The sequence below is a fragment of the Solanum verrucosum genome, unplaced genomic scaffold, assembly GCF_900185275.1.
Source record: "Solanum verrucosum unplaced genomic scaffold, falcon-dt-bn FXZP01000257.1, whole genome shotgun sequence".
NCBI classification, from domain to species: domain Eukaryota; kingdom Viridiplantae; phylum Streptophyta; class Magnoliopsida; order Solanales; family Solanaceae; genus Solanum; species Solanum verrucosum.
The window spans coordinates 576,908-648,996 of record NW_026020539.1 but is presented as its reverse complement, the minus strand read 5'-3'; the positions used below and the strand labels follow the sequence as shown (position 1 = coordinate 648,996).

Sequence of the window (72,089 nt, the reverse complement as noted above, 5' to 3'; positions counted from 1 at the left end):
TGAAGGTGAGGAATATTTCTGCAACTCTGTTTGAGAAGTCTGCGATGAACTTGAATGATTTAGTTGGTGATGTTGTGGTGAATGATGAATCAAATGGGGCCGAAGTTGCAAGTCAATTAGTTGATGACGACTTTACTACACCACCTCCTGTCTCAAGCAAAGCGAGCAGAAAACCTAAATCTGTACCTCCTATGAATAATATGAACTTGATTGATGAGATACGACGCATATTTGATGGACAAAAGGAGTTAAGGGAAGACTTTCAAGTAGTATGTGAATTTTCCTTCTTTTTAGGTGTTAATATACTATATTCGTGAAAAGCATTTTGATTATGTTCTTTGTTGATTAGCTAAAACAGAAAGTTCATAGTTTAAAGAAGCTCATGATGGAATCTGATTCAAAAAATTTCAACGCAATTGAAGTTCTAAGCCAGAAATTTGATAGAAATAATGATTCTAAGGTATTCAATTAGTATCTAATTTTTTTAGATCAGAATATGTTTATGCCTATGTGTATTGTATGTCTTATGTATTTTTAACTAATATCAGTATGAAGAATTTAGAGGCAGAGACGTGAATGTTGATTGTGACGAAGAATATTATGAAAATAATATCAATTGTGACCAACATGTTACTCTTCACTTAGACAATATTCAAACCATCAACGAAGATTCCAACAATGATGTCAAAATTGGTATGTTAAATCTTATTCCAAGTATAAGCAATGTTATTAATAGTAGCTTATTCTAGGTACATAAGCAGTATTCATTGAATGTAATGGGATCTTTATACCAATAAGATATATTATTCTAGGTATAATATACAAGTAAAAATATATATCTATAAAAGAAATTCAGTTTTATATTGTATCCTTGATATATGTTCTTAGAATAGGCAACAACTAACCATTTGTGAAATTATATTAATTTTTTTTGTTATACATTTTTAGTTAGGCAAGTTGAAACTAGGGAGTTAGATCCAGAACTTTTATCGTTAGATTATATTGATGTCCCGGAGTCTCAGATTCATCCATTTACATGTCGAGTGGCATGTAAACAGATTGATAAGTCTTGTTATCCATAGGTAGAACATATTGTGACAGGACATCTCACACGAAATAGGCGTCCCGACTCATTTCACCAATCTCCATATCTGAATAGTTATGGATCAGGTGACAATATGAGTGGAGGAGCCTCTTCCAAGAGTATTGTAATAGGGGTTCACCCTTTTGGAAGTTTTAATATGGATGTTGATTGTTTAAAAGAGATGGGTGAATTTAGAGAATGGATGAATGAAGGTCACAGACCACGCAACAAGTTAGTATTCTATTATTTTTATAGTTTTTTGTGTTGTTAATTATAACATATTTCTAATATACAAACTTATAATTATAGGAAGTATCCTTATATTAAAAAAGACAATACTCTCAATCCTCCGTTTGAATTTGGAAAGACGATTATCAGCAAGAAAGATTGGTTCTACAAGTTTGCGTTCAGTGGTCAATCTTTGGAAAGTTCGGTATGTAAATATGAAATATTGTGTATAATTAGTTTCGAAAAATGAGGGCTTAATGTGATTGATTATTTGGTTATAAACTATATAGTAATATTTGGAATTATATGCAGCATTTGGATGTTATCCTTTATTATCTGAGAAAGAAAGGAATGCACGATGATGTTCCAGTTAAGTTCACCACAACTGATTATCTATTTGATCTCAAGATAAAAGCTCTTTATAAGAAATTCATTGAAAATAATGGAGATAGCGACGTGGTGAAGCCTGAACATGATATTGCCAAGTACATACTTGGTGAATTTGTGTTTTCTAATAGGCCGTGGCATACTGTTGATCATATATTGTTTCCTCTTTGTGTTGATGAACAATGGGTGATGGCAAGATTATCTTTTAAAGATAGATCGATATATGTGTATGATTCGATGGGTGATGCTGCTTTCTGAGCCAATATTCGCAGTTCTGTTGATGCTTATAGATTTATTATCCCACTCTTCCTCTTGATTTTGAATTTTTTTGAGAAAAGGACTGATATTCAATTAAATGATGGGCCGTATAAGAATAAGGCATTGGTTGATCCTTTCAATGTAGTGATGATTGAAGATTTGCCGTTACAACAAGCTGCGTAAGTGCCCTTTATTTCTAAAATCACTAAAGTATACATGAGTAAACTCTTTTAAATTTTTAGCCTTTGATGTTATTTGATTTTTCTTTATTACAGGGATCGTGGCATTTATGTTGCACTGTTTGCGGCAAGATTTATATGTGGTAGAAATGTGTTTGACAATGAATTTGATGTCAATACACAACGTATCAAGTTTGGCTCGTTGCTGTGGAATTATGGCAAGATGAAACTAGAGAAACATATTACCAATGAATCTAAATCGTCGGGAATAATTAAAAAAATGGATTGCATGAAGCGTTATTATAATTAGCTTATATCTTATGAAATTAAGAGGAATAGTATTAAGGCTTGTCCATTGTGAATGTTTGAGTCACTGATCTTTCATAGTTAGTTGGTATTATGGGTTAACTTGAACTAGTATATTTCTTTGTTTATTTTAGTTAAGTGATGAACCGATATACTATTTTTATTTTGTCATATTCTTATGATGAAGTGTTCCTTTTATTCTAATTTGGTATTAAGAGTTTTTCATGCCTTAAAGTCATCTGATTGTCTTTATTTAACAATTTTTGATTTCTTATTTGATAAGTTTGTAATATTATTCCTAGGCTGTAGGATCTGGTGCAATGCTTATTTGGTACTTATGATGTCTTCTGCTGGAGTATCTTAATTGTAGGAGTGTCGTAATTACTAGATAGGTATAACGATCATCGACCCAAACTAATTAATTAGGTAAAGGAGTTCAAACCTCCAACAAACTTATCCCTATGTTCATATATCATTATAGGTCCTCTGTTTGTTGTTATCTTACACATATGGGAATAAGCTACCTTGATTTTTGTTCCTTTAAAGTTTTGAACCGTACTTTTCAAGGTTTGCAACAATATCGTTCGGCTTTGATAATTACGTATCTATGTAGCCACCCCTACTTCTCTTATTTGAAATTATCACAAGAGTGTTGTCCATATGTACATGAACATGGCCTGCCAATCATTTTCTCAATATACCAAATCCAATAGCAGATCCGGAGCACAGAGTTCTCAGTCTGGCTCAATTAATCAGTCGGTGGCTGCCAAACTTGACACAGGTACCGGATGGCCACCATGTAGGGTGCACTTCAAGCCTCAATGGTGCCAATGGGACGAACATCTACCATGCTATTAGCGCCATGGTATTCATAACATGTCATAATGTCTCCAACCATAAATACTTGCATTTAGCGCCAAGGTATATATCTCCACTAGCTCAGTTCCATTCTAGTAAGCACATTAGTGACTTGAGGATTGGTGCCTATCCTAGGGTATTTAATCCCCTTGTTTCAGGTTCACAGCTAGTATAACGCGGAGTATTGACACTGAAAAACAGGATACTTGCTGATGCATCAATAACTGCAATATTCAAGATCCAGGGAAACTTCTAACATAGGAGATTCAAGAATATCTATTCTGACATCGACAAAAAGATACCATTGCAACAACCACAAAAGGCACATCATCAGGAATTACCTCTGCTAAAACCCTGCTTCTGAATTGAAACCGATCAAACTGTGATGGTGCTACAACAAAAGCTGAGAAAGACAACTAGGTTTCTGTTGCTCCATTTACATTGTCCTTTGTCTGGAAGTTCAATAACTTCCAACAGTACCACAATAACAGGCACCCAGAAGACATAACCTTCTCAAGGTAGTGCTATACCAATTTCTCATGCTCATTAAGCCAGATCGTCTTCTTCAATGCGAAATCATAAGAAGAAAATACATTATTTCATTTCAATTTGCAAGTTTTTTGACAACTACATTCGAAATGACATCTGATATATATATATGATATAAGTTTAACATACAACAATTGAAATAAAAACAGGAAAAAACCTTCAAACATGAGAATCGACACATTAATTATAAAAAACTAGAGTCAAATAAACATAAATACTAGCCAACTATGTTCTATAAGAAGAAGGCAGAGCTAAAATTTAAGAATTAAATATGAAAAACTATGCTGTCTGTGGAATGTTTCGGCATGTCTGCCTATTATGACCTTGTTGTCCACACACTCCGCATGTAATTCTTGACTTCTTTGTTCTTGATTCACCACCATTTTTGTATCTTATCTTTTGTGGCCTGCCAGGTTTGATTTTTCCCTTGGGCGGTAGGACAATATTTACTGCGACATTTGGAGGAATTTTCCATATACTCTCGTCAGAAATAGGATACACTGGAACTTCATATGTGTTTAGTAGGTTATCTTTCTTGTAGTATACAGAACAATATTCATATTCACTCATGTAGTATTTTCTCACGATAGCCAAAGCATGCTTACACAGCATTACATCCATTTGAAATTGCCTACATGTGCATATTCTTTCACGCATATTGACTACATGCCGTTTACCTCCATCATAAACTGTATGCAAATATTCCGTTGACGGGACAACCTACATTACAATAATTATTTTTAGAGGTAGAAGATCAAAGTTTATACAACGATAAAAAATGAGATATCACAAACAAATCACATACCATCATTCCCTGTGATTCCTTCATTTTCTCCCTCATTAGGTTTTCATATTTTGTGCTTAGTGTTGTGCCGGTTGCAATTGCTTCATTCCTGTTTGTATTGTTCCAACGACCAATCATCTTCATCAAGTAATCCAACAAATCATATATAAGAAGATCTCTGGCCTCTTTATCAGCTGCATTAACAGATTCTGCAATATTTGAAGTCATCACCATGAATCTATTGACATTGGAGTGTGCAACCGACCATCTGTGATATCCAATTTCGAATAAGTATTCTTTCACCCTATTGTCAATGCTATAGGTCTCAGCCATGTAATGATCGAATTCCTCTGTTGTGTATGCATTAGCCATTGCAAAAAATATTTTTCTCAGGACCTTATGGTGCTTCCTGAAATTTTTCTTAATATTGCCCCAAAGATGGTATAAGCATACACAATGAGGCACCCCTGGATACACTTCAGAAGTGGCGTTCAGAATGCTTTCATGCCTATCAGATACGATACACATACCTTCTCTTATGCCATAGGTCTCTCGTATCCTTTCGAAAAACCATTTCCACGATACATCATTCTCTGAATCGACTACTGCAAAAGCTAATGGAAGTATTTTACCTGAATCATTGATAAAATACATATATAATGAATTAGGCTTTAAAATCATGTTTAACTATTTCTAATAATAGACTATGTATAATGTGAATATGTAGGTAAGATTCAGGAAAAAATTATCCTAAACTCATTTAATAACCAATAGATATTCAATTTAAACTAACCTGCCGCATCCTGTGTCCAAGCTGTCAAAATGGTTCCCCTGTAGGCTGCTTTTAAGAAACTACCATCAACAACAACAATAGGCATGCAATACTCCCATCCTTTAATTGAGGCGTAAAGAGCTACATATGCGTATAAAAAATGTCCATCGTCTGTCTTTTCCAATCTTGTAACAGATCCAGGATTTGTATGCTTCACCATGTACAAGTAGCTAGGCAACTTTCCATATGAATCTCTAGGTTTACCTCTTAATATCTCTAGTGCCTTTTCTTTTGCCCTCCATGCCTTCATGTAGTTCAAATCAACACCATATTGATTTCTAATGTCACGTTGTATATCGGCTGGAGTATATATTGTCTTAGGATTGTCAACATTTCTTGTTAACAAGCCTCCAACAAACTTTGAAGTAGCATGACGTTGTGAAAAAAATCTTGATTCATTTCCATATGTGTGAACATTGTAAAATTTTCTCACCTTGAATATATTTGAATTATTAAGGCTGGAAGACTTAAAATACCATGAACACTGATCATCAACACAAACAAGATAATACCTGCAAAGTTGATTGACATCATATCGTGATTGTAACATATTATAGAATAATATTCCAAGGATCATTATGATCAAGAATTCTGAAGTTTAGTACTTGTAAAAATATATTATATATGCTACATACATGATAGGACGTTTTTGAGATTTTACCATGAATTCTTCCTATTTATTACATGATTATAGGTTTCTATCTACGAAACAAATAAAATGTCTTCTAACATCGCCAACCTATTACTCTCAACTGATCTCCCCGGCATTAACTCCATGGATGTGGATTATAATTGAAAAGATGAAGATCTCAGTAAGGAGACCACAAATAAAACCAAAGTCATGCTGGTGGAACAATCTGGGATATGGCTATTATATGGTTCTATTACTGAAAGAAGGAAATATGCAAAGAGTACTGCAAAAGGGACCATGTTTCATTAACGGATACTTCCTATCTATGTGGATGTAGATGCTTTGGTCACACCAACATAACATGTACACAATAAATTACCAACGAGGTATACACATAAACAGAGGCTGCGAAGCCAATTGGTGATCAAACGCAACATAGAGACTCCAAAGAGGACATTATTAATGGAGACGGGAATTATATAGTGACGCCTTGGTAACTGGTCAATATTGAATACTAGAGATACGTAAAAATACTGAATTGCAAGGACTTTTAATGTATAAGTTACTTGATTATGTACTTCACCGCATTTATACCATCCGTTATTTGAATTCAAATATACTATATACCAAGTATTTTATACTTGAATATTATACCACGTATTATATATTGAAATAAACTCTTTAACAAGCAAAACGTAGTAGAATATACTTTATACCAAGTATTATATACTATAATATATTTTATGCCAAGTATTATATACTAGAACATACTATATACCAAGTATTATATACTAGAATATAATGTATAGCAGTCAGCTACCAGAACAACAAGTACTAACATGAATTTTATACTAACTTATAAAATAATTTTTACTATTTGTTGAAGTTCATTTATTACCTTGTCGTACTTGAACGCTTAACTTTGAACTGAAAATTTTCCTTGATGGCAATGCGATTTAAAACATCTTGGAGTATCTCCTTGTTCATATACAACTGACCTTTTTTGATGTCTTTATGAACTCTGTTGTTGATTATACCATCTTCGTCAATTTCCATTTCATCACGCGAGTAATTGTTGTTTATTGAAATAAGTGTTTGAGTGAGTTCAACACGTTCTACCAGTTGCATATCATGGGTAGAATTAGAACTTGAACTGATAGGATTAGAAAATGACAAAATTCCGTCACAGTTTTTTTCCTTCAATGTTATACACAATGGAAAATCTGTGAAGGAACTTTTTCTTTTCAAATCCAAATACCATCTCAAACTCCTATCATTGTATATCTTCATTGGAGTATAATTTTGCTTCACAGAATATTTAATTTCAATTGTATCTGTTGAAGCATAAACCCCAAGTATCTTCGTCATTTCATCAAGGATGGTATCCAAATTCGAACTCACTTTTAGTGTCATACCATCAACTATGAAATTGTTGTAATTGTGTTCACTATCCCATTTACCATCGTGTTGAACCAAAATTGCAATTTCTTCTTCCATGTCAATAGTCGTTTAATTTGCTTGGTTTTGTAGTAGAAGGAAGATACAACTAATGTAGTATAGTTCTTATGAAAGACGGTTACTTATACCTTAAAAAAAAGGTACTGAACAGTTCATGCTGCCTTAAATCTCTATTTTATTTAACACGATCTTTTGAGAATGCAAAACGGCTAAGGAAGTAAATATTTAATTGTCATAAATGTTATTCACTGAATACTGCCATATATATGTAATTATTTACATAAAAGTGTCTACTTATGTTTTTTTCCCTTTTCCAAATGTACCTATTTGAAGCAAACTATAGCCTGTCCATTTTTCATCATTTACCAAATGTACATGGCCTCCACTAGGGTGACGATTCCACTTAAGTTTTGCTTCGAGCGTTTACATCTCCATTTATTGTGGTTGAACTTCAAGCAACGTCATTCCATTATGATGTACATATAATAATATTCAAAGAGGTGAGTGTATGTATGTTCTTAAGATTTAAGTAGTTAAACAATAAAGTAATAAAGACTCTTAATCAAAGTAAGCACATAATAAGAAAAAGAGTTAAAAATGTGTAAACACATCAAACTAAGTAGATCAAAAGATTCGAAATAAATTTGTATCTCATCTCATTTTTTCTCTCGATTAAATTAAGTGGGCCTTAAATTTTATCAAAATTTATGCCTATACGGCCTAATTATTCTAGCTTCAACTAATGGAACAAAAAGAGAAATTGCAAACCATATAGACAATTAATAATAACTAGCTAACTATCACATAGTTATGAATTCATGTAAAACAATACTTAATAAACTAAAACTAGTAAGCATTATAGTGACAAGATTTTAGGTGAACTTCAAATTTCAATATTGTTAATCTATGATCCCTTATAGCGTTAATAGTTAATATTCTTAAACATTTCCAATAGAACTCCTTAAATTCGATGAACCCAATAATATTAATGAATAGGAAAATAAACTAAGATAATAAAAATAAATCTAAGGCATGCTATCACATATATAAGATTAAATTTATTAAAACTAGGGATGACAATTGGGTGGATTTGGTCAAATTTGGCCGGGTCAAAATGGGTCAAGAAAACAAACGGGTCAAGACCCAACCCAAATTTACTTGGGTCAAGTAATGGGTTATAGAACAGGTCAAGACTCAACCAAACTCAATTTTTACTAAGTTTAAGTGTTTCATCTGTTCTTTCTAAAGTTTTCTGTACCTAATAAAATTATTATTTTTCTGTATTATGGCTATATATAAAATATCAAATTAGGAAAAAAAAATTAAAGTAAATTGACAAAATTTCTCATGAGTAAATTTGTGTTACATATCAACCCAAATTTTAATAGATTGAGATAATAAATAGACGAGTTGATAACCCACCCAAACTTAAATGGATTGAGCGGGCTAGGTTTGATTTTTTCACCCCTAATTGAAACATCCACCAAATTAGAAGACAAGATGAATTTAATAGCAACAAAAGAAATGTACATTTAGGTCAAGAAACTTACATCAACACCTCTAAAAATCATCAACTAAAAAGGACTTAGAATCAGAATTTTAACTTTTCGACCTTGCCAGAATGGTGGTTTCATTATGGTGTTCCCATGGTTGCATTTTTTTAGGCTGATTTATGGTGAAGAAGATGAGGTTTTGGGTGTCACTCACAGATCTATAACGGTGTTTTCATGATAGTATTTCTGAAATTTTGGACAGTGAATATTTATTGTTGGTGGTTGTCGATTGATGAGTGGAGGCGAAGGTAGTTATTGTTTCACCAGAAAAAAAGGAGGGGGAATAAGAGAGTGGTGGTTTTTTGGTGGCTAGTCTCCGGTGGTTCATAGCTGAGGGAAAGGAGGAGAAGGGAGGTATTGTGGTTTCACTAGAGGTGGGCGGCTCTTCACGGTGGTTTCATAGTAGAGTAACGGCTAGGGAGAGGATAGTGATGGTGTGGGGCGGTCGTCTTCAATTGAGGAGAAAGATGAATAGTGATTTAGGTTTTGGGTGAATAAATAGGAAACGGTAGAGGATTTAATCTCGACCGTTGATCAAGATGAGATGGATATCTATGATTAAAAGTTGGGGTTTGGGATAAATATTGGGTCCTTATTGATAAACATAGTTAGAATTAAATAAAATTGGATAAAAATGGATAGGACTTCAATAATTTGAAGGAAAAAATATATTAGTATTTATAATAAAATATTACATATATTAAATAAAAGAAATAAATAAATGATAATCATAACTTTTCTTATAAAAGAAATACACCTCATTATAAATACCAAAGTATATAGTTAATTGGATAAAACTAATTATAAATTTACGCATATAATAAAAGAAATAAGTTTTAAATATATATTTAATCGAATAGAAATCCGAAAATGGTTTATAGGTCTGTCAAAATTGGTATCAACAACAGCAACACTCTAACTGATTTGTATATGCCATATAAGACGTGTGTGTCTACACCTAAAATTGTTGGGCATATATATTAATGGATAATAATATTTATCCTTTAGTTTAGGATTTCACTACTATTTCCTATTTTCTAGCTATATGTTTTCCGTATTCTTGTATTTTTTTTCCATTAGGACTTCCAATAGGTTCTGTATTTTAGTTGCATTGTATCTTATCAGATCACGATGTATCATTGGATTAGTATTTCAGTGTTGTATTTGTGTTATAAAAGGAACACATTGTTCATGACTAAAATCATTGTTCTCTTCTACATATCAAACCTTTTTATGGTACCAAAAGGTTTTATCTCCTCACAGAGTTCTAAGTTTTCTTACACTCCCACCAGAAATGGTACTCTCCATTACCAATTCGGATGCAACCATCACCACCACCTCTATCGATTTGACCCGATTGTTATTATTAATCCAATAGTGAAATAATTTGTGCTAGAAAAATTTTTGAAAGTGACTTGATTTTTTTTTTGCTAGGCTAGTCTCGGGTAGTATCTGAACTAGCTGAGGTTTAGGGCCATCAAGAAATGGGTGGGGTGTAATGTTGAAGTTTGGAAACTCATCAAGGAAGTAAAGGAATCTCGTCGAGGAATTTTTATCTGCAAACTTAATTAGTGACAAAAATATCATAGTATTATTATATTTTTAAAATTTATAATATATCTTGATGGATGTTTTCCTACCTTAAAAAAGAGAAAAGAAAAATTGCCATGGATGAAATACGTGCTATGATCAAGAACACAAAATAGATGAATAAGAAGAAAATCTTTTATTTTTTTAATTAAAAATGGATAAAACTTTAGAATGGAATAATCGTAAGTTGGAACAAATTACTTATTCGGAATATTGGAGCAATATGCAATTTCAAAGCTTGTATCTTCATCCACAACCTATCACGGATCCTCGACATTAGGTTGTAATGACCCACCATGTTAGTGTCATTGTTTTCTGATCTTTTCAACATTTAGAGTTTTCCTGTAGCAACCACAAGTCATTACTTGTCGGGACTGACTATTCGGTCACCAGATCGTTTATTTGGATTTTGTACAAGTTTTCGTATTTTGGAGACTTTGAATCTTAACCGGTTGACTTCAGTAGGAAGTTCAAGAAGACGACTTCAAAATATAATTTTGACAGTTTCATCAGCTCTGAAAGGGCCATTTTAGGATAGGGGCATGGTTGATTCGGCGTCGAGACGTCTGGTGTGAGTTTGTATCGTTAGGTGTTTTAACTTTGAAGCTTCAGCCAAGAGCTGACTTTAGTCAAAATTCTTAGTAAACGTGCTTGGATGAACATTCCACCAGCACGATTAGCTCTGTAATGTCGATTTTCATCTTGAACGACCTTTCGTGTGGTTCTCTAGGCTTGTGATCTTATTTTTAGTCTTCTTTTAGTTTTTAGCTTAAAACGTAACTTGGTTGTGGGACCCACTTTTCTTCGAAACAACCTCGAATGGATGTTTTGATTGCTACATTGAGTCTGGAAGGCCAAAATTGATGGGGTAGCATATTTCGTTTGCGTGCACAGGGTTTCCAACGAATCCTAGACACTATGTCCGAGAATTTTTGAGCAAACCAGCTAGATTGTTGATATCTGGTTGCCACGACCCAACCCACTGGGCCGTGCAGGCACCTACATACTACCACTTAAGTAGGAGAACCTTCTTACACCGATAACTAAACATGCGGAATTCATAATAAAATGGAAAAAATAAAATAATATGATTTTATAAATAAGATCCCGAGACACACTTTTAGCTAAACTTGTAAAGTAATTTAACGACTCCCATGAATCTAGTCTAAACAAGTACAAGAGCTACTAAGAGTAAAACTGGATAGTAAAATAAAAGACACGGCTCCCACCATGCGAAAGGAAAAATAGAAGCTGCTGGAGATATTCTTCGTCTTCACCTAATGTAACCTCAGCAATCATGCATCCAGACTATGTCCAAAAAGACATAGCAACAGTAGTATCAGTACAAAACACACGTACTGGTAGACATCATCGGTCAACCTGACACCCATTACATAACATATGAAACCAACTAGTAAGATCATGAAATAAACACTCGCTTCTCCACATTTACTCTTTCTTGGAAACACCTCCAATATACACTAGCACCCTGATTACTAACCCTCTTATAACTCAACCAACTTAACGAATTCTTGATCATGGCTTAACCATTCTAAAACACATAGAAAAAAATACCCAAATACAATCACCGCCAATGCATCTTCCCGTTCACGTCATACCCTTGATTCCTCGTCACATTACCCACCATAGTCACATAATACAATAATTCAAGCTTCCTTAACACTAACCCAATCTCATTCCCCCAAGGTGAAATCCATCCAAGTATTTTCCTTCACATACACTATCTCTACTCTCGCCATTACAACCCACGAACAACCCATTATAAATCATCATAACACGGGTCCACTAAGTACAACATATACAAACCAATACAATACTATACTCACAAACGTAAATGAAACATATACAATATTGTCAACAAGTACACCAACAACGAACAACTCACATTTATATCACATCATTGGTCCTCTCATGGAACCCAAACCAAAAAAGTTAGCATGTCGGAATATGGCAACCAATTCCATATTTATACTGGAACGTGGCAATCGATCCAAGTTAGTTAAGCCGAAACGTGGCAATCCGATCCAAGTTAGTTATGACAAAACGTGGAAATCCGATCCAAGTTAGTTATGGCAGAACGTGGCAATCCGATTCTATTAACACACCACAATCACAAACACAATTACATCATCAAGATCATACATTTAAGTCATGATTTCATGGCAATGATATTTCATCGATCTCATTTACAACAAGTATGATCAACATTGCAACATTCATACCTATACAAGTATCATAATGAAGCAAGAACAAGCGTACATCACACAATCATAGAATCAAAACCATCACCTACGAATTACTTCTCAATTCCTATCACATATATAATAATTGACTATACTCAACCCTGGTTCATCATTAGGGTTTCTTATTAGGGTTTAATCACAATTCATCATAATTCCTCAATTTCATCACTTCAATTTATCGGATGTAGCATGCATTCATAAATCTAGTTCTAGTCCTAATTTCATATCCTTATTGTTGACCCAATTCTATCCATGATAGCAATTCTAGGGTTTCTAACCACTCATCAATTCCTCCTCACAAGGCATAAACCTACGTACTTTGAATTCTAGGGATTATTCATGGAACTACTCGATGCACGAAGGTCAACACACAACCCTACTATTGATTTACATATATTACGTAGTAAGCATAGATTTATAACTACTTAATTGTAAAAACCTAGCCTACCTGGGCGCCATGCAGTTATACGGAGTTTTGACTTCGATTCGGGTTTTTCGACTTCACGATGGTGGATTTGTCCAAGAATCCGTATGATTTCTCCATCCTCATGCTAGAAATCTCCTTCTCCTACTTTCCCAAGCTTAGAGCAAATTTTCTGAGGTTTTTAGGGTGTTTTACGACTTATTTAGGTATTTTAGAAGATGGAGAAAGTAGAATTTCTCGTAATTTATGTTCTACCTCACCTATCCCACTATGGTGCCCACTTAGCTCGTCTTGACGCCGCCACCCTAGCGGTAGCTGGCCCGCTGTGGTGGGACAGTGGTCCAGAATTCCCCAAATTTTTGTTCCTTCTAAATAATGTTGGTTCGAGTCGTTACAATAGATACCAATTTACCCCTCGTTCATCCCCGAACGACCAGTGTATGAATATCATATGCCTTATTTCGATTTACATTTACGTTAAAGAATTGGTCAACTATGGAAATCACGACGAAAGGTGACTTTCCAACTGACTGTTATACGTAAATTACTATACTCAAGGACCAGAAGAAAATTCAAGGCAACATACGAAGAAACGAAGAAATTAAAATTACAAAGTACGGCCTGCCAGGGGGGATTCTTCCCGCTGAGGCGGGGCCGCTGTGGCGAGAGATCTCCCGTTGGAGCGGGAGATCGAAAACAGTAAAAGGGGGAATGAGGAGCAATATTCCTCATTTCCCCTTTTTCTCCATTACTCAACTCCCCCAAAATCCTCTCAACTCACTTCATCCAAACGTCAATTTCAAGGTAAATCTCATTCCTACACTCTTTACTTCCATAGATTATTTAAATATCATTGCATGCTGCTAACTGATCGAATCAAAGACGGTTTTCCAGGTAGTTATTTTGAATTTCATCTAGGCTGCTAGATTGATATAATAAACGTAGCATGGTTATTTCACTTAGGTTCCCAACATTCCCATAAATTCCTGGGCATAGGGATTTCATAAAAATATGGGTAAAAAGATACCGAAATGGGTGGGGGAAGTTGAAGGGTCCCTTGGTGTAAAACTCCGATTTAGGCCTCTTTTAGGAGTTATTTGCCGAAATAATTGCTTATTTATGTTCTAGGATAGTTAAATAACTCTGATTGTCGCGCCTGATGTTTGTCCCAGATGAAGGCTGCTTTGGCGACCTTCATCCAATAATGGCGGTCTTCATAATCCCGCCAAGGCGCAATTATTGCCGCTGTGGCGGGATGTGCCAGGCAGTGACCTTACCCTTTCACCAAACTTTTCTTTCTTATTTCCCACTTTTTAGCCTTACTCTGACTATATTTTCGCATTCTAATTTATATCCAAGTTATTGCAGAATTTCTAAATAGTAGGATAAAACGACGAACACTTGCCCTTCATTCGGTTTCCCCACGCTACTAGTCGAGAGAAGCATCATGACTATCGGAACACGTGTTTCTATTGCGAGATGGGCTTTGTGATGCACCGACTAGAGGATAAGGAGCCCGCTTTCTATGCTCGTCTGGTAAAGTTCGGGTGGATTCCGTTGACCGAGAATCCCTCTGCCGCTCGAGCTAATTGGGTACGAGAGTTCTATGTTATCCTGCCCACCGTCTGCTGGGACGATCCTAGTCCCATCATTCGCATTTGGGGGGTTGACATCTCCCTGAATGCCATTGCTATTAATGAGGCCCTAGAGGCACCAGAGGTCCCAAATCATGAATTCTAGACCAGGCTACATGAGTTGGACCTGGAGTGGCTGAGGAACACGCTGGTTGTGCCCACACGCTGGGATTAGGTTTACTGGGCTACTGCAGAGTGTATCACTATCACAGATTGGTCACCTGATGCTAAGAGGTGGCTGCACTTGGTTACTAGGAGGATCCGCTCATCGGGTGACCACACTAACGTGACCTTTCCCCTGGCATTGGTTGTGGCATGCGCCATACAGGGCATACAGCTGAACGTGTGGGCATAGATCATTTCGGAGTGCATGATGTTTTATAAAGGTAACAAGAAGGCGTTCTTCCTCCCTGGTCTCATCACGACTTTGTGCAAGCGGGTGGGAGTGCCACTATTTGATGTTGACGAGGTGTTTCCCATGGATCCCCCCATTCACCCTCTTTTGGTTAGGACATGTTCTACTTCTAGTAGAAAGAAGAAGAGGATGGGCAGTACTAGCAGTAGTAAAGCGGCCACCAATTCAGATGATGATGACCCAATTACAGGTGCACGGGTCAAAGAGGATTTGGAGGCTGTCCAGAAGAGGATGGGGAGTGCCTATGCCGACTTCCCTTGGGTTCCACCCAGCACTGCTTTGGAGGTCGAAATGCTCCATCGCCAGCTGCGCCAGGAGAGGGGGAAGGTTATGGATAGGGATCGTTGGATGATCCAGATGTGGAAGACTATCAAGGCCATCTGTACATGTTACCTCGGCAAGGAGATTCTTCAACTAGATCCCAAAGACTTTACTCAGTTCCCGATGTTGAATGAGGCCTGGGCCGGCGTGATACCCCCAGAGGACCTCGACTCTGACATTGACACCACCCAGTTCGAGAGTTCCTGATTGGCTTCCCTTTCGCCTTTCTTGGGCTTATAATTTTGGACAACTCAGTTTTTTTTTCGACTTCCTAAGTTTCTGTAGCACATGGATGCTTGATTTTTATTTTTGATGCTGCCTTTTATTTAATCTTAAGGAGTTTATAATCTATTACTTCTGTTGCTGAACACTGTTGGGATTGTAGGGGTTGTTCGGACCCCAATTGGGTCGACAATTTCGAATTTCAGGAAAAAAATAGGGAAGGCTGGTTGAGGTTATGTGGCTTCTGCCTCAACCTATCCCACTCTGGTGGAAATAATCCCGCTCTGGCATTGTCTCTATGGCGAGATTATCCCGCCCCAGCGGTTCAAACGGGACCAGAACCCAGGCTAATAATTTCTGGGTTCTTTTCGTTTTTCTAAGATTTCCCTAAGGTTTCCAGCTTAACCAAACAATCTAAGATAAATCTACAGGTCAGGAAAGTCATTAACTAATCCGAATCAATCTTAGCGACATGGCATCTCACTAGTTCTCATCAATTCAACGCTACATCCACACATCCCCAGGATACACCCCAATATTTACGACTCTCATAATTTTAAAATAAAATTGACCAACACAATGTACATAATAAGGTTCTGACACATTTTTATAGTACACAAAATCGCGTCATCACATTTAACAAGTGCAACTTTACATTCACGGTTAATTCAATCAACAAGAAGTACACAAACACAGTTTCCAAGACGCAACACACGGACAATTCCAATTTATTAGTTAGTTCGTTCCATAGATGATCATTACTGGTCATCCATGCCCTTTTCAGCCATTAAGGCTAGATACCAGTTGGAACCTTCCCAGTTCCAATTAACTTGTTGGTGTCCCTTCAGTCGTATCCACGATGTCTACTTCACTTCGTTGAGACACCAATTGGGATCGAGAGATACCAATTGGACTCAACTCATACCACAAGAGACACTTCGCACAAAAGGAGAGAATGAGTGTAACAACTTCCTATAATGCTTCCTAGATGTGGACGTCAACACACCAATCAGCAGAAGTCTAGTCCACATTTTACTCATGTACAGGGAGATCGGTAAACTAAGCTCTGATACCAATTGTCACGACCCAACCCACCGGGCCATTCAGGCACCTACATACTACCACTTAAGTAGGAAAACCCTCTTACACCGATAATTAAACATGCAGAATTCTTAATAAAATGGAAGAAAATAAAATAATATGATTTTATAAATAAGATCCCGAGACACACTTGTAGCTAAACTTGTAAAGTAATTTAACGATTCCCATGGATCAGTCTAAGCCGGTACAAGAGCTACTAAGAGTAAAACTGGACAATAAAATAAAAGACACAACTCCTACCATGCGGAAGGAAAAATAGAAGTTGCTGGGGATATTCTTCGTCTTCACCTAATGTAACGTCATCAATATTGCATCCAAACTATGTCCAAAAAGACATACAAGAGTAGTATCAGTACAAAATATACTTACTGGTAGGCATCATCGGTCAACCCGGCGCCTACCACATAACATAAGAAACCAACTAGTAAGATCATGAAATAAACACTCGTTTCTCCACCTTTACTCTTTCTTGGAAACACCTCTTATATACACTAGCACCTTGATTACTAATCCCCTTATAACTCAACCCACTTAACGAATTCTTGATCATGGCTTAACAATTCTAAAACACATAGAAAAAAATACCCAAATACAATTACCGCCAATGTAGCTACCCGTTCACATCATACCTTTGCTTCCTCGTCACATTACCCACCATAGTCACATAATACAATAATTCAAGCTTCCTTAACACTAACCTAATCTCTTTCCCCTAAGGTGATATCCTGCCAAGCATTTTCCTTCACATACACTATCTCTACTCTTGCCATTACAACCCACGAACAACCCACTAAAAATAGTCATAACACGGGTCGACTAAGTACAACATATACAAACCAATACAATACTATACTCACAAACGTATATCAAGCATATACAATATTGTTAACAAGTACATGGACAATGAACAACTTATATTTATATCACATCATTGGTGCTCTCATGGAACCCAAACCCAAACAGTTAGCATGCCGGAACATGGAAATCGATCTCATATTTATGTCGGAACGTGAAAACCGATCTTATATTTATGCCAGAACGTAGCAATCCGAACCAAGTTAGTTATGCCAGAACGTGGCAATCCGATCCAAGTTAGTTATGGCAAAACGTGGCAATCCGATTCCCTTCACACACCACAATCACAAACACAAGTACATAATCAAGATCATACATTTAAGTCATAATTTCATATCAATGATATTTCATCTATCTCATTTACAACAAGTATGATCAACATTGCAACATTCATACATATACAAGTTTCATAATGAAGCAAGAACAAGCATACATCACACAATAATAGAATCACAATCATCACCTACGAATTACTCCTCAATCCCTATCACATATATAATAATTCACCATATTCAACCCTAGTTCATCATTAGGATTTCTTATTAGGGTTTAATCACAATTCATCATAATTCCTCAATTTCATCACTTCAATTTATCGGATGTAGCATACATTCATAAATCTAGTTCCACTCCTAATTTCATATCATTATTCCTGACCCAACTCTATCCATGATAGAAATTCTAGGGTTACTAACAACTCATCAATTCCTCCACACAAGGCATAAACCCACGTACTTTGAATTTTAGGGGTTATTCATGGAACTACTCGGTGCACAAAGGTCAACACACAACCCTACCATTGATTTACATATATTACATAGTAAGCACATATTTACAACTACTTAATCGTAAAAAACTTATCCTACCTGGGCGCCATGCAGTTGTACGGAGTTTTAACTTCGATTCAGGTTTTTCAGCTTCGCGATGGTGGATTTGTCCAAGAATCCACAAGATTTCCCCATCCTCACTCTAGAAATCTCTGTATCCTCCCTTCCCAAGCTTAGAGCAGCTTTTCTGTGGTTTTTAGGGTGTTTTATGACTTATTTAGGTGTTTTAGGAAGATGAAGAAAGTAGGATTTCTCATAATTTGCGTTCTACCTCGCCTATCCTTTTTAAAAGTATGTATGTACGTAGTTCAAGTTTTCGCCCGATTCACCAAGGAATATTTTGGTTGCTTTTGGCGGATTGCTTACTACTAGGTTGGATTGGATGTCAACCTGTGGAGGCACCCTTTGTTACTATTGGACAAATTTCTCCTTTAGTTTTCTTCTTGTTCTTTGCCATAACGCCCATTCTGGGACGAGTTGGAAGAGGAATTCCTAATTCTTACACGGATGAGACTGATCACACCTGATTAGTGAGAAATTCTTACACCAATCATTTACGAGTGGGTATTACACCAAGAATTTACAAGCGGATCGAGGAATGAAGGGAGAGGAATTTGAATAGAAAGAAAGAGACGTATTTCGAATTAGAGTAAGGGCACACTAAGACATTCCTTTTCGTGCTTTCAATCTGCTTACTTTGAATAAAGAGAAAAAAAAATGAATAGATAGGCGGAAAGGCTTTACACAAGACCACAGAGCGAGAAAGAGAGCCTTCGCTTACCTGCTTAACCGTACGGACCTATGGCGCCCACTTACCCCGCCTTGGCGCCACTGTCGTAGCGGTAACTGGCCCTCTGTGGTGGGACAGTGGTCCAGAATTCCCCAAATTTTTGTTCCTCCTAAATAACGATGGTTCTGGTCGTTACACTGGTGCAGGCTTTTAGCGACTAGATATTAGACTTTTAGTAACCAAAGTTTACTTTTAGTGACCAATTTTGGGTATTTATACCCAAAAATTTTAGTTTTCAGATCTTATTTTTAAATTGCGATTTCACCCTTATTCGAGCTCCGATTTGAGTGATTTGAAGTGTTGTGTGATCTTTGGGAGCATGTTGGGAATTTGATTAAAAGATGTTGAGGATCCTCTATTTAAGGTAAATTTGAGCTCGCAGTTACTGCCTTAGCTTTATTTTCTTATTAATTTTGCATGTTATTGTTGGGGTTGTTTTCGGGTCTCGGATTGTGTTCAATTTTGGAAGATAAGATCGAGACTTAGTTTAGGACCTTTTTGACGGAGTCAATTTAGAGATTCCTATTGGGGGTTCCACATTCCCGTTTTGACTCAATTTTGGGTCTATTTCCAATTGTTGTGATTTTATTGTCTAAACATTTGTAATAACGTTGTGATTGATAGTTTAATAGTTTGGCGGTGTTTGGAGAACTCGTGTTCGGCTTTAAGGTAGGCTTCAGTCTACTTTCTTTATTGAGCTTCTTAGATAATGCCTGCAATATATTTCATGTAATTTCATGTGGTATTTGTCGGATATTTTCTTTTCTCTTGTTATCCTATCATTTCTTGATTACGTGATCTATATTAGAGAGATTGTTAGGCTACACGGTGTCCCAGTATCTATTATCTCTGATAGGGGAGCACAATTTACCGCTAACTTCTGGAAGTCCTTCTAGAAAGGACTAGGGACACATGTTAATCTTAGTACAACCTTTCACCCTCAGACCGATGGCCAGGCTGAGAGCATAATTTTGACACTCGAGGATATGTTATGGGAGTGTGCGCTAGACTTTAAGGGGAGTTGGGATGACCACTTGCCTCTTATTGAGTTCGCATACAATAATAGTTATCATTCTAACATCGGGATGGCACCTTATAAGGCTTTGTATGGGTAAAAATGTAAATCCCCCATTGGATGGTTCGAGGTAGGTGAGTCAGGGTTGATTGGACCTGACTTAGTACAACAAACAGTGGAGCAGGTTAAGCTCATTCGGGAGAGGTTGCTAACAGCTCAAAGCCAACAGAAGTCTTACTCAGATGTGCGGCGAAGGGACTTAGAGTTTTTTGTTGATGACTGGGTATTCTTAAAAGTCTCGCCTATGAACAGTGTTATGAGATTTGGCAAAAAAGGAAAGCTTAGTCCAAGATTCAATGGGCCATACCGGATCCTTCGAAGGGTAGGACGAGTGGCTTATGAGTTAGAATCACCTTCGGGGCTAGAGTTTATTCATTCATTTTTTCGTGTATCGATGCTACGAAAGTGCATGGGAGACCCTTCTCGGGTTGTCCCAGTTGAGGGTGTTCAGATCACAGAGGAGTTTTCCTACGAGGAAACTCCAGTTGCCATATTAGATCGACAGGTCCGTAAATTGAGGACCAAAGAGGTGGCTTCGGTTAAAGTATTATGGAGAAACAAGAATAGAGAAGAGGTGACCTGGGTAGCTGAGGATGGCATGAGGTCCAAATATCCTCACTTGTTTCATACCCCAAGGTGATGCCATATCAGTTTATATTAGTTCAGTGAGGTAAAATACCTATCTTATTTTTGTATTAATTCTTATTATTATGGTGGTTATCGTTGTAGTTTTTCTCACAGTGTTATTGCAGAGCTATAGTGCTTAGCTATTTATGTCGTCCTATGAGACGCCTAGGTTAGAATTTCTGCGTTTCAAGTTCCTGGATAGTCACATTTACAAAGGATACTCTGTTTAAATTTTGGCTAAGGACTAAACCGCGTGACTCAGATTTTTCATTCGAGGATGAATGTTTCTAAGAGGGGAAGGATGTAACACCCCGACCTTTAGAAACATCTAAATTAACTCGTACCTTCGTAGAAAGACAAAGAGGGTGAGTAATAAATTGTGAATGATGTGGTATGTCATATTTTAAGTGTTCAAGGGTTGTATCTCAAGTTTTGAAGTTAGGTAAGTCGCAAAATAAAAGTTGGGGAAGGACACAATGCCATTTATTGGCGAGATTCGGGTTTTGTATAAAGTAGTTTGATCATTCGTCTTATTGGAAAGACAGAGTGTCATTTACTGGCGATTGTCGGGCTTAGTATAAAGTAGTTTGGTACTTCGACTTATTGGAAGGGTAAAGTGTCATTTTCAGTGATTGCTTGGGGGCCGGATGTTTGAATTAATTTATGTACCTGTTTTTTCTGCATTCAATGAAAAATAGTTGGTTTATAAGAGGAAAGGTTGATTTGTATCTCTGTTTTGATCAACATGTTACTTTGATGTCATCTTGAAGGTTGACCTTTATTCTGAATGCAATTTTGCTAAGATTTTTTAGGTTTCCTCAAAAATTCTACCCAGTGTAGAATTTTAGACTTTCTGATGTTTCTTTACAGATAAAAAGTCGCTTCTCATGAATTTTTGAGATCCTCTCAAAAAATTTGCCCAATCTCTCCCCTGATATTCTCTAATTTGTTATTTCTTAATTGTATTCTATTAAGTTAAACCAAAGAAAAAAATACATAAATCAGCTTTATATAAAATTAAAATATAGTTATTTTCAATTAATATTGAAGCCAGAAAACTCTTCTTTCGATAATAAATCAATCAGTATAGCTAAAGGGTCCTATTAAATGCCAAAATATTATTGTTTTAAAAATTTTAAAATTATATCAAAGTAAATTTGTTTATGTATAAAATAAAATTTTAAATCTATATATATAATGTCGGGTCGGGTTGGTTTGGTCTCCAATTGATTTTTTCTAGTTAAAACCAAAGCAACCTAAGTATAGTCAGATTTTTTTTCAATACCAACTTTTTATCGAATTTTTTTCTGTTTTGACTCAATTTGGATTTTGATTTCGAATTTGTACACCCCTAATTGCTATACATTGATTTTATACCTAAAACCTGGATAACAATGTTATCATGGTCGAAAATGTCCAGTGTTATAAGAAGCAGAAAAAGAACATGTTTAGAAACAAATCTAAAACCAAAGAAGAATAGATATCACACCGGAGTTGGGATTAAATTTGTTGATAAAATGCTTAAACAAATATATTGTGAAGCACAAGTTCGTGTGAATGGACGGCCGGTTTGCTAATCTTAAACCTAAAGAGTCGAATGAAAAAAAAACATCTAAAAAGACCAACCACCAACAAAACTGACTGCAAGTTTAAAGTGATTTACTACATAGTATTCCAAGGATTCTTCTGGTTTGAAATTACATTGTTGAGTTGAGGAGGTGTCAAGATTGAAGATTGTAAATTTGTTGGAGTTTTTATGTAGCCCTGCCAGCAGAGTCTTTCATAATTGACCGACCGGTGAAAGGATAGCTAAAGAAATCCTCAGAAAACTAGTACAAAAACATGTAAGTTGTGTTACTGTTGAGAATATGTCTCATGATATTGTAGAAATAAAACAGTTAGCTACTTTTAGGGTTTTTAAATTATTTTATTAGAGTCCTATGTGACTTGAATTTAGGAGTTAGTTCTTTTATTTGTAATTTGAATTTTATTGATAAGTTAGTATCATATTTTTCTATTTTTAGTTAGAAATTATATCTATAAATGTATATCTCTGAATTATTAATAAAATAATTCCCTTTGACAATACTGCGGTATTTTTTTTCTCAAAGTCTTTTTATGTTATTTTCTTAATTTTTTTAAAAAACCAACAATTGGTATCTATAGCTTTCTTCTTGAGGGACTTGTGAGTAGAAAAATGGATTCCGAAAATAGATTTTCACGAATGGCTCCTCCTATTTTTGATGGTGAGAATTATCAACTATGAGCTGTGAGAATGAAAACATACTTGGAGGGTCTTGATCTTTGGGAAGCCGTGGAAGAGGATTATGAAATTAATCTGCTGCCAAATAATCCCACCGTGCCCCAAATCAAGAGTCACAAGGAAAAGAAAACTATTAAGTCGAAGGCAAAAGCAACTTTTTTTGTTGCTGTTTCGACAATTGTTTTCACGAAAATCATGACTCTCACATCACCAAAAGAAATTTGGAATTATCTGAAGAAAGAATATGCTGGGGATGAAAGAATACGAGGAATGAAAGTATTAAATTTAATGAGGGAATTCGAATTGCAGAGAATGAAAGAGTCAGAAATAGTAAAGAAATACTTTGACATATTGCTTGGTATTGTCAACAAGGTAAGATTACTAGGCACTGAATTTAAAGATACAAGAATTGTTGAAAAAGTTTTTGTTATAGTGCCCGGAAAATATGAAGCATGTATAAACTACCTTGGAAAACACACAATGTTTGTCCAAAATTACCTTGGCAGAATTGTTAAATTCTTTGCAAGTTTAGGAACAAATGAGACTTATGAGGCAACATGACATGGTTGAAGGAGCATTAGTAGCCAGCCACAAAACTCAAAGCAGGGGTAATTTTTTGAAAAATTGTCCACCTTGTCAACACTGTGGACAAAATGGGCATCCTCCATATAAATGTTGGAAAAGACCAAATGCACAGTGCAAGATCTGCAAGCAACTTGGTCATGAAGCTGTGATTTGCAAAAACAAATTTCAAAAAGTTGAAACAATTGCCCAAGTCACTAGTGAAGAAGAAGAAGAAGAAGAAGAAGAAGACCACTTATTTGTGGCAACTTATTTTTCAACCAAAAAATCTGATTTTTGAATGATTGATAGTGGTTATACAAACCACATAACATATGATAAAAATCTTCTTAAAGAGTTCATTCTATGAAAAATAAGAAAATCAGAATTGGGAATGGTGACGGTATTCCTGCAAAAGAAAAATAGTTTGTTGCAATTAAAACAAATTTAGGTACAAAAATAATTTCAGATGTTCTTTATGTGCCTAATAGTGATAAGAATTTGCTTAGTGTTGGTCAATTAATAGAAAAAATATTAAATTATTATTTGGAGACAAATATTGTCGAATCTTTGATTCTACTAAGCAATAGATTTTACAATTTAAAATGAGAGGTAAAAGCTTTTCATTTAATCCAATAGAAGATGCACACAAGCCTTGCAAAACAAAAGATGGATTGACATATTTGTTCACAAGGTCAATTTCATATGAGACTACAATCTACGATTCCTGATCCAAAGAGGAGGTTGAGAATATGTCTCAAAATATTGCAGAAATAAAACAGTTACCTACTTTTAGGGTTTTTAAATTATTTTATTAGAATCCTATGTGACTTGAATTTAGGTGTTAGTTTTTTTATTTGTTATTTGAATTTTACTGATAAATTAGTAGCATATTCTTTATTTTTAGTTAAAAATTATATCTATAAATGTATGCCTCTAAATTATTAATAAAATAATTCCTTTCGACAAAATTGCAGTATTTTTTTTTTCAAAAAACCAACCGTTACCAATTTCCCACCGAGGCAAAGAAAATGAACCATCAGACCAATTTTAGCGAGAGTTGTAATCGTTCTTTTTGCTTGGAGTCCCCATTTCATTTTCAACATGCATCTCTCTCATGCTCTCATTTCTCAACTCAGTATAAAGGTCAGGATAGGAACATTTACCCAGAAAGTGAGACTACAATTTATTTGCCAACTTTTGGGCAATCTATTTCAAACTGACCCAGAACATGCTTAGACGACGATTCTTCGTCTGACAGAAATCATGGGGATTTTGGCTCTCATTTGGCCATGTCCTTGAATAATTCAACGAGGCAGGATCAGAGTGAGCTTCATACTCACCATTGCTTCTTCCCCTTTTTCTTTCTCTTGTTTCCACTTCCACTACCGTTGCCTGTACTACTAGTACTCTTGGAGGTACTTCCAGCTGGTGTAGATGGGCTCTGTGGCGCGCTGCCATCAAAATCATCAAACATACCAGCTTGTACAGCATTCTGTAGCCACTCGACAAATTCTTCCTCGGTCATGCTCTCTTCCATATTTGGCATTGGCATCCCACCTTTTTGTCCTGAGCTACTTCTCTTCCCATTGTTGTTCTTCAAGGTTACACTAGTATTTACATGGAAGCTTGGTTTGTGACTGCTGACCGGACATCTCATTCCCTGCACAACCAGCATAATGCTCAATTCTTCAAGCACATAATCTAGATACAGAGGTACATCCGCTCAGTTAAATTAGGTCATTTCGATGATTAACCAACCTTAAAAGATCTAGAGGCACTCTTCCATTTTAGAACTACAAAGTAAGGGGGCATACAGGGTGTGTTTTAAACAATTTTTTTTAATTGTTCAAGCAAACTTAAGAAGAGACAAAATTACAAGTTGTTTGGGCTTAAGAATTGTCACAAGACACTGGCAGAAGTTTGGTCAAATCAGGGATGGAATTTGAGTTTTAGAAGGCCCCTAAATGATTGGGAGATCCAAAGACTAGTAGATTTCTTTGGAATCCTTGAACAATTCAAAGGAACCTCTACCTCCCAAGATGGATTGTTTTGGAATCATAACTGCAACGGAAATTATAGTGTGAAGGAAGCTTACAAAAAGTTCAACTCTTTCACCCATCAGGTTACTGGTTGGCCATGGAAACTTATCTGGAAAGTTAAAATACCTCCTAAAGTGTCCTGCTTCACTTGGCAACTAGCAAAGTAGGCTGTTTTGACTCAGGAGAACCTCATGAAAAGGGATTATCCAACTGAGTCCTAGGTGTTTCCTGTGTGGAGAAGAGGCTCAAACAGTCAATCACCTCTTTCTTCACTGTAGGATCACTAATATTTTGTGGAGCATTTTCATCAATTCGAAGGGCCTACTTTGGGTGATGCCAAGAAATATTGTCCAGGCCCTGAAGATATGGAGTAGCTTTGCCTACATTTCTGGTCATAAAGAAAGATGGAAGATCATCCCCACCTGTATCTGGTGGTCTGTGTGGAAAGAGAGGAAACTCAGATGCTTCCAGAACAAAAGTAACAGCATCCAGAAGATGAAGATGAATTGCTTGGTTTTATTTCATTTTTGGTGTAAACAGGAGTATATGGAAGATCTAGAATCAGTAATGAATGCTTTAGGCACCTTGTAATTTTTGTTATTTAGGATTGAAGATCTTCCTGATACTCTCCTTTTATTTGTAATTAGTAAACCTCAGCTTTGATTTTTTGGAATATAATACTAGACTGTTGCCTTCTCAAAAAAAAAGAATTGTCACAACATACCAAAGTGAAGCCACCAAGATCTTCCTTGACATGTCAGTTAACAAACTTGCCAATGATTTCTCAAACTAGTAGTGGAAAAATAGAAGCAAACAGGGGATCCATATTTTTGGAAAAGACCCATTCTATGATTCTACAGTGCTAATTATTCCTGTATAGGAGCATTTTCTGTCCACTCAGAAAAATCCTCATCCATGGGAGTTGATCTTTCCTAAATATGGAGAAAAGAACAGTATAGTACCCATGGAAGATAAAATTGAAGTTGGTCCAAGCTTAACAAGTAACTATGATGGCAGTAGAATCAGTCAGACAGACCCCCCTTCCCTCCCCCAAAAATAAGAGACATACAGTAAAACCTATATGTGGGACCATGAAATAGAGATATTAGTTCCGACACAGCAAAATTCATTTGAGGATGAAATCTCAGTGAATTTAAATGAATCCACTTGTGAAAATGTCATTCGTGAACTTGAGATCATGATTAATGATCTCGGTTGCCGCAATAAAATGGACGTTAATAACCTGTTGGATGGGTGAAAATGATACATGTTCATAGGTCCAGAGCTTAGAAGAAATTGTGGATACCATTGAAAAAAATAATGCTGATGATAAAGTAGAAGATGATACATTACCTTTGGAACAAGTTACGGTCAAGAAACACTTATTACAATTAGAACTCTTCACAGTGGTGCAGTTCAAAAAGACAACACTAAAACTTTTGGATGCAATAAAAAAAGTAAGAGATGAGTTTCAACAAGATTTAAATTTTAACAAAAAAATAGAACACAATACAATCATGTTTCACTAAACTGTCTTAAGATATATTTGTACTTTTAACGAATTATTAATTTATAATATTCATGGGACCATATATTTATATAGGGGTCTTCAGAAAGAATATTATCTTATCGAAATGAGTGATTTTTTCCATTGGCCCAAGTCGGGACCGGAGAAAAATATTATCTTAGAGATGTTATTAATTAATCGAGTATTAATTTAGTGAGGTTTTACCATAAATGATTATTCAATTGGGATATGTGAGCCCAACCACACAATTAACTTTAGTTCTCCTATGAGATTTGCAGAAAGCTAGTGAAGTCCACACCTTACCGTGATGATAAAAAGCAAAAAAAATCAATGATGACTACAGTAATGCACTTTGAAGTGCTACCAATAAGTTCTTCTCAATTCCCAGACCAATTCAATTCCACATCCAAGGAACATCGAAAACTTTTAAATGATGAGAAGAAAAAATCTACCTGACAGATATACCATTCAGTTGCGTTATAGATCCTGCTATCAGCACAAACATAGGCAACAGGATTATCTACCTGCGCAGATTGGTGGAGATCAGTAGGGTAACATATACACAAGGATGACAGATAGAGGAAAGAACTAAAGAGAACAAAATATTTAAAGAAGAGATTCATCATGAAAGATGTCTCCTCAAAAGCTTTTTTCTTTCTTGCTTTTTGATCAAATTAGTTGATACCTTCAGTAGCATTCCGAAAAAGAATGGATGTGAAGGCTGTTCAACCCATCCATCTCCATCTTTTGCTGGATGAAAATCTTTACATTCCTATGAATGGAAGAGAAAAAGATAAATGTCCTTGCAAGAACCTAAGCTGAAGAGGAGGAAGACAACCTATGTATGCTAAAGTGAACCGAATTCAAGAATTTATAACATGCTTATACTGTGACTGGAGGGCAAACCTGGCACCATCTTGCTTTGGACTTAGTTTTCTTAGTGACAATCCAGACATGAAAGTTGCCACACTTTTTGCAAGTAATTCGTCGAGCTTCTCCAAGAGGATCCTCGCCCGCAGCTTCTGTCTGAGTGAAACCAGAGGTGAAGAATCCATAGCCTCTACCCTAAATTATTTGAGATAAGGGTTAAGCATGACCCAGAGTCAAGTAAAAGTATAATCAAGCATTACAATCCCACTATCAGGAGTACTTTCCAAAACTATTTCCTAATACAAGATGATACTTTTCTAAAATACAACTTGGGACCTAAAATAGAAAGTTGACATAAAACTGCACTGAAAGGAAGACATTTACTGATGGAGCTCATTCATATACATTCGAGCCCAGCTGGCAAAGAGGCAAAAGAGTAAAGACTTAAGACTGCATAAGAAAACTCATTATTACTTAAAGTTGCTCCTGTTAAGATACGTTTCTCCAGATGGGTTCTTCAGCAAAAGGTGAGACTAAGCCCTCTTTTTCGAAAGAAAACGAAGCACTAAAGCCTTAGATATTTCAAAAAACATGAGATTTGTCAAGGACTTGACCATTCTCATATTTCAGTTAGATATCATTCAAAGTTCGTTTCTCCTATAGAAAAGGAAATTACTTTGACGCAAAGGAAATAGCACAAATTGAAACAAAAAATCTTTTTGTTGATCTCACTGTGTATCTGGCTTATACATAAAATGAAAAAATCTGACTTCCGATGTGTTAGAATATGAATAGGTTTATACAATCCTATTAGAATAGGAATAGGTTTATACAACCCTATAAGAATAGGAATAGGTTTATACAATCCTATTAGAATAGGAATAGGAATAGAAATAGAAATAGGAATACTAAATAGTATCCTACTTGGTAAAGGATTGTATTCTAGGGTCTATAAATAGGGTCTCAATGTAATAATGTAAACACAACAATTCAATAATATTCTTTTCCTATATTTCTCACATGGTATCAGAGCCTCTACGAACTTGGTAGAGAATTAAAGAGCTTCCGCTGCCGGCGGGTGGCACCCATATATGCTGCCCATCTGGCCAATGATTATGTTAGCAAAAGTTGGCTCACCATGCATCATTCTAGTGACTATTTTCTTATATCTAATTTGTGTAGCACCGTGCCATCATTCCGGTGACTGTTTTTTCATATTTAATTTGTATAGCACCGTGCCATCATTCTGGTGACTACTTTTTCATATCTAGTTTGTGTAGCACTGTGTCATCATTCCAGTGACTCCTTTTTCATATATAATTTGTGTAGCACCGTGCCATCCTTCCGGTGACTACCTTTTTTTGCATATCTGATTTGCGTAGCACCGTGCATCTCTCCGGACTACTTTTCATATTTAATTTGTGTAGTACCGTGGATTTTTCCGAACTATTTCTCATATCTGAGTAGCATAGCATCATGTGTCTTTTCAGTGACTTCTCAGATTTGATTTGCATAGTTCCATTCGTCTTTCCGGTGACTCCTTAAATCTGATTTGCATAGGGTTGTGCCATCATTCCAGCCCTACCCGTATAACTTTTCTTTTTCAGTAGGGTCGTGCCATCATTCCGACCCTACCCATATCATTTTTCTTTTTCAGTAGGGTCGTGCCATCATTCCGACCCTACCCATATTATTTCTCTTTTTCAATGGGATCGTTCCATCAATTCGAACTATCCTTATATAATTTCTATTTTCTAGTTGGGTCGTGACATCATTCCGACCCTACCCATATAATTTTATTTCTTAGATTGTGACCACTTTTACCCCTCAAATCTAATACTCCGGCATATGAGCATGTTTCGGGCAGTTTTTCGGTGACTTGTTTAATATCGACTGTCTATTGATTCCAACATGAACCATGCACTTTATACTAGATTTTGAGCACTTACAATGTTCGCTGCATTGTGAAGAAGTCTATATGGAGCAACCACCTAATTTTGTTGCTCAGGGGGAGTTTAGTAGCCTTGGATGTTGATTACGTAAGTCACTCTATGGTCTGAAACAGTCTTTGCAAGCTTGGTTTGGGAAGTTCCAACACTGTAATTTTATCACTCTGTGTTTTATCGGCATTATGCATCAAATTCAGTATTTCATGAGAAGATCAAGCACATTGAAATTTATTGTCAATTTTGTGAAGTCGAGTGATCAACTCGCAGATGTCTTCACCAAGCCCCTCATCGGTCCTCATGTTAATTACATTTGTAACAAACTAAGTACATGAATTGTATGCACTAGCTTGAGGGGGAGTGTTAGAATATGAATAGGTTTATACAATCCTATTAGAATAGGAATAGGTTTATACAATCCTATAAGAATAGGAATAGGTTTATACAATCCTATTAGAATAGGAATAGGAATAGAAATAGAAATAGGAATACTAAATAGTATCCTACTTGGTAAAGGATTGTATTCTAGGGTCTATAAATAGGGTCTCAATGTAATACTGTAAACACAACAATTCAATAATATTCTTTTCCTATATTTCTCACACGATGAACTACTTAAATGACTCAATTATATTAATTCCAACCTTTTGAGAAGGACTTTGGAACCGACGAAGGTAATTTACCAGCTCTTCCCTCCTCAATTCATCATCATATGCTTTTCGTTTTAAAGAATCAAGTAAAACCTGAAACAATCCAATTCTTATCAAGTGCAGGATGAATACTAGATACAAAACTCAAATCAAAGGGCAAAACTTGTACCTCATAGGCGTTTTGAAGTTTCTTAAAAGCTTCAGCAGCCTTTTCATTACCCATATTTTTGTCAGGATGGACCAGCATTGCCTAATAGGAGATATTATTTAGCTGATTAGTAATTTCACTTCGATAGCAGGGCATTTCTAATGAAAGAATTATCAGACTTCAAAAAGCATGATGTCCAGAAATATCAGAGACGGATATTTTAGAGTGAAAATTTCAGGAGGGTATAAACAATCACCTTTTTCCTATATTCTCTCTTGAGAACTGAAGCATCTATATTCTGAAATCGCATTAGGCCCAGTGCTGAATAGTGATCTGTACTGTTTAACAATCTGAGAACTTCATCTTCGGAAGTCATCTCAGCATCAGATCCACTAGTTGAAGGGATGCCAGTGTCACAATCAACAGGATGAACATACCCATCATCAGCAGATGGAGGCACTGATCCACTCGAACAGAAGCTAGGTTCACCTTGTACTCCAGTTGTTTGATCAGGAAAGGTGTGGGCCCTTCTTTGCTCATTTACATTGTTTCTTAAGAAGAATATGAGAACATCACTCGAAATAAATGACAAATTCAATACGAAGATTAAACCTATCCATCCAACATATGTCCATGCACAATATACAGAATACAAAGTTATGACAAACACTGCAAGCCGTTCATGTTTCAACCTGTAAAGAGCTCCTACATTTAAAGAAAACCAACACTTGGTGGATAAAACTAAAAAGTAAAAAGAAATCCTCAACACTAAGGGTGGCAAACAAGCGGGTCGAGTCGGATATGGATTGATCAAAAATGAATCAAGTGAAAATGAATAAAATATTTGACCCGACCCATATTTGATATGGATAAAAATGGGTAAACCCTCTTCTCAAAAAAAAAAAAATGGGTAAACCCAATGGATCATAAGTACTCCTAAATTACAAGATTTTTTCCTTTCTCTCTCTCCTTTTAGGGTGTGTTTGGTTATGAAGGAAATATTTCCATGTTTCCCTAGAAAATATTTTCCTGATTTAAGGGAAGTTTTGAATTTTTTTTCCTTAATGTATGGATGGAAGTCATTTTTCTGAAATTAGAGGAATGTAAGTCCATTTTTAAAAAAATTCCAAAGCATTTAAATAAACCAACATGAGGAAATTGGAAAATATTTTTCTTCATAACAAACACACCCTTAATAAGTGTACTTTTTAGAGGTTCCTACATTCTTACATACTTTAAGGGGAGTGCAATTGGTGAATATCCATTTTCTTATCCATATTTTATAAAGGATAATATGGGTTATCTATATTTGATCCACTTTTAAATAATTGGAAAACCAACCCATTTAAAATGAGTTGGGTCGAGTGGATAACCATAAATATTACCCATTTTGCCACCCCTACTCAACACTAAACTTGAAAACAATCACCTCCACTCAAGACCAGAAGAACTGCTGCCCAAAATCTTCCATAGAACCACAAGTAACTGATACTCACTGCAGCAACTCCTAGAACTGCGATGATGAACCCAGTAAGAAGTCCAATAACAGCAACTACTGCCTGAATTAAATATGAATTCATTACAGCAAGATATTGAAATGTTTCATAGAAATTATGCAGTTTAAGGAAAGGAATCTAATCAAGAATTAGAAAGAAAACACAAAGACAGAGCGTGACCACAGGAACTCCACAAAATCAATATACTAATTGAGCAAAGTTAAAGTCTAAGACACTGCTGAAGAAGTAGTCGGTCCCCAGAAAGAAAGAAAATATTTCACTTAAAAACTGTTGTGACCACCTTCAGTAATTCAATTATCAACTGAAGGAAATGGAACAAAGAATACAGAATCAAAATCAGTAAAAGACAACTAATAGAACCCTAAAGCATGAAATGGCCAAAGTCAAAAGTGGATACAATGATTAATGTCCAATTTTTTTTAACAAATTCACACACTTTTTATAAATCACTTAATTCAGTGACTTCAATAATAAGAAAAAACCAGAGCTCCTCAAAACTATTTCTGGTTCAGCAGGAAATCATTCATTAGTCAACCCAAAGTTGATAAGCAATTTGGGTTAGATATTTATGCTTATTAACACCTTTTATCAGGGGTAGACAATGTTGCTATCCACACAAGAACAGAAGCTAGACACTTACCAAAATCAATAGAAACTTGAATTTAGCGGCTGCAATCAAAGAAAGAACACCACACCATATGACTGAGAGAATTGATGTCATCCCCATACACAGAAAGGACTCAATTCCTCTAAGGGCACAATCCAACCAAACCATTGTTAATAAAAGCATTATATTTCCAAAATGCATGATCCACCTAACCACTATAGGGTATGCTTGCTGAACCTTTTCTTGAACATACCCAATCGCAACTAATAAATTGCTCTTTAAAGGGTCAAGCAAAGGTTTCCACCTCTCTAACCACTGAATTGATACCTTTGGGACAGACAGAGCCAATGCCATCAAGTTCCTAAAAACAACCATCATAGACACTTTAAAATTTTCTAATGTATTGTCTCCATCCAGTCCTGTTCCTAAGTGACCAAAACATCCCTTTGAATTATCTGAGTGCTTACTAGTGTGTGGAGATGTATCAATTCCTTTTCCTGATTCAGAATCCACCCCTCTACTTTTACAACTTTGGAAAATTCCTGCATCAGTGCCTTCAGGCCCTGTTTCCTCTGGAATCGACAATGTATCAGTACCTTCCTTTTCCTTTTTCAGTGATCTTCTAGATTTGTTCTTGCTTTTCTTCTTGCCTTCACTTTCATGTTTATTGTTTAAGCTCTCTGTTATAGATATGCCAGAAAGGTTACCATTAAAAGGTTCTTCAGCATTTTTGCCTTCTGCCTCAGTCAGATTACTGTTTTCATTCTCATTTAGCAATCCAGATCCAGAATCTGAAACTCCTTTTCTGTACTTCTGTCGATTTCCTTTGCGAGCCATTGACTATATATGGTATCAAAAAACTCTAGCAACAAGCCAGTTCAACTCATCTCCAGTGTCCTCAACATATATCAAAAGTCCTGTGTTGCAAGCAATACAAAAGTAAGCAAATTTACAGGAAATTTCAAGCATCAACAAAAGCTTTAAGGTGCCACCACTTAGATAACCAAACAATGAACACACATACAGGCATATCTCATTCCTAATGCATGCAACTCAGTCAAATTACCTTTCTTCACAATTGGCAGCTGTGACTGTAAAGGAAACAACATTCTCCTCATGCTTATTCCCCCAACTACAGATAATAATGGACACTTCGGCTTAATAATGTGGCTATCTTCCAGTTCTAGGCAGATAAAAAGGAAGTTTTTTAGAGTATCGTTCATTCACGCGTACTCAATCAGAAACCTATCGTTCATTATTAACCTTCTTTCTTTGCAATATACTGTCATCTTCCCCGAGATTTTCCTTGATCTAGTCATGTGATCAGTAAAACACTGTCTGCTCACTGCTCTCAATTAATATCAATTTCCTTTAAGCAGGAAATACATAAACTAATCTAATGGAAGGGTAATACAAGGAATTAATAATATCATGCATCCAACATCACCAGTTTGAATGGGTTTCTGTACATCTTCTACTTGAAACAACAAATACAAGAGAAATTATTGGTTATCCTTTAAAATCATATTGAACTTTAAACACACGGAATCTTGTCATTCTATATTTTTTGAAAATGGTAACGATGTATTATATCACAAAAGTCTTGTCATTCTATATTAAATTCTGAGGAAGGTAATCTTTTAGAATTTACAAAATAAGGCCAATCTTTGGGGTAGTCCAATCAGGTCTACAAAGCAGGATGGAGGAACCGAATTTAAAAGAGAGAATAACTTAAGCATAAGAATTTGGTGATATATCAATGTGAATTGTGCAGTAGAACATTTGCAAGGCCACCTGAGGCTTGCTTCCTAAAATCAGAAAATGAACTGGCCACAATTTTGAGTCTAGTTTTGTGTCTAAGGAAGAAAAGAAAATTTGTGGCAGTTCCTATCTTAATAACAAAAAGAAAAAAGCAAATACCGCAATATCTACTTTGGTTTACATCTTTGAATATCATGTACCAGGGAAATCATTTGAGGAATGATAAACTCTTAGAAGTGAACTAAGCAACTATAAATGCAAGGAAATTCTACCAGTAATTAAAGATGCTCCAAAAGAAAAGATTTTTAAAGTAAACCAATGAAAAAAATCATTCCATATGAATATATATCAAATGCCCAGATGCTTTCTAGCATGTAATCCATCAAAAACTGCTTAGACTATAGTACATCATTTTTATCCAAATTAACTCTTCTAAAAGCAGCAGCATCAACAGGCAAAACTACAACTAAACTATGAAATTAATATCAAAATGCGGGATACACGATGACCAAACCAATTAAGGAAATTTATCACAATAACTAATACATACCTCTTTTCCAGTGAACATATGGAACAACAAAGAAAGTGAATACTCCCTAACGTACTCAAAATTATTCTACACCAACTTTCTACTATAGTAGAAGCATAGGTAGCAGCACTTGGTATCAACATGGCTGTCTTTTGTCATTAAAAATTAAGTGAAGGGTAATTTTAACTTTTCACTATAACTTATATGTACGTGTCTTTCTCCCAGCATTTGAAAAGCCACATAATGTGCCAATTTCCTATTTTTCTTCTCCAAATCTAAAATCTTCCATAACTTACTCTCTGTTCTCTCCAAAAATGGCATCAGAGACATAGAAGAGACCACCGACCGCCGAGTTTCGTGCTTTCTTACCGCTTTCCACAAAATCATTGTTTTAGAGAACCATCAATTGAGTAGGGAAGTGTCTTATGTGCAACTTTTTACAAGGTATTGTTTAGTTCTATTTTCCTTTCCTTATATACCTGGTTTTTGTTGTTTCTGGTTCTAATATATTGGTGGGTCGTTGCATTTAAGTTACTTATAGTTGTATGTGTGTAGTTTTTCTCCATTCACTCTGTAACTCTTAATTTTATGAGAAGTAAAAATTAATTATATCTTCCTATTAATTTGATTTGTAAAAATGGATTAATTTTTCTTGTGAAGCTTGATTTTGAAAATAAGCTCTTAAGTACTCACTATTGTTGTCTTCAGATTGAGCTACTCAGGTTGTCGTTTCACCTTTCTGATAGTTGTTCTTGCAAATTATAGACAAGCATTTTGATGATCCAATTTATTTGTTATATATACATTAACTATTGTACTGCTTCCAATGCTACTATGTATGTGCCTTATTTCAGGTCCTTCCGGAGGAAACTGAAATTCTGCGAAAGTAAGTTATAGGCCTAAAATTGAGTTGGTTAGTTTTTGCGCTAGATATCTATGTTAATTTCCAATTCACTAAATTACCCATGGGTTTTTGGTACTTGATGGTACTAATTCGTCTACTCAAAAGCACCAACTCCTTTAGCATATATTTTCTACTAACTTAATGTTTGTATCTGTTGTGTAATTAGATAGCAAATATGTTTCCCACAATTTCATAGATTACTTATTCCTGATTTATTCTTATACCTGATTAAGATACATAGAATGTATCAAAATTTTCATTAATCTTATGATCGTAAATATGTTAGGTGGAAAGTTAATGTACCTAAATGTCTTTAATCTTATGAACGTGTTTGATGTTTCATTAGAAAGGAATATTTTGAAATCTGTCAATTCACTAGCCTTTTGATCAATAATGCGCAAGAACGCAAAAAGAAAAAAAACTAGCTCTTTGATTCTTTGTATTAATGGGTCATAGATTGCATAAGTAGTGCAACATGAATTACCCTGTTGGTTGAAAGTACTATATCATCCTATTTTAGATCAATAAAGCGTAATATTTCATTGGTCTAAGCACCATGACGCCGAAAATAATTAGGATTCAACGAAGCGATGAAATCTTAAAGTTCTGTTTTTTCAAGTGTCATTAGAGGAATATTCTTTCAATCTCACAAAATCTATCAAGGTTTTTTCCAGGTATATGATCGATCAAGCATTTGGGGAGGAGGAAGAGATATTTCCCAACCACTATTAAGATCGATTAATAGTTATGAAAGTTAATCTATCATTACATCAGGTTAATTTCACTTTTAACCTGAAAAGGATGTTATTTTAGATTGTCAGTTGTTATTTCTGTTCATCTACACCATTTCATTTGTTTGGCCACTACATTGTCTTCTAAGGATGGAGATGTCTTTTTGGATGAAATGATGCCAAACTACTGCCTGCATGTACACAATGGAGTGCCAAAATTGTCTAGACAAAAGTGTTCACATTTTTTAGCATAAAATTTATTGAGCCCTTTTGGATATATATCTGCTTTGGGTTCTCATAGTACACTTGAGGCTTTTCATGGGATGATATTTATATCCTCATGTGGTAAAGGAGATTCTTTTCCTAACGGTAGGTAATGCTTGTGAGATCCTCTATAGAAATTATAAATCTTGTGCTTGGTGTATTGTGATTTGTACTGACTACGACGCTAATGCAATAAAATGGTTGTAGTGTTGTTTCTATTGCTTATGTGTACTTTTTTCATCATTTGATTCTTGTACATTGAAAATGAGACTCAATTTTTTTCCGGCAAATATGAGGTTGTGAGGGGTAAAGGCATTTTTCGGGTACAGATCGAAGATAATATGGTTCCTGACTTTTCTGTTTGGCCCTCTTATCAGTTTAGATCATTCAATCTAGTGATTTATGTATGTCAATAAATAGTAAGAGTTCCATGCAATATATTTGGAGTAGTGTTGAGGCCTTTAGATATTCTTACATCTTAAATCAACATATGCAGTGTATTCTTAGGAGAGGTTATTTATTTTTGCCAGCAGATATTTAGATATTTTTGTTTGTAAATGTGTATTTTCTTTACTCTCGTCATTTATTCCTCTCATTTGTTTTGCCAAAAGATTTGGCTATTAATTTTGGCCCCTGCACTATCTTTTTGAAGTGTCAAATTGAAGAGAGCTTCAATGCTTTAAAAAGGTACACGACACTGCCGGCCAAACATTTCTCCCACTTCAACATGAAGTCTCCAACATATGTGTTGTCAGTCACGACGTCACAAAATTACAACGGTAATTAAGAAAATCAAGATGACTACCACCAACATAGTGACAGACTGTGTTACTATTTCACCTTTTGTGACACCGGTTTCTGTGACGGTGCAAGGGCTATAGCTCAGTTGGTGTGTACATATATTGGCAGTCTTTTACTATGACACAATCTTCAAATACTACTTTATGCTGATTTTTCAGTTGACGCCTTACAAGTATTTCTACCTTTTGTAGCATCATATATGTTGGGCCCATGCACGCACGGGCAACTTCTATCTAGTAATAATAAAAAATGGCTGTATTGAAGATATAGATCATAATAACCAGAACACATTGACCCGTAAAGCATATTAAGACTGACTCGAACAAATAGCTTCAAAAGATTAAGAAATGCCAAGGTTCAAATGGACTGATTAACAGTAAACAAATGACAGCTAAATAGCAAAGGCTTACTGAAAACTAACAGGGGCAAATTTAATATCAACAAAGCTTTATCATCACTTAAAAACAATAGATAAACTGAGAAATGCTCCCAGGCACAGTTTTCAAGGTAATCACCTAGGGTCCCTTACGGACTCCTAGTTCCTCTTCATCACTTTAAAACCTACAGAATCAACAGTTAAGTGGAGGAACTCAGGAAAAAAACTTAATAAAATACATCCGGAGTCCTCAAACAGAGAATACAACACACTGAAATATAACAAGCCACTGATCAACAAAGAAAAAGAAGTGAGATATAATATTACCTTTTCCTGGGCCGAGACGAAGTTGAGAGATACTAAAATCTAGACTCCAAACCTCTGGAATGGAACTTATAGGAATGAACTAGGGCTTGAAAAAAGGATAAGGATCGGGGAAATTGAAATTTGAAATTCATATGCTGGCAAGATTCGAACAAATCCTCAACGAATTCTCAGAGAAATCAAAAGGAAGGCCGTCTCACCTGGCCTTGTTCCGGTGTCGTGCTGGCTGGGTCGCGAAGAAGAAGAAGATAGAGGGTCGGTCCAGTCGTTTGTACGTTGTGTGTGTATGTATGGCTTCTCGGAATTGTATTCTTGTCTGTATTGGGGTTTGTTGCATTTTTGGGCCAATAAAATTGGGAGGAATAGCCTCATTTAGTACTGGGTTGGGAGTCAATATGAGGTTATATTTGCAATTACGAAATGGCCATTTGGATTTTAATTATAGTCAACTCAATCTAAAAATGTAGTTTTATTTAGTAAATTCGTCTAAAAATTGAATAAGACAAATTGATACTAATTAATTAACGAGCCTTTTAATCTTAATAAAATAAAATAATTAGCTTAAATACAAACTATTAACTCAAAATATAAATTATAATTAAACTAAACTAATTAACAAAAATAACTTTTTGTGATATGATTTTTGAATATTTATAAAGGTAGTAAATACATTATTTGAAAATGACAAAATAACTTGAAAATAGTTTTAATTTTATAAATACTAATTATTTCAAAGTTTGAAATTGAAGAAATTCGATAGTTTATCCATATTGCGGAGGGCTTGAGCATCAACAAAGTAAAACTAACATATATTCATCTAATCAAAATTTTGAAATGGTTTTTAAAGTTGATCAACATGAATTTTACTTCATATATTCTGTTTGGCAACATTTTTGTAACGACCCGAGAGCACCCCTAGTCGTTACCGGCGTATTCGACCTCTCGGAGGTCTTATACAAGCCCTTAGCATTCGTCATAGCATTTATCATAGAAAAATAGCGGAAAATTTTAAACTTTTTCATAATATAACACAAGACATAAAAGTCACCTCATTAAACCTTTAATACAAAAATTGGAGTACTACGTCTCAAGGTAGCCATCACAGCCCTTACAATACAAAAGAAACTACTATCTAGTACATAGAACTTAAGGAAACTCTTTAACATAAAGGTCCTTGAATCTTTAAGGACACACCCGAACTTGGGAATAGTAAGCCAAGCTCATCACTTCTAGGAAAGGCCCTTTAGCCATCACCACCTACACTTGGTGTAAAAAGATAAAGAAGAATGGTGTTAGTACAAGAATGCACTAAGTATGATAACCATGCAAAACATGCTTTTAAAAGGACATTTAGTTGGAAACTATGCATCATGTCTTTTTAGAGAAACTTCAAGAACATTTAGTACATAGGCACAATATAAACCACATACATCATCATACACACGGAAACCATTCATAATAGCACATAGAGCCACTTATCACATTTTAGGCACATTCAATGCATACAATGCATTACCTTCCTCTTTATCTTAACTCCTTTCCTCAAGCAACCCTTAGGGAATACTTGGTGCAATGTATCACCTTAAGGTTACCAAGGTGAACTTACATATAACCTTCATCAATCCAACCACATATATTCATAGAGTCATAAGCACACCATACTTTGAGGAATACTTGTCCTAAATTGATTAAAGAGCAAGCACAAACATTGCACAGTACTATACCTAAGCAACACTTGGTTTAGATCATGTTGCCTAATTGAATCCTAAAGAGTAAAGACCAAAGGACAACAATAGAACACTGATATAGGAGATTATCAAATTAAAAAAATTCACTACTTAAATTGATCAAGTCAACAAATTATAAAATATAAATTAAATAAATGTTATATTTGAGACTGATCTAAAATTTGGAACTTTAAAGGACTATATAAAATCGGTACGAAATATAAACAACAAGACGATTAGATATTTATATGATGTCTCAAAACAAGATGCCTTTTTTTTTTAAAAAAAAAAAAAAAAACTAGCTTTTACATACCAAAAAGAACCCCATCCACCCAAACACACCAGAAAAAAAAAAACAAGAAATCCATAGCTAGAGGAAAAATCCAATATTCTTCAATCGAACCCCTACTTCATAAATTAATTTACTCAACACATGTTTATGTTGTCTTTCGAATCTTTAGATGAAAAAAATACTTTCCTTCTTCACTTTTGCTTGTTATATTTAGATTTAGCATTGACATAATTTTATATATAATATTTATTATTAGGTCTTGAAAAATAATTTGGAGAGTAAGTAATTGATGCTTGAGTAAAGCATATTTATTTTTAAATTATATTTTTTGATATGTTAAAAGTGATAGGTAAAAAATAAAAATCTATTTTTCAAATAGTGGACAAGTAAAAGTGAATAGATGGAGTAATTAATATTAATTTTTCTAGAGATATTACATAATTACCCCTGAAATTTGTACCTTATCTTCAAAAAAAATATTTTAATTTTATCTGAATATTTCATGATTGTTATTGTAAGGTGATGCTATATATGTGTACGATTATTTGTCGTTCAAATCTCATGTTATTATAAATAAACTAGATGTGGTTGTCCGTGCGCGCACGTGCCCAATATTTTTTAGGTAATAATTGTCACAAATATTTATAGGACAACAATTAGTAAAAGGTTGGTAATATCTTTTTAAGTAGAGTTCAATAATGGATTAGTTAAGGATTACCGATAAATTCCATGTTTTCTTGTAGTGATATTTGATTAAAGAAGCGTGATTTACTGATATGATCATGCTAAATGCTGACACTTCTAGTATTTAATCAAACCTATCTACCTAATTAATTATTTCAATAAAATGAAATAGTTTATAATTTATCTTGAACATTAACAATTTCGTTTACCAAAAAAAATAAATTAAAGACTGACCATAATAATATTATTATGATGATTAATTTTCAAAACTAAAAGAGTGACTATGATACTATTATAGTATTTAAATCTAGTTTGTAAAATGAAAATTCAATTAAGTCAAAATGAAATAGTTTTTAACTTATCTTCAAGTTTTACAATTTTCCTTTTACAAAAGAAAAATAAAAAATTGTCCGTAATAATATTTTTATAATAATTATTTTCAAAAATAAAAGAGTGTCTATATTAGTATTATAGTATTTAAATCTAGTTCTAAGATGTAAATTCAATTCAGTCAAAATGAAATAGTTTTATAACTTATCTTCAAGATTTATAATTTTTTTTACAGAATAATAAATAAAAGACTGCTCGTAATAATATTGTTATGAATAATTAATTTTAAAATTTATTTTTGATATCTAAATTAAAGTCTAATTATTTAATAACATTAATAGTATAATTTTGGTACAATACTAGTTAGCATCAGCTAGAAAGACAAAAGAAAAAAAAATATAATAAATGTTATATAAAGGGATAAGGGTCTAAAAAATACCCAATTTTAGCCGAAATTGTTGTTACGATACCAAACTTTAATGAGGACCTATTACCCCCAGACTATTTATTACAGTATTTTAAACATATATATTTGCCCACGTGGACATAAAAATTAATGCAAAATTATAAATAGTAATGTGTCCACGTGGACACATATATACCTTTAAAATACACTATTAAATAGTTCATGGGATAAAGAATACACTATTAAATAGTTCAGGGGTAATAGGTCCTCCATAATGTTTGGTATCATAACAGCAATTTCGGCCAAAGTTGGGGTATTTTTCAGACCCTTATCCCTTATATAAATTATTTATCCCACTAATAATTATTAAAAAATTCTATATAATATTTCCTGGCCACTTTTACTAAATTGTGTTAGAAATTTATTGAAAAGGGCAAAATAATTCTCTAAATAGAAAAATAATTAATTTTTTAGATTTTATTTTTGGATTCATCATTTAACTATAATTGTATTCTTTTAGCCGGTCAAACTACACATTAGTGCGTCCATATCTACTTGCAAGTGTGAGTCTCATTGGCCTATAAATTCTTCTCACAATCTGTAGAATTAACGTGCACCATTCAAGTCATTGAGGTAAATTCTATCCCTATTTTAAAAGAAATTCTTAGAGCATTTTTTTAAACTGACTATTTTTTATGTGAATAATTCAAAGTCTTCCTTCTCATATAGGATAAGTCAAATACATTAGCTAAATTTCTTTTTAGAAAAAGTCTCAAATTTGGCTTGATTTTGAATATTTATGTGTTTGACATTGATTTCTCTTTTTCTTCTTAGAATGTCAACTTCTAACACTAGATTGTTCCAATGCCATATATGTAACCGAATCATTTTCACTTTTTATGAATTTATGATTCATGTTCGATCTCACCCAATTCAATTACGACCATAAGTTCACATATCAGAAGGTTCAAACAGACCGAATTTAATACCATTGTCAATACTTTCACTACCAACGCAAAATGCAAGATTTCTAAGAAATGATAGACACGTGTCACAAGAACCAACATCATACCATCGCTGGTTACAACCACAACTGCACATAGCAGAAGGTTCAAATAGATCGAGTTCAACATCACAGTCAAGACTTGCATTACTAGAACAAAATGCATGAATTCTAAGAAATGAGAGACAAGTGTCATGAGAACCATCATCATATCATCGTCGTCCAATTAGAACTAACATTAGTGTCTGGCGCGTGCATATAAATCGTGGAGCACAAACGTTGATGTCAACAAGAAGTAATCAAGTCAGGTTTCAAATTCGATCGATAGAAATTTAACTTAAATTTAACTTAAAGCTTTGAAGTCAAGAGTATCCATGCCTGAAGGTTGTAGTTTTTTCTTTCCTATGTTTTTCTATATTATACCTGGTGGCAATTATTTGAATAATTTTTAGATAGTCCAGTTTTTCATTTTAGTTTTACTTTCTTTTCAGAATGTTATTCACTTTGCAATAGAAAACTTCATCTTTCTTACAATTTTAGAAACTGGTATTTTCATTTTCATTTGTTTGTCTTACTTTCCCTTTTAGTCTATTAAAAAAGAATGTTTAATTTCTTTTTCGGCTGTTGGCATGATGGAAAACTAAATAATTGTATATATTAATGTAATTATATAGTGCTATAAATTAGTATTATCATATTGATTTGTTGTAGAATCGAAGGGATAAATATTGTGAAAGAATAGCTGATTTGGAGGGATATCAAAGCAGATTTAGAGGGATTGAATAGTAGATTTGTAGAGATAGAATAGATGATCTTTAGGGATAGGAATGACGGATCTTTAGGGATGTGTTATAATTATGCTCTCTATATAATGAAAAGACTCTCACTTTGAGAGGCATTCAACAGAAAATTGACATGGTATTAGAGTCTTCTTTTGGCTGTCTTGTTTCATAGAGTCATCTGTGGCTCCTTCAAATTTTTTTGAAAATCTTGGTTTTTGTTGACTTTACCTCGACAATCAGTCCTACCACTTAGGACTTTTGTTCTTGGTCATTCTAGTTGCTTTCTTGAGTCTTTGTAGTTTTCATAGCTATCCAAAAGCATGAATTAACATCACTTTGAATCCTTCAGTGTTTGTTTCACTGGAAAAAAATATTCTTCTTGGGAGTTTCAGTTTCAGTTATTTGTCACCGGCAAAGAATTATGGGGCCATATAGATGGAATCAATCCTGCTTGTACTGATAAAACAAAGCTACGTGAATGGAAGATTAACGATGCTCAGGTGATGACATGGATTCCAAGATCAATTGACCCTCTTATTGTTCTTAATCTCAGGCCGTACAAGACATATAAGGCCATGTGTGATTACTTACAAAAGGTTTACAACCAAGATAGTAGAACAAGACGCTTTCAGTTAGAGTCGAAATTGCTAATTACTCTCAAGGAGGTCTTTCTATTCAGGATTATTTTTATGGATTTCAAAACTTATGGGTTGAATTTACAGATCTTGTCTATACCAAAATACCTACCGAATCTCTATTTATGATTCAGGCAGTTCATGAGCAAAGCAAGAGAGACCAATTTTGATGAAATTGCGCTCCGACTTTGAGAGTGTTCACTCTAACTTGATGAATCGTGACCTGTCTCCCTCTTTGGATGTTTGTTTTAGGGAAGTACTCCGTGAAGAGAAATGCCTTGTCACACAAAATGCTTTCATGAAAGAAAATGATGTCACTGTTGCATTTGCTACTCAAGGTAAAGGAAATGGTAGGGATATGACTAGAACTTGATGCTACAATTGCAAGGAATATGATCATATTGTTAGCAATTGTAGCAAGAAGTTTTGTAATTATTGAAAACAACAAGGACACATTATCAAAGAGTGTCCCACGAGCCCTAAAACTCGTAGGGTCAATGTTTTTCAAGTTCGGATAAATGGTTCCACTATTGATAACTCATTTTCAGGACAAGTTCTTACTCCTGAAATGGTACAACAAATGATCGTGTCAACCTTTTCAACATTGGGATTACAAGGTAATGATGCTACATCTAATTTTTGGATTGTTGACTCAGGTGCTTCCAATTATATGACCAACTCAACGAGTATCCTAAAAAATATTCGTATGTATCAAGGTCCATTATAAATGCAGATTGCCACAGGTAGTAATTTACCCATTATCAAGGTTGGGGACATTACTCCAACTTTCAAGAATGTTTTTGTTTCACCAAAGCTCTCAACTAGTCTTATTTCGGTTGGACAATTGATAGATAATAATTGTAATGTGAATTTTTCTCGTAATGGTTGTCCTGTGCAGGATCAGGTGTTGAGGACGATAATCGTGAAAGGACCTAAAGCTGGACGATTGTTTCCTATACAATTTTCCATTCCTCCTGTTGTATCTTTTTTTTTTGTACTTCTACTGCTAGTAAGACTGAGGTTTGACATAAGCGTATAAGACATCCAAATTTTGTCGTGTTGTCTCATATATCATATTCCAATTTATTGAGAAATAAAAATCAATTTTCAGCTGCTTCCATTGATTGTACTACTTGTAAATTATGCAAAAGTAAAATTCTTCCTTTTCCTAATTTTGGTAATCGTGCTACAAAGTATTTTGATGTCATTCATAGTGATGTTTGGGGCATTTTGCCAATTATTTCTCTTACTCATTTCAAATACTTTGTGACATTCATAGATGATTATAGTCGGTTTACGTGGGTGTATTTTCTTTGATCGAAATCTGAGGTATTTTCCATGTTCAAGACATTTTTGGCTTACATTGAGACTCAATTTTCTACGTGCATCAAATTATTAAGATCTAATTCTGGTGGATAATATATGTCTTATAAATTCAAAAATTCTAGCTTGACAAAGGAATTGTCTCACAACGCTCTTGCCCATATACACCACAACAAAATGGAGTTGCTGAACATAAAAAGCACTATCTTTTAGATGTCACTCGTACTTTATTGATTGAGTCCTCTGTACCATCTAAATACTGGGTGGAAACTTTGTCTAATGTTGTCTATTTAATTGATAGATTGCCATCTAAAGTGCTAAATCTTGAGTCTCCATATTTTCGTTTTTATCACCAAAATCCTAACTATAGTGATTATCATACATTTGGTTGTGTTTGTTTTGTGCATTTGCCTCTTTCGTAGCGCAATAAATTTTCTGTACAGTCTACTAAATGTGCTTTTATGGGTTATAGTACTTCACAAAAAGGTTTTATTTGCTATGATCCATGTTCTCACAAATTTCATTTTTCTAGAAATGTTGTTTTCTTTGTGAATCAGTATTACTTTTGTACTATTGTAAATTCATCTTCTACTTCTCCTCTTCTTCCTACTTTTGAGGATTTATCATCTTATTTTAAGAGGTTCAAGCTGGATTTGTGTATGAACGACGTCGGCCAACTTTATCCCATCTCGACACTGATCCACCGCCTGAAATTGTACCACAACTAGAATGTGAGAATTCTTCAAGATCTGGTCCTCTTAAGCCTACTCGACGATCTACTAGAGTATCTTGTACTCCCAATTGGTATGGATTTTCCTCTATTTTATCCAACATTTTTGTTCCAACTTGGTACTCACAAGCTTTTAAGCATGAATGTTGGCATAATGCAATGGAGGAAGAACTTTTGACTCTTAAAGAAAATGACACAAGACATTGTTTCATGTCCTTCAAATGTCCACCTTATTGGATGTAAATGGGTTTATTCAATCAAACTTCATTCTGATGGAACTGTTGATCGGTACAAAGTTCGATTGGTTGTTCTTGGTAATAGACAAGAGTATGGGCTGGACTATGAGGAGGCTTTTACACCCGTAACAAAAATGACTACGGTGTGAACTATTATTGCCATTGCTGCTTCACAAAAATGGTCTCTTTATCAAATGAATGTCAAAAATTCTTTTCTCCATGGTGATCTTAAAGAAGATATTTATATGAAACCTCCACCTGGTTTTTTCTCATCATCTACATCAGATGTATGCAAGTTGAAGTGGTCTTTGTATGGATTAAAACAAGATCCAAGAACTTGGTTTGATAAGTTTCCGTCTACTTTGCTAGAATTTTCTTTTGAGCAGAGAAAATATGTCTCATCTTTATTTATTCGGAAAACATCTACTGGTTCTATTCTTCTTTTGGTGTATGTAGATGATATTTTTATCACAGGAACCGATTCTTCACTAATCACTAGCCTCCAACAGCAACTTAAAGATTCTTTTCATATGAAATATCTTGGTACTCTTACATATTTCTTGGGTTTGGAAGTTCATAATGATGCTTCAAGTGTGTTTCTAAACTAACACAAATATACTCATGATCTGATTTCTTTGGTTGGTCTTCAAGATTCCTCCTCCGTAGATACTCCATTGGAATTGAATGTGAAGTATCGTCTTGAGGAATGTGATCTTCTTCCTGATCCAACTTTATTTCGACAATTAGTTGGGAGTCTAAATTACCTTACTATTACTCAACCTGGTATTTATTTTGCAGTTCAATACGTTAGTCAATTTATGCAAGCTCCCTGTTATCTCCACTTGGTGGCTGTTCATCACATCATTCGGTATCTTCTAGGAACCTCTACTCGTGGATTGTTCTTTCGAAGTGATTCTCCTATTCATCTTAAAGTTTTTAGTGATTCTGATTGGGCGGGATGTCCTGTTACTCGTTGTTCAGTCACTGGTTGGTGCATATTTCTTGGAGAGTCATTGATAGCTTGAAAGAGTAAAAAGCAAGATCGTTTGTCAAAATCTTTAACATATGCTAAATATCGATCCATGTATACTGCTTGCTCCGAGGTTGTATGGATTCGTGGATTACTTGTTGAGATTTGATTTCCTCAATCTCATTATACTCTTCTCCACGCTGACAATACACATGCTATTCAAATTGCTACTAATCCATTTTTTCATGAGAGGGCCATAAACATCGAAGTAGATTGTCATTATATATGAGAAGTTGTTGATAAAGGAGTCTTACTCTTCCACATGTGTCCGATGATCTTCAAATAACTGATGCATTTACAAAGTCCATGGCACGACAACGCCATCAGTTTCTAGTAGGGAAATTCATGCTTCTTGATCCACCAACATCAATTTGAAGGGGGATCTTCGCATGTTGGACAACTAAATAATTTTATATATTAATGTAATTATATAGTGCTATAAATTAGTATTATCATATAGATTTGTTGTAGAATCAGAGGAATAAATATTGTGATAGAATAGCTTATTTTGAGGGATATCAAAGCAGCTTTAGAGGGGTTGAACATCAGATTTGTAGAGATAGAATAGGTGATCTTTAGGGATAGGAATGACAGAACTTTATGGATGTGTAATCTTTATTCTCTCTATATAATGGAAAGACTCTCTCACTTTGAGAGGCATTCAGCAGAAAATTGACATTGACAACATTTTAATTCTAGTTTTTTCACATATCACCTTTAACAACACAAAATAAAAGGGCATTTTGATTATTTTTTTTACATATCATTAGTTTATGATCACAAGATATAAAAGTATTCTTTAATTTTTTGAACTCCATGAAAAATTTAAACATAACAAATAAATTGAAATTGATATCATCCCAAATTCATACAATAATGCATGAATAAACAAAACATAGTACATGTAGTATTTGTACTTGATACTTATCATTAGTTACTTTTGATTTTGGACCTTAAATTTTCCCATGAAGTAAATGTTGGTAACTAAGTTAAAATTTAATTATTATTCCTTCCTTTCCTGCAACATATCAATTGAAGTCCTCGATAAAATTTAAGATGGAGAAAGTGGTGACGCTCTTTAATTGCATATGCTAGTTTGATCTTTGATCATCTAGCTATCTTCTAAGCCGCTAACTAAATTTTTTGTGATCTTCTCTATCTAATGAGTAGGGAGTCCACTTTAAAATCGTTCACCCTACACCAACCCACCCACCCACCCCGAGTATGTTTAAAATAAAGATTACTATGGCCCTAAAAATATAAAAAGTTTTTTCCTCATATGGCTCGAGATAAATGATTGATTTGAGGTCTTATCTCTATATGAAATTCCATCTTAGAAAGACAATTGAATCTATAATATAAAATGATAAAAAAATTCAAAACTACTCATTTTCAGGATCATAATTTAATTTTCCAGAGGTATTACTACCTTGGGAAACCTTCCCCTTAAGAAAATTAAGCTAATATCACGTGAATCGATAGTCCACATATCAATAAAATTGATAAAAATAAATACTGCTATGTTTTAAAAAAATTTAAAAAAATTATTTATCACAAACATTGCTTTTTTTTTCCTTTTTAAAAGAAAATTATTGATTCCGTCTCTGGTGACTTAAGATGATGTAGTATTTAAGATAATGTGCAAGAATTTAATTTTTATTTATTGTTGATAAAAAATAAAAAAATTACCAAAATTGATAAGATAGGACAAAAACTATACGGGTGCGATGCCGTCGAGAGATGAAAACACGCTCTGGTGAACTAATTATTGTATATCACTGATCTTCCCCCTTTCCTAATTAGGTTGAGGCTATTATTTGAGAAAGTGGTTCCAAAAATTCTCAAATAAATTACCAGTAAATACTTGCAATTAAATGAAGGTAAAAACTTACAGATATGAGAGTTGAAACCATACACAAAGTAGAAAAAGATTTGTATCTAGATTTTGTTTTGAATTTGAGAAAAATAATGTTACCAAAGAAGAAAAAGAAGGTTAGATAGAGAGACAAAAAGATCATTGTTGCGTTGGCATTGATATTTAATCCAAAGGACACGTAGCATAAGAAAGTATTGGTGAAAGACTAAAATATCCTCAATTTGAATTTTATTGATAGAATTGTGAGTAGGAAAAGTGGTATCAACATGGCTGTTCTAAAGAAAAAGAAATGAGAGGTAAAGTTACCTTTTCCTGGGCAGCGACGAAGTTGAGAGCCTCGAAAGAGACTAAAATCTAGACTCCAAACTTCTGGAATGGAATTTATAGGAGTGAATTAGGGCTTGAAAACAAGATAACGATCATGGAAATTGAAATTTGAAATTCATATGCTGGCTAGATTCGAACAAATCCTCAACGAATTCTTAGAGAGATCAAAAGGAAGGCCATCTCAGAGGAATCCATAGAGAAATCAAAAGGAAGGCCATCTCGGAGCAATCCACCTGGCCTTGTTCTGGTGTCGTACTAGTTGGGTCACGAAGAAGAAGAAGAAGAAGAAGATGAGAATCGGTCTAGGCATTTGTATGTTGTGTATGTATGACTTCTCAGAATTGTATTCTTGTCTGTATTGGGGTTTGTTGCATTTTTTAGCCAACAAAATTGGGAGGAATGGCCTCATTTAGTACTGTGTTGGGAGTCAATATGTGGTTACATTTGCAATTAGAAAATGCCCATTGGGATTTCAATTATAGTCAACTCAATCTAAATCATAGTTTAATTTAGTAGACCCTCCTAAAAATTGAATAAGTGTAACACATCGAAAATTTGAACTTGGAATGGAAAAGAGAAAATGACAGTTCCACGAAAGGGATCACGGGCCGTGAAGAGGTCCACGACCCATCACCCCGCCCGTGAAGTTGCACCCAACGACCATGAAGGATCACATGCACTTAGACGGTCCATGAAGCTTCACGCAGACCGTGCAGTCGTCCATGAAAGGGACTCATCAACTTTTAAGTTTTGGGTCTACTTCAAATGATCATATATCTCAGCACAAAATGAATTAAGTGGTCTATGTCCTATCAAATTAATGATCTTTGAGTTCTTTTTCCAACCCGACCAAGTTTTCCTAATTTTGAGCCTAGAGTAAAGAGTTATTCCCATTTTAATGAAGCCATGTAGCACAGGGCAACATGATGACCCTTTAGACGGGCCGTGATGCTTTAAACGTCCTGTGAAGCAGTAGATGGCTCATGAGACTGGCTATTTTGGGCACTGTTTCAGTTTTAAAAGTTGGGGTCGTTTTGGTCTTTCCCCCTATGCGTTTGGTACTTAAACTACATCGTTTTAACCCTATTCCAAGCCTAAACTACGCCATTTCACACCAAATTAAGGGCTTAGAAAGTGTTAATTAATTCTTGTACATTCATTAACACTTCAAGACATTTGATCTAGGTTCCAAGAGGAGAAAATTTAGGGTTCAAGTGTTCTTCAAGTTTCTTCGATTTCGCCAAAGAACTTCGTTCTTCCAAGTATGTAAAGCTATCATAGTGTTGGACTAGTTCGTCCTCACACCCTACATCTACTTTCAAATCAGTAAAAGAGTAATCTAAGATTCTAACCTTAGATTTTTGTATTCTTGAGATGAGTTGATATTGAGTTCTGAATTCTTGAGTTGTTGATTATTGAATTTCTATTCCTAATCATTGAATTGTGACTATTGAGTTGATTGTTCATGACTATTTTTCAGCATGAACCCCATTTTGAGTATTTCAGTGAATTCTTATTGAGAATCTTTTAAATTAAACATTATTGTTTAAATTCAGTTTTGAGGAAGTAAAGAACAATTTGAGAAAGAGTATAAGGGATCTAAGTATTTCGAAAATGTTTCATTTTTACATGAAGAGAAAAAGTAGACATTTTTAGAAAAGTTAAAAGTTTTCAGAAAGATTAAGTACAGAGCAGTTACCTCTTAAAAGGCCCCTATTTGAGTAATTATCTCAACCCAGAATGTATTTTTACTTTAATTAAAAAGAAACCTTGTTTTCTAAATGAACAATGAGTTTCAGAGATAGCTCAGAGCAGTTTCCTCTTATAAGAGGATAGTTTGAGCAATTATCTCAAACCCGAGACATAGTAATGCTTTTATACATTGAGCAAAAGTAAATATTATTGGTAGTATTGAGCACTGATATGGGGGATAGGTCAGACAACTCACAACCCCCATAAACCATGTCTTGCCCACATGGATACAAGATTATATTTTTTAGATGAATCATTAGTGCCTTCGGGTAGAGCTTAGTATATCCACTTAGTTGAGGTGTTCTATATCCCGTAATGATATAGGATAGTTCTAGCAGTGTGGACAAGACGTTGTATCATCACTTAGCTCATAGTGATGGTTGTCGGTTAGAGAATCTCCCAATAGAGTCAAAGTGTTCAGATGATGAGCAAGTATTTTGTAAAGTTAAATGGTTTCATTCCTTTAATTCTTTACATTCAGTTGAGTTTATGTTATACCTATGGTAGTCCTTTCTTTCAGTTATTTCGCCTCGACTATATTACATACTCGTACATTCAAATGTACTGATGTGATTCGACCTGCATCCTTTATGATGCAGATATAGGTGTTCAAGATCATCAACATGCGCTTTGTTGAGATCACTTGACACTCTAGTTAGCTTTGGTGAGCCTCTTTGCATTCTGGAGGATTCCCCCTTTTTTCCTTTCAGTTTAGTCCTTTTAGGGTGTTGTGGGTCTTGTCCCAACATCCATGTTTAACTATAGATGCTTTATAGATAGTTAGAGTTGAGGAGTTTCTCAGTACTTTCATTCCTTTAAAGATTGTTTTGCAAATTATTATTATTATTATTATTATTAGGCTTAAATCATTTGTAGCCCCTTAAAGTTGTCTGCATAATTCGTTTAAATAGCTCAACTAACGTTTGTACCTATTGAACACCTATGCCCCTTAAAATTGATACCTATTTGGCATTTTTTTGACAATCAGTCAAAAATATGAGATGTGTGTACTACACTCGCTGTGACATGACGAATTGATGAATTAAATGATGACAAGTGGCTTTTGAATTCAAAAAATTATTTAATAAAGGATATTCTAAAATACATCTATTTACTAACTAAAAAATTTTAAAAAGAATTTTCTAAAAAACCTACCCACCAATAAAATGATGACATGTGGCATTGAATTCAATATTTTTAAAAATCTCTATTTAAATAATTCAAAAATAATTTTATGAATATAAAAAACTTATTTTTATTTTTATTTATTTATTTAACTCCCACCCCCTCCGAGACCCATTTCCTCTTTGCCGGTGCCGGCGGCAACTACGACGCTAGCAAATCGTTGCCTTACCTCTTTCTTCTCCTTCATTCAATTTATCCTTTATGGTTTCTGTGTAAAGATGCAATTTGGATTCTCTATTGAATAGTTCAAGTGCTAGTGAAATAATGAAAGTTAGAAATTAGCTAATACTGGAACCGATCAGTTTTCTTCATATTGATAGCATCAAATCTATTACTCATTGTCTTCATCTTCTTTCCATTAGTAATTATTTATCAAAATTGCAAAATATAATAATAATTTTTTATCCAAAAAATTAATTCATATTTTTCTTATCGAAATAAATGAAGATTCGCCAAAATGGGGTGCAGGGAATGGGGTGGGTTGAGCATGTGCGTAAAACAACTGATGGAAATGGTGGATGAGAAATTGAAATTAGTTGTAGGGAAGGGAATATTGGGATGGGGAAGAAGAGGGCTCTTTCTTCTTCTTCTTCTTCTTCTTCTATTTTTGTTAACTATTATTTTCTAAAAAAATTAGTTTAGTTGTACAAGTTAGAAGAAAATAAATATATATTTTGATAGCTTTATGCGCTTAAAGAGAGTGAACCACACGTTTTTTGCCATGTCAGCATTTTGTGTCCAATAAAAATGACTTTTGACCAGTTGAGGTGTTCAATAGGCACAACTTATAGTTGAGGTGTTTAAATGAAATATGCGGACAACTTTAAGGGGCCGCATATGACTTAAGCCTTATCATCATCATCATCATCATCATCATCATAATAATAATAATAATAATAATAATAATAATAATAATAATAATAATAATAATAATAATAATTATTATTATTATTATTATTATAGCAAATGAGTATTTTCAGACATTCCAGTTGAATTTTTTTAAAGCTTCTTTATGCTTAAGTAAGTCTTTCGCTAAATAGTCAGCCAGGCAAAGGGTTCGCTTGTGGATTAAAAATGGTTCTCTAGTGCTGGTCGCGTCCAGGGTGTAGGCTCGGGGTGTAATAAACTTGGTATCAGAGCACAAATTTCAAGAGTCCTAGGGTGTCTATGAAGCTGTGTCTGTAGAGTCCTTCTTATCGGTGTGAAGCGCGCCACATTTATAATTAGGAGGCTACGATATTTAGGAACATTTCACTTTTTTCTTACTCCTGTTCGTGCGAGAGAGTTCAACTCTATAAGAGTTTCTTCTAACTTGTGCTTACGCGTGGTTGTGTTTGAGGATGCTTTCTTGGGGTGCTTCTTTCCTCGGGAGAAAAAGAAAGTTAAAGTGAGAGAGTTCCTGAATCTAAAACAGGAAGCGATGAGTGTGCAGGAGTACAGTCTCAAGTTTACACAACTATCCCACTATGCACCGGAGATGGTGGCGGATATGAGGAGTAGGATGAGTTTGTTCATGTCTGGGCTATCCCGCCTATCCAACAAGGAATATAAGGCAGATATGTTGATAGGGGACATGGACATAGATAGACTCATGATTCATGTGCAGTAGGTTGAGGAGGATAAGTTAAAGGATATAGAGCATTTTCGCAACAAGAGGGCCAAGACAACATGTAATGAGACTGGCTAACAAAAGAACGGGAATGGGCATCGGTCATCTTTTTAGCAGAGGTCATCTGGACCAGCTCAATCTTCAGCTAGTGCACCTGCACCAAGAAACAAGAATGATCGTAGGAATAAGAGTTCTCAGAATTTCATAGTTCAGGGTACTCAGTCTCAGGGTAGTATGGCACAAGGGTTCGGAACACACCTTGTTCTAAGTGTGGTAGGACCCATCCAGGCGAGTGTTGTGATGGCTTCAATGGCTGTTTCAAGTGTGGTCAGATGGGTCATTTCATGAGGGAATGCCCTAAGAACAAGTAGGATAATGGGGGTAATAGAGCCCAATCTTCTTCAGTAGCTCCATCAGATATACCTAGAGAGGAGCTACTTCAGGAATAAATGGAGGTACGAACCGTATGTATGCTATAACTAGGCCCCAGGATAAGGAGAACTCACCAAATGTTTTCATTTGTATGCTTAAAATATTTGCTTTTGATGTTTATGCCTTACTTGATCCCGATGCGAGTTTGTCTTTTGCTACCCCTTATATAGCCGCGAGGTTCGGTACTTTCCCCGAACAACTTCTTGAGCCCTTCAATGTTTCTACACATGTTGATGAGTCTATTCTAGCAGAACGAGTCTATCGTGATTGTACCATCTCTGTCAATCACAAGGACACCATCGTTGACTTAGTTAAGCTAGATATATTGGACTTTGATGTTATTCTAGGTATGGACTTACTTTATGCTTGTTATGCCTTAGTTGACTGTAGAACTCGAGCAATCAAGTTTCAGTTTCCTAATGAGTCAGTTTTAGAGTGGAGGAGTAGTTCAACTGTGCCTAAAGGTCATTTTATTTCATACCTTAAGGCCATAAAGTTAGTTTCTAAGGGGTGCATCTATCACTTAGTCCGAGTTAATGACTCTAATGTTGAGAGATCGCCTATTCATCAGTTTCAGTTGTGAATGAGTTGCCAGAGGTCTTTCCAGACGATCTTCCTGGAGTACCTCATGAGAGAGAAATAGACTTTGGAATAGATATTCCTCCCAATACTCAACCCATTTTTATTCCGCCATATAGAATAGCTCTAGCTTAGTTAAAATAGTTAAAAGATTAGTTAAGAGACCTTTTTGATAAGGGTTTCATCCGACCAAGTGTCTTACTATGGGGCGCTCCGGTCTTTTTAAGAGGAAGAAAGATGGTTCCCTTAGGATGTGTATTGATTATCACCAGTTGAACAAGGTCACTATAAAGAATAAGTATCCCCTTTCGCGAATCGATGACCTTTTCGACCAACTTCAGGGTGACACTTGTTTCTCTAAGATAAACCTCATATCTGTCTATCATTAGTTAAAAGTGAGAGAAATCGACATACCAAAGACAACATTCACAACCCGTTATGACCATTATGAGTCCTGTGTTATGTCATTTGGTTTGACTATTGCTCCTACAACATTCATGGATCTTATGAACAAAGTATCTAAGCAGTATCTCGACATGTTTGTTATCGTATTTGTTGATGACATATTGATATACTTAAATAATGAGGAGGACTATGCTAGTATTCTCAAAATAGTCCTCCAAACTATCAAAGATCTAGAGCTATTGTCATGACCCGAGCCTACACTCTGGACGAGGCCGACACTTGAGAACCATTACTGGCCCCAAGCGAACCCTCATCCTGGCTGACTACAAGTGGAAGACTAACTCAAGCATACATAAGCATCAAATTGAAGGAAACGTTAAAAACAATTTAATGAATCTCAAAACTTCACTAAATATACTGAGTATGAAACATAAGTTTTAAATAATATATTTGAAATTGAGAGACTCTCCAAAACTGTCTATCTATGAAGCCTATACTATTAAGGAAGGATGTCAGGACAAGACCCACGACACCTCAAAACTAGTAACTGGAAAGTAACTATGAAGTCCTCCGAAATACAAGGAGGCTCACCAAAGCTAACTGGTGTGTAGAGTGATCTCAATGAAACGCCTGTTGACAATCATGAACACATATATCTGCATCATAAAAGGATGCAGGTCGAATGACATCAGTATATGGAATGTACGAGTATGTAATATGGCTAAGTAAACAAATAACTGAACTGAATGACTAAAAGCAGCTCAACTAAATCAATACATTAACATGAAGTGAAAATCATTTAAGCTTTACAATAAAATATACAATGACAGCACATGAAAAAAAAAAATCTTTACTCGTAGGGAGTTTCTCTAACCGACAACCATTGCTATGAGCCTAGCAATGATACAACATCCCGCCGCACGTTGCAAGGGCCCACCCTATACCTTGCCGGGGGGTATAGGATGATATCGTGACTATGGATCCAACCATATGCCTTCTCAGAGGTGGTGAGGAGTCATATGAAGAATCAGTGTTATCCTTTCCTACGCTGGCTATGTAGTTTTATGGGACTTGTGAGTTATAAAAGACTCTAACCCAACTCAGTGCTCAATACTACTCCCAAAATAATTAATATAACTTTGTGCTCAATTCACCCATTACAAAGAATGGACTTCTTACATTACTTGAAATACTTTTCAAAACATGAGACATGGTACCTTCTTGAAAACATGCACTTATGAACTTATCTTCAAGTCCAATAATTAGCATAGGTACATATGTATATGAATATATATATATATATATATATATATAAAATAACATTAGCAACTCTTAAGTCTTTATGAAATAAAACCTTTAAACTTTTTCTCAAAACTTAATTTGAAACAAATGATTGGCTTTCAAAGACTCTCAAGACTTATAACTCAATTCGTAGGGTTCATGAAGAATTATGGACATGAACGAATCAACTTGAGGACCTCAATAACCTTATAAAATCTACTGAATACAACTCTTTCTCAAAACTCATTTTTACTTCCTCAAAAAACTCAGTCTAACACTCAAGTGTAGGCTTTAAAAAACTTCTCAAAATTTATAACTCAATTCAAAGGGTTCATGCGGAATTATGGACATGAACGGCTCAACTCAAGAACGTTAATGCATAACATATATCAATGCAATAATTAGGAGTAGACTTTCAAAAAGAAATAGGAACTCGAGAACTCAAAATTAACTCATCTCAAGAATACTCAAATCTAGTGGTAGAATCCTAGATTACTCTTTTACTGATTTAAAATTAGATGTAGGGTGTGTGGACGAACTAGTCCAACACTATGATAGCCTTACATACCTGGAAGAACAAGGTTTTTGAAGAATCTTGAATAATCTTGAAGAAGAATCTTGATTAGCAGTCTTGAAACCCTAGCTTGAAGATAAAAAATCAAGAAAATCTTTCTTGAGATTCTTGAATTAGTTTCTTGAAATCTCTATGACCAAGAATTATGATTTTCATTAGTGATTCATAATTATTTGGAGGAATTTGAGTTGGAAAGAATGAAATTCTTGGAGAAGGACTTACATTGAAGAAGCATCTTGAAAAAGATTGAAAGAATTTAGAAAAAAATTGAAAGAATTTTGAATGAAGTCTTCTACTTTGATTTTTCCTTAGGGCTGTCTTAGGGTTTGAGAGAGAATAGAATGATGGATTAAGAGATTAAAATCTGATTGTTTTGGGTCTTTAATTAGTCAAATTCATTTAGGGTTTTCTTAGAGGTTAAAAGAGAAAAAACGACACTTTTAATGTTTTCCTGACGGCTAATTCTTCATAACACTGTTTATAACTCTTTACTCAAAATTTGGAGTGACGCTAAATTGGTGGCGTTGGAAAGAGGATTCAAATACCTTTAATTTGACAGGTTATGATCCACGTATCCCTTTATATTCTAAGAGATATGGTCGTTTTAAGTTGACCTAAGTAAAATCTTATGTCAAAACTTAATCGGTAAGGAAACTTTCAACTCAACTTTGTGCTAGGAGTTTCTAGTGACCTTAATTGATGTCCAAAATAATTCCCACACTAAAGAATTTACCTTTACACATATGGGCAATTTAAGAATCACCTGATATGACCCTACAAGTAAATGAAGAATGATTCGAGTCTTAACTTAGAAATTTTTATGGTGTTACAATATCTCCCCCTTGGGATCATTCGTCCTCGAATGACGGCTGGTATGAGAATGGAAAAGGGTTACCTTACTATATTCAAGTCTAACTCAAAATCACAAAGTACCTAACATAGGTTGATCATTATGATCTAAATCACAAGATTTAGATTCTATACCTCTGTAGGAAATCTCATCCCTAGAACACTGCTCCTTACTGCTACATTCAGCTAACCTTGAACTCATATCACGAAACACCAAATGTATCACACATTGTCCACATGTTAACAACACCACATTGAAGCTTAGAACCTTAATCACTCCATAGACTCCTACTAACCCACTTTCTAAGAACTTCTCATCATCTCATCATCTCTACCAACTGAACTCATGCATTACCACCAGAAAGTTGACTTAGTACTCATTGAAAAGAACTTTATCTCCTTCTTCCTCCACATTCATAACCTTAAATGCAATAGACACACCATCATTATCACAAAAACAAATAACAATCCTCTCATCTATCATCACACAACTACTATCAACAACACCATTCTCCAAAATTAAAAAGGATTACTGAAAGGAATTTAGGGCGAAAGATCATAAGCATGATTCATTCGAGAATTCTGATATAAGAATTTGCATGACATAACATTATGTTGCTAGCTATTGAGTGTAATTCATGAATTTGTGAGACCGAGTGTACTATGAGACATGAGTGCTTATATGAATAAGTTAATATCATGAGGCTGATATTCATAACTTTATAGAGTAAGATTGAGATCAATGGGCTAAAGGCTTTGCCCCTCATTCTGGAAACTGACCTTAGATGTGAATCTATCTGAAGTGTATGAGCATAGTGTAACACCCCAACTTTTCAAAACGTCTAAATTAACTCGTACCTTCGTGGAAAGACAAAGAAGGTGAGTAATAAATTATGAATGATATGGTATGTCATATTTTGAGGGTTAAAGGGTTGTATCTCAAGTTTTGAAGTTAGGTAAGTCGCAAAATAAAAGTTGGCAAAAGTTATCGTAAGTTCCTTTTTAAAGATTAATCTGAAATTTGGGTCAAAGGTATCAGAGGTTTTCTCCTAATCTATAAATATTTATGGGGCCCACGACCTACCAGATCGAAGGTCTACGAGTCTAGTTTCCAACACATCAAATCGTTCGTTCATACAACTCCAAAATATGGAGATATTTGCATTTTTGCGAGATTGCGCAAGCAGGCACGTGAGGTAGGTCCCCTAGGTCGGTGGAACTTTTTATATATCTTCTTCTTCGACTTTTCTTAATTTTTTTCAGTGAATAACCAGAAAACTTAGAAAACACACTTCTAGGATCAACCAAATTATAGATTTTCTCGACTGAAGTTCTTGACGAAAGTTGTTCTACGCGTTAAGCTCGTCAACATGGTATAATTTGTTCTATCGATTTCGTAGCATATCATATTTTGGTGTTGGGACAACAAGGGTTTGGACATATTTTAAGGTTTTGAGGTGTATTACGAACTTAAGATCAAGGTAAGACCCTCTTTCATCGATTCTAGCTTTAATAAACCGCAAATAGCAATTTGCGACATAAATACATATTTTTTGTCGAATTATCGTGATATCCTCTATTCCTGTGTGTTGATTATGGTCCTGCCTTGTTGTAGTATTGATGGGATTGTGAGTAAAATTCGTAGGTCACGTGAATTTAGCGAAAAAGGTATGTTAAGGCAATTCCATTCTTATGGCATGTTTCCTTAAAGCTTAGGAGCAATGTAATTGAGTTTTTATCCTTGTTATAATTGTAGCCATTATTGTTGATTGTTGGCTGCTCGAGTTGATATAATTCTCCCTTGTATGGATTCTTATTCAGTTAGTAGCGTCCCTATGTTGGACATGACTTGGAAGAAATTCGTATATGTTGCTTACGACTAAATTGCTCGCTTTTAGCCTATTGGATTGTTATTGTTTCCCTTGGAAATATTGTGGTTAGCTGCATGAATGTGATCTATGCCTAGAAGGGCTATGTTCTGCCTACGGGGCTATATTTATGCCTAGAAGGGCTATGAGTTGCCTATGGGCCTATATTGACGCCTAAGGAGGCTATGTGCTCCCTATAGGGCCATGTTGTTGCCTGAGAGGGCTATGAGTAGTCTATAAGCTAGATTGATGCCTAAGAGAGCTATGTGTTGCCTACGGGGCTATATTAATGACTAAGAGGTCTATGTGATTGACTACGAGGCTAGGGGACTAACGATAGGGGTATATAGATTGATTGACACCTTTTGGGCTTATGGGGGCCTGGGTAGGTGGTCTTGTGTGTTGTTTGTACGTGCCAACCTTATGGGGGCTTGGTTAGGTTGTTGTTTTATTATTTTTGAAATTTTAGATTTAGGAGCAGGGCAGTACACTTATCTTATCCTTGATTTATTTATCGGATTACTCCCAGTATGCTATGATACCTCCTCATAGTCTATTACCTTTCATACTCGGTATATTATTTTGTACTGATGCCCCATTGCCTGGGGGTAGTGCATTCATGCCTGCAGGTCCCGACAGATGACCCAGTAGACCTCCTCAGAAAGAAGATTGACTTCTATCCGATTGGCTAGCCCCTTTCCTCCAGAGCTTCCAGAGTTAGGAGGCTTGTTAGCTTTTGTTGTATATATTTTTATGGGTAGGCTGGGGCCCTGTCCCGTCAATCTTTACTACTCTTAGAGGCTTGCAGACTAGTGTGTGGGGTGTATAGCTACGTTATGGCCATGATGGCCTAGGTTGTTGGTTTGCTGAAGCTTGTTAGCTGTTTGATGTATTGTCTTGATATATACTTGCTTTCAGTTTCTGTATAGATATCATGGTGGCCTCGACGACCCAATCAGGACTTCTGTGCTAGTTGACTATTTCTTTATATGAACTCTTGGGAGTAGCTGTCTCTTTTATAGATTTGTTGACAGGGGCCTTGCCAGCCGAAAGTTTACTTTTAAGCTGAAATATACTTATTTGTTTTCTTGATTACGTGTGGCTGCCATGCGCTAGTAGCAAATGGTTCAGCAAGGTTGGCTCGGGCCTGTGATCTGTCATTAGGAGATAGTTGCGCCCTTGAATTTGGGGTGTGACAAACTTGGTATCAGAGCAACGTCGTATCCTAGGGAGTCTGTAAGCCGTTTCTAGTAGAGTTTTGTTTATAAATGTGTTTTGCACCACATACGATAAGTAAGAAGCTACCGGGCATGTTAGTATGACTATCCTTCTTTTGCTCACCTCGTCCTATAGAGCGGTGTCTTAAGGGTTGAGGTTTCTGGCTTATAATTGATATTTATATGCAGATAGACATGGCTGACACCAGACAGACCATGACTAGCCAGGGGATAGATACAGCTGCAAGCGAGGGTACCAGCAAGGTACCACAGGTGGAGGTAGCCCATTATGAGACCTAGGGGGAGACATCTTCTCTGCCCCATATATCTTTTCTACTGCTTCAGGAGCCTCTGAGGGCTACAGGACTTCCGGCTCCACCAACATAACTACCTCTAGTTCCTCCTATTCCATCTGGTCAGGATTTCAAGAGTGCAGTATGTATGTTAGCACAGTTAGTAACTGCACAACGCCAGCCAGGTGCGCCAGATGTTGCCAGACCTTTTGAAGGGCCTGAAATTTTGAGAGTTCGTGAATTTCTTGCCTTGAATCCTCCATAGTTTATAGGGACAGATCGTAGAGAGGACACTCAACACTTTGTTGATTAGCTTCATATGATCTTCAGAGTCATGCATGCCTCAGCGACTGAGTCAGTTGAGTTAGCAGCATTTTGATTGCGTGATGTTGTAGTATTGTGGTACAAAAGTTGGGAGAGATCTAGGGGAAACGATGCATTTCTACCCTCTTGGGATATCTTTACAGAAGCTTTCTGTAACGACCCTTTAAAAAATGAACTAGTGAAGCTAGATCCTAACATGTGTGCGTTTGAGTTTGATGTAAGGTTTGATGGTGTTTGATGTTGTCCCGAGTCATGGTTCAGGGGTTTAGGGGCCAAACGTTAAGGTACGACTCCCCAAGGACCACCCTAGGGGCCCTTGAGGATGACCCTAAGTCTAACCCCCACGACCCCTTGAAACAAAAAAGTTGGCCAAATTGTGGTGACCTACGTAAGGGGATCACGCCCCGTAGGTCCATCCACGCCCCGTGGATGACTTTCATAGGTCAGACCCCTAAAATGTGAGTCTCTGACCAGAACCACGAAGGCACAGGACGGGGCGTCAACCCATCCACGGTCCGTGGATGGGGAGCCGTCGTTTGGCACCTGCAAGTCTGGTTTGGTTCGGCATTTTAAGAATATTAAAAGTGATTAAACCTATTTTAGAATTTATTATTACAAAACCCCAAATTCAAACTACCCTTCCCCTCCATAAGATCTCTCTAGAACTCCATAGAAGGTGAAGACTCCAAACTTCCAAGGTTTTCAAAGGATTTTTCAAGGGGATTTCGTGGGAAGCAATAGCAAGGTATGGTGTTCTTGATCCTTGTCTAATTTTCCATTCAAGGAGCCAATTCAAATGTGATTTCAAATCATGAAAATCTAGGTTTTCACTCAATCTCATGGGTTCTTTCATCAAACAATTCTAAAGGTTAACTAATGTCAAATTATGATTATATTGATGTTTAATTGATGATTTTACTCTATGAACCCACGATTCTTCTTAATTTCTAAATTGTGCCCTATGAAGTGGGTTTGTTGATTATGAATGAATGTTGATGAATTATGCCTAAATTGATTTAGATTATTGAATTGTATCATCATCTATGCCTAATTATGGTGAATTGAGGATTTGTGATCATAGCCTTGAAAGGGCAAGTTTGACCTAATCTCATGTTAAAGTAGAATTGTGTGAGAATTGTTGATCCACTTGAAATGTGGAGGTGTTTACTTATTATGAACATTGTGATCATGGCCTTGAAGGCATAGTGTGGGTAATTGAAGTATTATCATGATGTTGTATATATGAATGTGATGTAAAGCATGTGTGTGATCTAAAAGAATGAAAGATGATCATGTTTAGAAGTTAATAGTGTTAGGATTGAATGTTATCTCTCTATTAACACTTGTGAATGATGATGATTATGTGAAAGGCTATACTCACATACACACACACTTGAATGAATGAATAAATGAAGTTCAATGATAATGTTAATGATGAAGTACTATTTGAAAGGTTATTCTCATATTGTACTCTAATGAATGATAATAACTTGTTGTGAAAGTACTTTCTCAAAATAAGGGGGTTCTTAGTGAAAGGCTATGCTCATCTTTGAATCTATGAGCTTTCTAATGAATGAATGAATGTTGGGTTTGGGATGGATGCTCATCCGGGAGTTAGACGGGGTATCTAGTAGCAATCCCTTATCCCATAATTGATTTAATGTAATGAATGTAATGTACTCCGTGGGAAATAATGCTAAGCACCAAGTGGATATGGCTTGAGATTGGTGCTCATCCGGGAGTTGAGGCGGGGTACTTAGTAGTAATCTCTTGAGATGGATGATCATCCGTGAGTTGAGGCGGGGTACTAGAAGCAATCTCCATATCCCTTAAACTATGTTCCCACATAGGTCTAGCTAGTGGATCCACTTAAGCTAAAGAACAATGGTCCTACCTTAGGCAAGTAGGAATCCCTTATCCGGTGAGGGTGACACTGTGATTCCATGTCAAGCTCTTATGGTCTATGTCGGTTAAGGCTTACCCCCACAATAATGTTAATGAACTGTGGCTTCTTAAGGATGTACTACTTAGTTTGGGTGGTGGTATGGGACGCCATCTATACATTGCACAAGTAGGCATTTGAGGGTGGTCATGGTGTGTTCCTTATAATGTTAATGAATGAATGAACTCTTATGATCTTGTTAATGAAGAATATTGATATTGTGTCTAATGAATGAATGTGTTCTTAATGAGGTTAATGAATAGTGACTTGAATGCTTATATGTGTAATGAAAGAATGCATGCTATGTTTGGATTGTATATATGAGTACTTCCTTGTTATAACTTATTGAGTATGAATGTGTCTAGCCTATGGTGACTTCAAAGGAGCACTTAGTGTGAGTAGCAGTATGGGATGCTACTTGCACATTGCACAAGTGTGACTTAGAGTTATCGTAGGTGATGGTCCTTATGTGATGATCATGTCTTATATAATGTTTATGTCATTATAAATGTATATTGTTGAAGGTGGAAAGGTTGAATGGAAAGTTCACTTTTGGTGACCTTAGGGTGGTGCCTTGGTATGGATAGTGGCATGGGACGCTATCCATACATTGCACAAGGTATAGCCTAAGGGTTACTTTAAGTGAATGGTTATGTAAAGGTAATGGTTTATATATGTTGAATGTTTCTCTATTGTGATAAATTACTTGTATGTTGGTTATGATTGAGTATTATGACTCTTATACTTGTATTTCATGAAGTTTTACCAAAATAGCATAAAAGCATGTCTTTCAAACAAATGTCCTTTTAGGCATGTTTTTGCATGGTCATCATACTTAGTACTTTATGTGCTAACCCCATTCTTCTTCTATGTTTTACTACAAGTATAGGTTGCGGTAATTGAGTATCTCTCTCTAGTTGGAGCTTGGACTAGACTTCTTCCAAGACATCTTTTGGGTATGTCCTCATGGACCGAGGATAAGGACTTTTCATGTTTTCTAGTTCTTCTATTGTCAAGACTTTGATTGTAATGGGCCATGACCCTATCTTGTATAAAGTTTTGTCTAAGATGGCCATGTGAGACTATAGTATTCCTGTCACGCCCCGAACCTATACCTTGGACGTGGCCGGCACTCGAAGACCATTGCTGGCCCCAAGTGAATCCTTGGCCTGGCTTACTGACTCAACGGAAGACTCTAAACATTTTACTATATGCGAGTTGGAGTGCTAAAACAAGATATAGGCTTGAAAGGAATCTGAAGAAAACACTTACCTTGGCTCTTCTCAACTCATGAATTAACTTAACTCTAAATAAAGCAATGAAACACTTGCATTATATGAAAAGCTTTATAAAACAGTAAAATCAACTTAGATCATTAAAGAAAATGCAATAACAAACTCAACTTTACTCATATACAAAGTAATATAGTTTAGGTGGGAGTTTCTCTAACCGACAACTACCACTATGAGCCTAAGTGGTGATACAACGTCTTTTGACACGCTGCTAGAATGGTCCTATACTTTGCCGTCATAGAGAACCTACTTAACTTAGTGGATCCACTACCTTATGTGATCATCTAAAGAGTATGACCCTTTAATACCTATGATGGCTAAATGGTTTATAGAGATTTGAGTTAATATGATCTCACATCCCCATATCGATGCTCAATACTACTCCCAAAAATATACTTAGCTCATATGTTTAAAAACATAACTCTTTCTTTGGTTTGAGATAATTACTTAAAGTTTATCCCAAAGGCTCTCTTGGAATCAATGTTCCCTTTTCTTGCTCAAATGTGAAAACATTTATAAACTTCTTTGGGAATACTTAGTTCCCTAATAGTTTTTTGAGAAATGAACTCAACTCTTTACTCTTTGCTTAACTTGAAAACTTGAGTCTTAAAATGAATTTAAAACATTGTTAAAGACTCTTGAAAACTTTAAGAAACTTTGCTTTGACTTGCTTCTTAACTTCTAGACTTTACTCTTGACTTCTTTGACTTTGATCTTAACTTTCCTTGAATTGGATTATGGATTCAAGGTTCTCATGTTTAGGGATGATTTCATGATGTTTAGATGTACCTTAGAGTGTTAGAATCAACTAGGAAGCATAGGTACATCACTTAAAAACTAGTACGAAAAGATGGGGAAGAATGGGGTGCACTGGCGTCCTTGGCGCTCTGAGAGGCGTGGGGCGCCAGGCCCCAAACTTCAGAGGACAAGTTGGGGCGCGCTTGCTGGCGCGGCGCCCCAAGGGGTAAACTTCTGAGACTCTTTTGGGGCGCGCTGGCCGGCACGACGCCCCACCCTTTTCCCCAGAAAATTCTGACTTTTCTCCTTCATTTTTCATCTCTAAACCCTCTAAACTTCCATAGTTCTTTCCCCAAACACTTAGGATCATTAGTACCCTCAGTACCCAATAGATTTAACTCGAAAAACAACCCGGAAACACTAATCAAATTAACACTAGGCATTCAACAATCAACCAACAAGAATTCAACAATGTTCTTCAAGAACTTCACTCTCTTAACATTCAAACAACTCTAATTTCGCTGAATTGAAACAAGTTTGGCGTGTGGGTGAACTAACCCACACTATGTGATCTCACATACCTTCTAGGGATCACCCCCGATGAATTCCACTCACAAAGCTTGAACGTTCTTGGCGATTTCTTGATTTCTCTCCTCTTTTCTCTTCTTTCTTCTCCTCTCCAAGCCCTAGCGTAAATTCTAATTTTCTAAACTGAATAAAGTCTTGTTTTGCCCCAATTAATTCCTAAAAACGAAATAGGTAATTAGGCAAGGAAAAGACTAGTTTACCCTTCCAAAACCCGGATTAGACTTTCCTTAATCCGACAACCCAACTTCCAAAATGGCATAACTTACTCATACGAACTTGGAATCGCGCAAACTCGGCGGAGTTGGAAAGATCATTCCAAGAGCTTTCCAACCATATCTGTAAATACACCTAACTCATTCTAAGCTAGGAGTTATGGTCATTTGAAGTTGACCAAAAACTCACTTTAATTTACTTAAAATTTTCCAGATTTCTTTATACTTTCCAAAAATGACTATTTCCAGATGTTACAATTCCGCTGCTTTATATATGCATTTTCGATTGTTGGTTTATTATGAAAAGTTTTAATTCTGCACTATTTTTATTACCTAGGCGATGAATGAATACTATGAGGCTTGTATAAGACCCCTTCGGGGTCGAGTACGCCGTGTTACTACTAGGGGGTGCTTTCGGGTCGTGACACTTTCATAGATCACTATTTGCCTCGAGAGATTAGGGATGCCCGGGTGGACCAATTTTTGAACCTCCGACAAGGCAACATGAGTGTCCGTGAGTACGGGTTGAGATTTGATTCATTGGCTAGATATGCACCAGCATTTGTTAATACGATGCATGACAAGGTGCGTAGATTTGTGGGAGGGCTCGACTCAGACTATATCGACGTTTGTTCTACCGCTGCACTAAATGATAATATGGATATCTCACGAATTCAGGCCTTTGTACAAGGCATATAGGATCACCGACATCTACAGTATATGAGTGAGAGGGTCGAGAGAGAGAGACAAAAGAGGGCTAGGCCCGCTGGTTTATAGGGAGATTTTCAGGGTGGTCCCAGACCCCAATATTCTTATTAGGCCACCTAGACCTCTACCACAACAGTTCTAGGGTAGTAGAATTGATCTTCAGGGACAGTCAGGCCCAAGTGAGGGTTCACGAGCATCAGGATCTCAGCAACAGAGGGGTTTAGGCCAGGCTAGGACAGTCCTGCCGTGTTGTGCTTCTTGCGGTAGGATGCATTTTGGGAGGTACATGCAGGGTTCAACAAGTTGTTATTCTTGTGTACATGAGGGGCATGGGTGGAGAAACTGCCCGACTATAGGTCAGGGTGGTATAGGTTAGTCGACCAACTCAGTAGTAGGTTCCTTCTCATCAGCACAGTCTACAAGGCATGGACCCCAGACTTCAGCAGGTAGAGGTAGAGGCGGAGGCAGAGAGGGAGTATTTAGTTCTGGTAGTGGCCAGAATCGTACATATTCAGAGTCATCGCCAGATGTTGTGACAGGTGCATTGATTGTTTTCTCCCATTGTGTTTATTTTTGATAGATCCTAGATCTACTTTGTCTTATGTTACTCCATTTATTTCGGGGAGATTATGTGTAGTAGCAGAGTCACTAGATCGACCGTTTATTGTATCTATACCAGTTGGTGAGTCTATTATTTCCAGGAGAGTCTATCGAGGTTGCACGGTAAAATTATTGCTCGTCAGACCTCTGTTGATATGGTAGAGTTAGAGATGGTCAATTTTGACGTCATTATGGGTATGGACTGGTTAGCATCTTATTATGCTAATGTTGAGTGTTGGACAAAGATTTCTAGATTCCACTTTCCAGGAGAGGCTGTTCGGGAATGGAAAGGCTATATAACAACGTCAAAAGGTAGGTTTATTTCCTATATTAAGGCGATGAGGATGATTACTAAGGGTTGTATTTATCATCTTGATCGTGTTCATGATATAGATGGAGAATCACCGACTCTTCAGTCTATTCCGGTAGTTAATGAGTTTCTAGATGTATTTCTAAACGAGCTTCCTGGTATCCCTCCAGAACGAGAAATTGATTTTTCTATCGATATGCTACCAGATACACTACCCATATCTATCCTTCCTTATAGAATGGCTCATGCTGAGCTAAAGGAGTTGAATGATCAACTGAAAGACTTGCTGGATAAAGGCTTTATCAAGCCTAGTGCTTCACCATGAGGTGCACCAGTGTTATTCGTGAGGAAGAAAAATGGCTCACTGAGAATGTGTATCGATTACCGACAACTGAATAAGGCAACTGTAAAGAATAAGTTTCCCCTTTCAAGGATCGATGACTTGTTTGATCAGTCACAAGGTGCTAAGTGCTTCTCAAAGATTAATTTAAGATCAGGGTACCACCAGGTACGAGTTCGGGAGAAAGACATTCCAAGACCACTTTTAGAACCAAATATGGACACTTTGAGTTATTGGTAATGTCTTTTGGATTAACTAATTCCCTAGCAGTGTTCATGGACCTTATGAATAGTATATTCAGGCCGTATCTTGATTTGTTAGTGATTGTATTTATTGATGATATTTTGGTGTATTCACGTTCAAAAGCTGAGCATGCAGAGCATCTGCGAGCAGTCCTTCAGGTTCTTCGAGACCGAGAACTTTATGCAAAGTTTTCTAAGTGTGAGTTCTGGTTGGACTCTGTAGCTTTCTTAGGCCATATTGTATCAGATACATGAATTACGGTTGATACACAAAAGATTGAGGTCGTAAATACTTGGCCCATTACTTTGATTGAGGTTCGTAGTTTCTTAGGGTTAGCTGGGTACTACAGAAGGTTTGTAGAGGGGTTTTCTGCACTTTCAACACCATTAACGAAGCTGACTTAAAAGGCAGCTAAGTTCCAGTGGACTCAGGCTTGCGAGCATAGTTTCCATGAGCTAAAGGACAGGTTGACATCAACACCAGTTCTAGCATTGCCAGGGGGTTCAGAGGGCTATGCAGTGTACTTTGATGTTTCTAGTGTTGGGTTGGGATGTGTTCTAATGAAATATGGTAAGGTTATCGCATATGCTTCAAGGCAGTTGATGAAGCATGAGAAGAACTATCCGACCCACGATTTAGAGTTGGCTGCAATTGTGCATGCGTTAAAGATTTGGAGACACTATTTGTATGGCGTTCATGTTGACACCTTCACAGATAATAAAAGCCTTCAATATATCTTTAGACAGAAGGAGTTAAATCTGCGACAACATCGATGGCTTGAGTTAGTGAAAGACTACGACGTGGATATTTTATATCATCTAGGAAAGGCGATTGTGGTAGCCGATTCCCTCAATCAAAGATCTATGGGTTGTTTATCCCATTTAGGTGTTGAGAAGCATGAGCTAGCGCGAAAGCTTCATCAGTTAGCTAGCTTGGGAGTCAGATTGTTAGAGGCAGAAGATAGTGGGGTCACAATTCAAGACACAACCATATCATCTCTAGTTATGGAGGTAAAAACACGATAACATGAGGATCCTAGCTTAGAGAAGCTCAGAGCCAAGGCTCAAAATCATCAGTCTTTAGTATTTTATATAGCAGGAGATTGAGTCCTCATATATAGCGGTCGATTGTGTGTTCCAAATGTTGCAGGGCTTCGATATCAGATTATGGAAGAGGCACATCATTCCCATTATTCTATTTACCTTGGTTCGACGAAGATGTACCATGGTATTAATGAGATCTATTGGTGGCACGGGATGAAGAAGGATGTTGATGAGTTTGTGGCACAGTGTCCTAACTTTCAACATGTAACACCCCTAAATACTAGACCAACATTCGCATGTCGATATACCATTGCTTAGTTACTAGAATATGTTTTATTCTCATTTTGGGAACTTGAAATTTTGTGATATTTGCAACCTTCCTTAACATAATTGTGATCGTAATTTAAGGTATTATATGGGGGTATATACGTAATTTTCTAATTAGAATTACATATAAATTGAAAGTGTTGGTATTAGGTATATACATATAGGTATATATGTATGCTTTTTGGGCAGCCTACTTTTATTTGGGCACCCCTTTTAGTGACAATTGTGCATGTGAATAGCCTCACTTTTGAGACTATATTTTGACACCTCTTCTAGTAAAATTCGTCTCACCTGAAGTATAAGAACCTTAGAACATTATCTAACAAGTTGTTCTTCAAAATCACAAGAGAAAAACTTGGCCCTTTTGGCTGGAATTCGAGACACACACTTCGTTTTGATAAGTGACGAAATCTGTTTCTGAGCTGGGTAGTGTTTGGTATTTTATGTATATCTCTTTCTATAGAACTTATTTTACAGTGAATAAATATGATTTGGAAAGTTGATTCGTAGACCTATAACTCTTATGTTTATGTAAAACTCTAATTTAGCTGTTATTAATTCTCAATATGGGACGCAACATAGGACAAGTTCTGTCCAGATTTTGAAATTACAAATCCTGTATGAACAACTGTTAGTGTTTTGAGTATATCTTTTTATACAAAATATATTTTGCGGTGATTATTGTTTGTTTGTAACCCTAAGAGATGTATCTACATCTTTCATGAAGGTTATAAAGTCTAGTTTTGCCTTTTTCCTTTTCAAATCTAAGTTGCGACATCAGGTAGTAGGTTGGCGAGAATTGCTATTTTGGGAGCATAGTCGTATTTGTACAGGCTAAGCTTACTTGTGATGATAATCCTATTTTACATCAACATTATTGAGCTTCTAGGAATTAAAGAAGTTATTTAATTGTATTTTTAAGG

General features: G+C 35.7%; 4 protein-coding genes across 4 annotated transcripts; 2 read left to right on the top strand and 2 right to left on the bottom strand.

Moving 5' to 3' along the window:
- Positions 1-4,128: 4,128 nt before the first annotated feature.
- LOC125809976 (uncharacterized) lies at positions 4,129-7,593 on the bottom strand. Its single transcript, XM_049489502.1, has 4 exons — positions 6,995-7,593; positions 5,427-5,977; positions 4,655-5,265; positions 4,129-4,569 (listed from the first exon to the last, which is right to left on the bottom strand). Exons 1-4 carry the CDS (start codon positions 7,591-7,593, stop codon positions 4,129-4,131), a joined length of 2,202 nt encoding a protein of 733 aa, XP_049345459.1.
- Positions 7,594-23,527: 15,934 nt separating this feature from the next.
- LOC125809975 (uncharacterized) lies at positions 23,528-24,377 on the top strand. Its single transcript, XM_049489501.1, has 2 exons — positions 23,528-23,887; positions 24,048-24,377. Exons 1-2 carry the CDS (start codon positions 23,528-23,530, stop codon positions 24,375-24,377), a joined length of 690 nt encoding a protein of 229 aa, XP_049345458.1.
- A 999-nt stretch (positions 24,378-25,376) lies between these two features.
- Positions 25,377-34,301, bottom strand: LOC125809937 (uncharacterized). Its single transcript, XM_049489468.1, has 9 exons — positions 33,418-34,301; positions 32,690-32,819; positions 31,517-31,965; positions 31,282-31,362; positions 31,107-31,205; positions 28,553-28,711; positions 28,332-28,418; positions 28,099-28,170; positions 25,377-25,739 (listed from the first exon to the last, which is right to left on the bottom strand). Exons 1-9 carry the CDS (start codon positions 34,219-34,221, stop codon positions 25,416-25,418), a joined length of 2,205 nt encoding a protein of 734 aa, XP_049345425.1. The 5' UTR covers positions 34,222-34,301; the 3' UTR covers positions 25,377-25,415.
- Positions 34,302-47,176: 12,875 nt separating this feature from the next.
- Positions 47,177-48,247, top strand: LOC125809974 (uncharacterized mitochondrial protein AtMg00810-like). Its single transcript, XM_049489500.1, has 3 exons — positions 47,177-47,347; positions 47,609-47,765; positions 47,874-48,247. The coding sequence occupies exons 1-3, from the start codon at positions 47,177-47,179 to the stop codon at positions 48,245-48,247; spliced, it is 702 nt and encodes a 233-aa protein (XP_049345457.1).
- The last annotated feature ends 23,842 nt before the right edge of the window (positions 48,248-72,089 follow it).

Excerpts from the sequence above, each read along its gene's own strand:
- LOC125809976 (XM_049489502.1), bottom strand. The coding sequence starts at position 7,593 with ATGGAAGAAGAAATTGCAATTTTGGTTCAACACGATGGTAAATGGGAT. Across the intron at positions 5,978-6,994 it reads AAGCGTTCAAGTACGACAAG|GTATTATCTTGTTTGTGTTG; the intron begins GTAATAAATGAA and ends TCAACTTTGCAG. Across the intron at positions 5,266-5,426 it reads TTGGACACAGGATGCGGCAG|GTAAAATACTTCCATTAGCT; the intron begins GTTAGTTTAAAT and ends TCAATGATTCAG.
- LOC125809975 (XM_049489501.1), top strand. The coding sequence starts at position 23,528 with ATGAAAACATACTTGGAGGGTCTTGATCTTTGGGAAGCCGTGGAAGAG. Across the intron at positions 23,888-24,047 it reads TGCTTGGTATTGTCAACAAG|GAACAAATGAGACTTATGAG; the intron begins GTAAGATTACTA and ends TTGCAAGTTTAG.
- LOC125809937 (XM_049489468.1), bottom strand. The coding sequence starts at position 34,221 with ATGGCTCGCAAAGGAAATCGACAGAAGTACAGAAAAGGAGTTTCAGAT. Across the intron at positions 32,820-33,417 it reads TCAAGTTTCTATTGATTTTG|GCAGTAGTTGCTGTTATTGG; the intron begins GTAAGTGTCTAG and ends TATTTAATTCAG. Across the intron at positions 31,206-31,281 it reads AACTTCAAAACGCCTATGAG|GTTTTACTTGATTCTTTAAA; the intron begins GTACAAGTTTTG and ends GGATTGTTTCAG.
- LOC125809974 (XM_049489500.1), top strand. The coding sequence starts at position 47,177 with ATGACACAAGACATTGTTTCATGTCCTTCAAATGTCCACCTTATTGGA. Across the intron at positions 47,348-47,608 it reads ATGAGGAGGCTTTTACACCC|AGAAAATATGTCTCATCTTT; the intron begins GTAACAAAAATG and ends TCTTTTGAGCAG. Across the intron at positions 47,766-47,873 it reads TTTTCATATGAAATATCTTG|ATTCCTCCTCCGTAGATACT; the intron begins GTACTCTTACAT and ends TTGGTCTTCAAG.